Source organism: Haliotis rubra, unplaced genomic scaffold (genome assembly GCF_003918875.1).
Source record: "Haliotis rubra isolate DU_JTF1 unplaced genomic scaffold, ASM391887v1 Scf1482, whole genome shotgun sequence".
Classification (NCBI taxonomy): domain Eukaryota; kingdom Metazoa; phylum Mollusca; class Gastropoda; order Lepetellida; family Haliotidae; genus Haliotis; species Haliotis rubra.
This window is the reverse complement of record NW_025765428.1, coordinates 1,207-62,154: the sequence shown is the minus strand read 5'-3', so window position 1 is coordinate 62,154 and position 60,948 is coordinate 1,207. Positions and strand designations below refer to the sequence as shown.

The 60,948-nt window shown below is 40.0% G+C and overlaps 3 protein-coding genes and 1 long non-coding RNA gene across 4 annotated transcripts; 1 reads left to right on the top strand and 3 right to left on the bottom strand.

Annotated features, from left to right (window-relative positions):
* Positions 1-293: 293 nt before the first annotated feature.
* LOC124269864 lies at positions 294-5,995 on the bottom strand. The gene is made up of 6 exons (XM_046704915.1): positions 5,953-5,995; positions 4,051-4,278; positions 2,580-2,795; positions 1,553-1,632; positions 1,093-1,189; positions 294-598 (listed from the first exon to the last, which is right to left on the bottom strand). The coding sequence occupies exons 1-6, from the start codon at positions 5,993-5,995 to the stop codon at positions 375-377; spliced, it is 888 nt and encodes a 295-aa protein (XP_046560871.1). The 3' UTR covers positions 294-374.
* Positions 5,996-13,774: 7,779 nt separating this feature from the next.
* LOC124269863 (integumentary mucin C.1-like) lies at positions 13,775-28,790 on the top strand. The gene is made up of 4 exons (XM_046704914.1): positions 13,775-13,796; positions 20,857-21,369; positions 24,957-25,092; positions 28,552-28,790. The coding sequence occupies exons 1-4, from the start codon at positions 13,775-13,777 to the stop codon at positions 28,730-28,732; spliced, it is 852 nt and encodes a 283-aa protein (XP_046560870.1). The 3' UTR covers positions 28,733-28,790.
* A 1,183-nt stretch (positions 28,791-29,973) lies between these two features.
* On the bottom strand, positions 29,974-31,119 carry LOC124269869. Its single transcript, XR_006896629.1, has 2 exons — positions 30,889-31,119; positions 29,974-30,518 (listed from the first exon to the last, which is right to left on the bottom strand). It is a non-coding gene; the product is annotated as an uncharacterized LOC124269869 (long non-coding RNA).
* A 4,191-nt stretch (positions 31,120-35,310) lies between these two features.
* On the bottom strand, positions 35,311-48,853 carry LOC124269867 (RING finger protein 44-like). The gene is made up of 7 exons (XM_046704918.1): positions 48,679-48,853; positions 45,015-45,427; positions 42,454-42,634; positions 41,315-41,399; positions 40,521-40,607; positions 37,904-38,125; positions 35,311-35,494 (listed from the first exon to the last, which is right to left on the bottom strand). The coding sequence occupies exons 4-7, from the start codon at positions 41,363-41,365 to the stop codon at positions 35,450-35,452; spliced, it is 405 nt and encodes a 134-aa protein (XP_046560874.1). The 5' UTR covers positions 41,366-41,399; positions 42,454-42,634; positions 45,015-45,427; positions 48,679-48,853; the 3' UTR covers positions 35,311-35,449.
* Positions 48,854-60,948: the final 12,095 nt, after the last annotated feature.

Sequence of the window (60,948 nt, the reverse complement as noted above, 5' to 3'; positions counted from 1 at the left end):
CCCGTTCTTCAAAGCGATCGTAGCGCTACGACAGTGATAGGTCTATGTTAAAGTATGGGAGCTACGATCAACTTAGAGCTACGATCGCTCTGAGGAACGGGGCCCTGATCCACATTACATTCTTAAGTCTATGATAAACTGTTGAGTTACGACAGGTCGTAACGTTACTATCGTTTTGGCGTTGACAACAAACCAACCAACAGTTAATCGAAAACTAACTGAGGTACCACGAATCCACCATAAACTCAAACACATATCTTTAGCGAATTTATTTATTTAGTAGCAACCGTCGCTTCATATATGTACACAGGTGAAACATTCACCTTTGAGCACATTATATATGGGTATTCAATGGTGTACACAGATTTCACAGGCTACTGCTGGCAGATAAAATAGTTGGGCTCGCTGCAAGGCATGGCCTCCCAGGCGTACGTGGAGGTGGTGTTCAGATACCCACACCCAGAATCTTGTGTCTGCCCTGGCAACAGAGTAGCGGAGGGTCCGGTCGGATGCCATGGTGCCACAACCAAGCTGCCGTCGATCCAGTGGTACACGTTGTTGTCCTCCATGTCGCTAGCGCCGACGTAATAGTTGTGTCCTGAAAGGAAGTGACGTCACAGATGAGTCAAATTACACATATACATTGAAGAGTTTGTCAGTTTAATGGCTGTTTAAAGTTGGTAGGACGCCTAAAGACATACGGGAATTGTGAAATTTGTTAAAATTCATGTTGACATTTGGAGCGCTCAGTGACACGAATATAATATACATTCACTTTTCACTAATTCACTTTCATATGTTTAAAACGAACATACATATACCAGAACGAATGTATATGAACATTGAGCGGCCATAAAACTTCCGAGTCCCGTGCTGGGATTCGAACGGCGGACTTTCTGATCCGAAGTGGAACGCCTTGTCCACTTGACCAAAGAGGTTAACCCAGTCATCAAATTGACAAGATAAGGAAGTCATTTCCACGCCCTGCTTACAGATGAAATGTTTTTGGCGTAACATTCTACATTTATTGATTTGCATTTCCTTTGTGTTTATGGTAAGAATCAGTGTGTGAGTGGGTGAGGGATTTTTTACCGTCAAGTCCGTTGGCGTTGATGTAGGCTGCGATGGCGTTGTCGAGCTCCTCGGTCTTAATCATGACGAGCCGGGACTCCCGCAGCTCACAGTAGGTCTAAAACAGAGTGTGTGAGTGAGTTAGTGTAGGAAGAAACCTCGGTGCTACGACTGTCGTAAGTCTATTTTAAGGAATGGGAGTTACGATCACCTTAGTGCTACGCCAGTCGTAAGTCTATGTTAAGGTATGGGAGTTTTGATCACCTTAGTGCTACGGCAGTCGTAAGTCTATGTTAAGGTATGGGCCATAAAACACCCTGGATAAACGAAGATGCAACATTACAACAAACATATTAAATCATAAATTGTACTCAATACAAATTGTTATATTATCATTAGATAATATGGCTGTCCTTTCTATTAAAATCCATATGATAATAACTACATAAGTGATTTCCAGCCCTGATCGTGGATAACTTACGATTGCCTCAGCGAAAGTTGCTAATGTGTCGGCGAAGGCGAGGCATTGGTTGGCAACACTGTTGAAGCCACTGGAACACTCTGCAACATGAACGTGAAAGACGTTTTTTTGGTTGTTGATGAAGCCGCGCTCAAAAATGTCCGGCTTTATGTCATTGGTATCGAAAGGATCGAGTCTGACCAGACAATCAAGTGACTGACAGCATGAGCATCAATTTTCGGAAACGAAGACATGCATCAAGCCTGAAGACTCGATCCCGTTAGTCGCCTTTCAGATTGTGTTTGTTGTTTTACGCCGCACTAAGGAATATTCCAGCTATATGGCGGTGGTCTGTAAACAATCGAGTCTGGACCAGACAATCCAGTGATCAACAGCATACGCATCGATCTACGCAATTGGGATACGATGACATGTGTCAACCAAGTCAGCGAGCCCGACCACCCGATCCCGTTAGTCGCCTCTTACGACAAGCATGGTTTGCTAACCCGGATATTCATGGGTGATGGTAGTTGGTGAACCAGGTAGTTGAAAATATGTCCTAAGATATGATAATAAACGTTTAACCAATAGTCCGTATGTAAATATATTATAAAATACATTTGTATTCCAAAACTGTCTAGGTATGTTACGGCTACGCGTAAAACCTAAAATATGACGGACTATCAGCTAATCATATATTGTGGCCAACCAATCCACATTCCAGTCGGTTATTTCATCATGGAGGGATGGGGACAAATTCTGACCTGTATAGCCACAAGTTTTAAAGTGCTCAAATAGATCACGCTGTTGTAAGATTCGTCATGGCTACCTGGAACTGATCAAGCGGGATACGACACATCGGCGACTGAAAGCATGAGGAATCCCACACGCCTTTTGGGTACAATGACACACATTGAGCCAAGCATGGCCACCAAATCCACATTTTGCCTCCACAGGTGATGACACGGGTTATACCCTTGGAATCACCCTTGGCATCTCCTATTCACACTTCACCCGCCCTCAAACTTTTCACACTTTTCTACCCTACCGTTGGCTTCTTCAACTTCGACCTCACAGAAGCTCAGGACGTCATTGTCAACGGACTTGTCCTTGACAATACGGACGTACTGGCCTTTAACTCCTGGTGGGCAGTTGATGACCTTGACAGCGCCATCTGGTTGAGGTGCGGTGACAGCGCCACACAGCTGACCTTCAGTTGTGGGGTCAGAGTGCACTCGGATCTCCAGATTGTTTAACCTTGACCCTAAACAGAATGACCAGATGTTACGATGATGTTCAGTGTACCGCCTAAAAATGCATGAGTCTCTAAGGTAATAATTAATAGTTTAAATAAAAGTTTCTGAAAACATATAAATGACAGACTGGCGTCCTTAGATGTCAGACTTGCCTCTGTAAAGGATAGAATTACAATACATCCATGGGCTTAGCATTCAGTACAGCCTTGGAGCAAGTCTACTCCTAAAACAGCTGCCTTTGAAACGAACGTGGAAAAGACTAACTATCAACGGAACGGAATATATAATTTTATCTTACCTCACACATAAATGTCGCTTTCTGATTGGCTGAGCGCACTTCTATTATTTTCAATGTACCCAGCTTACAAGCGAGGTACATTTCAATGTACCCCGCTGTCAATGGCAACTCATTTGGTACTTCGTGGTAGTAATTCTTTATCTCGAATTACATTGAATCACATATGATGTACGGAAATTACCGATGTTTCGCGAATGCAAATCGATGGAAGGGAGATAACTCTAAATCTGTTTTTCTAGTCCGCAAAATCTAGCGATGGCTACAAAAAGATTTGTACCCGTGCTTCAAACAATTCAAAATTAACATTAAGGTGTCCGGTAAGATAAATACGTTGTGTCCTGGTCGGGATCAGGGAACATGTTTGTTTATGTACCCCCGCCCTTCGAGGGTACATCATCCCATTGGCGGATCCATAGGGGGTTCCAGTGAACAACTTATAATGTTCCTAAACCATCTAATTAATGACACAAACTAACATCATTCATTTGAACCGATACAGCACTAGTCATTTGAAATAAGTTAAAACTTAAGTGAAATTGATTTTCAAGCATAGATCTTAACAATTGATATTCGATCAACCATGCTGTAAAATGTACATGTGAATGCCTGTCGTAACTCTATAGTTTAGCATAAGCTTAGGAATGTCGTAGCGCTACGAACGCTTTGTGGATTGAGACCCAGTACCGAGATTTTCGAAGCTCTCTTAGAACTAAGATAGTCGTAGGCTAATGTTATTGTATGGCATCTACGACCATTTCAACACTAGGAGAGCTTCGAAAATCTAGGTCCAGGGTCTAAATTTTCGAAGCTCTCTTAACGCTAAGATATTCGTAAGTGCTATACATTAACATTAACTTACGACTATCATAGCGCTAAGAGAGCTTCGAACATCTAGGCCCTGGAGTATATATGCTATTAATGGAGTAATTACTATGCTGGACAGTTAGGTATATCGCCACACTTACCACAGCAATCGGCTCTGTTGTAGAGGGTCACTGAGGCCACAGGGTACGCTTGACCAAGGTCCACCATCCACCAAGGGTCACTTTCGTCGTCACCGGACATGAAACAGGATCTACCCTTATCGAAATTGCCATTTGTGTTGCCATCAACGGCCCGAGCTCCACTAAAGACGGACCAGAAGCTGCTCTGGGTGACCGGCCTTTTCAAGGCAAGGTTTGTAGCGGAGATTTCTGGAAGACAGGAAAAGATTATTGCTATTATTATTATAGTTCAATAAATGATGAAACTCAGTGAAAATTTGGCGAATTCTAACACAACTTTACACCCAAATGCAGCTGTTCACATGCACGATATTTGCACGTGATTTTCAGCAATTTGATGCATGATCCTCGTGCAATTCATCTGCATAAGGTTTGCAGTCAGTTCCCCCAAGTTAGGAGAAATCAATTATCGATGTAACCATATATATATATATACATAACATATAATGTTTTAAGTGCGTCTAAACTTTTGATGGGAAGTATATTATGAGTTTTTGTTTGTTGTGTAATTCCGCACTCAGCAATATTCCAGCTATATGGCGGCGGACTATAGATAATCGAGTCTGGTGAGGTGAGGTGAGGTGAGGTGAGGTGAGGTGAGGTGAGGTGAAATTGGGTTTAACGTCGTGCTTGAGAATATTTCGCTCATATGACGACGTGCATGCGTGTGTATGTGTATGTGCGGCTGCTTGTACTAGCCCAGACTTAAGCTGGTTTTATGGTTGAGATACCATGCCGTAGTGAAGCATGAATACCCCACTCAGACACATTATACTGACTCCGAGCCGACCAGTCCTTGATGTACCCATTAATGCCGAGCGCCAGGTAGGGACCAACAAGTACCATATTTTAACGTGTTTTGGTATGACGCGGTCGGGGATCGAACCCGCGACCTTCCAATCGAGTCTGGACCAGACAATCCAATGATTGACATCATATCTTAGCACTTTGGGATCTTAACACTGAAAAAAGTGCAAAAGTGCAAAATGTTCTCATGCGTATTATAAGTCCGAACCGAAGTCACATTGTCAGTAAACAGAGCACAGAAAACCTCTTATAAATCAATTAGCAGCATTGACAGCTGTACCACATTGAAATATCGTCTGTTAATTACTGAGTGAGTGAGTGAGTTTAGTTTTACGCCGCATTTAGCAATATTCCAGCAACATGACAGCGGGAACAACAAAAATGGGCTTCACAACTGCCCATGAAGTGGAAGGAGAGCGTACGATCGGTTGTTCAAGCCCACAGCAACTTCATTAAAAGATGGTACTTGGTGTTGCTGTGCCTGACGACAGCCATTAAGGGGTTAAACAAGGAATGATCGGCTCGGAGTCTGCAAATTATGGGAAACCGCAGCACGGTATCATAATCGACCAGCACAATGAAACCTGGATGCTTTTGGACTAGTACAAGTAGCCACACATAGGCGAACATATAAACAGTAGCAGTAGTCACTTCAGGGGCGGTGGGGTAGCTTAGTGGTAAAAGCGTTTGCTCGTCACGCCGAAGACCCGGGTTCGAATCCCCACATGGGTACAATGTGTGAAGCCCATTTCTGGTGTCCCCGACCGTGATGTTGCTGGAATATTGCTAAAAGCGGCGTAAAACCAAACTCAGTCAGTCAGTCAGTAGTCACTTCACGAAACGCTTAAACGTTTTTGAGTGAGTTTGGTTTTACGCTGCTTTTAGCAATATTCCAGCAATATCACGGCGGGGGACACAAGAAATAGGCCCATTTGGGGAATCGAACCCGGGTCTTCATCGTGACGAGCGGACGCCTTAACCACTAGGTTACCCCACCGCACCTAAACCTCTTTGAGACACGGGTCCAAATGTGTGGTCATGGTTAGAAATACATACCTCCAGCTAAACACAAAGCTGCTACTACGATGGAGAAGATCATTGTTCTGCTATGATGCTTGTACGCTTGTCAAGACTTGACCCATTCTTATACCCTGCAGGCGACGCCATACGCCCATTGTTGTCACTCGACCCCAGCGTTCATTAGATGCTATCGCGGCCATCTTGACCCCTTGAGTCCATTTGCCTTTACAGGTGCGAACCGCCGTCCGTTTAATCTGTCCTAATTGGTGATTTTACTGTTAGATACCAATTGCAATATGTCAGTGATGAATTAACTTCGCATCTGTTGATAAGTTATCACAGACAAGGCTTTACAATCAAATATCAACATTCGATTGCATATGCTACAAACAGTGAAACAGATATTCCTGTCTTATCTTATTCCAAGAGAAAACAGATTGTGTCAGTTTTGTACATCAAATGTAGTTGAACATGTGTTTCACTTTTTGTTGGTCTGTCCTTACTGCACTGATTTAAAGACAAAATGTCTACAGTATTTCCACACATATCCTAGTAGCTTTAACGTTAATTTGTTAAAGATTACTAAGAAGAATAATAATATTCGCATATTGGTATGTATACTCATGCCAATAATGGTTGTCACCCTCCCAACCCCGACCCCACCCCACCCCTCACCCCCACCCCACACACCCCCCACCAAAAAAAATTGAAGGGGTGACAACCATTATTCGCACATTGGTATGTATATCCATCATGATTTTGTATACAGAATACAACGTATGCAAACATTGTGATTGTATGCTATTACTGTTATCAGACTTTGTAGTTTACACCTGTGGCATCTTCGGTACTGGAAGACAAAAAGAGATTTGAGAGTGAACCCCACAACTTTATTTAATAATCCAACATTGCAATATATTCACGATATTTTCAAATGATAGCTTTGGTGTTTCAATATCAATATCACAGTAACTGCCTTGGTATTTTCAATATTAATATTACAGTTATTGCCTTGGTATGTTCAATACCAATGTTACAGATGCAGTCATGGTATATTCAATACAAGTGTTACTGATACAATCGTGGTATATTCAATACCAATGTTACAGATGCAGTCATGGTATATTCAATACCAATGTTACTGATACAATCATGGTATATTCAATACCAAAGTTACAGTTATTGTTCGTGGTATGGTCAATACAATGTTACAGATACAGTATTCAATACCACAGTGTTACTGATACAATCGTGGTATATTCAATACCAATGTTACAGATACAATCATGGTATGTCAATACCAGTGTTACTGATACAATCGTGGTATATTCAATACCAGCGTTACAGTTATTGCCTCGGTAATGTTTCAATGATTACAGATACAATCGTGGTATATTCAATACCAATGTTACGATACAATCACGGTATATTCAATACCAATGTTACTGATATATTCAATACAAGTGTTACTGTTATTGCGTATCGTGGTATATTCAATACCAATGTTACTGATACAATCATGGCTATACGTTCAATTCCAGTTATTGATACAATCGTGGTTATATTCAATACCAATGTTACTGATACAATCAATATCGTGGTATATTCAATACCAATGTTACTGATACAATCGTGGTATATTCAATACCAATGTTACTGATACAGTCGTGGTATATTCAATACCAGTGTTACTGATACAATCGTGGTATATTCAATACCAGTGTTGACTGATACAATCGTGGTATATTCAATACCAATGTTACTGATACAATCGTGGTATATTCAATACCAGTGTTACTGATACAATCGTGGTATATTCAATACCAATGTTACTGATACAATCGTGGTATATTCAATACCAGTGTTACTGATACAATCGTGGTATATTCAATACCGGTGTTACTGATACAATCGTGGTATATTCAATACCGGTGTTACTGATACAATCGTGGTATATTCAATACCGGTGTTACTGATACAATCGTGGTATATTCAATACCAGTGTTACTGATACAATCGTGGTATATTCAATACCGGTGTTACTGATACAATCGTGGTATATTCAATACCAATGTTACTGATACAATCGTGGTATATTCAATACCGGTGTTACTGATACAATCGTGGTATATTCAATACCAGTGTTACTGATACAATCGTGGTATATTCAATACCGGTGTTACTGATACAATCGTGGTATATTCAATACCGGTGTTACTGATACAATCGTGGTATATTCAATACCGGTGTTACTGATACAATCGTGGTATATTCAATACCGGTGTTACTGATACAATCGTGGTATATTCAATACCAGTGTTACTGATACAATCGTGGTATATTCAATACCAGTGTTACAGATACAGCCATGGTATATTCAATGCAAGCGTTACAGGTACTGCCTTGGTATATTCAATTACAATGTTACAGATACAACCATTGTATATTCAATACCAGTGTTACAGACACAGCATTGGTATATTCAATACCAACATTACAGATACAACCTTAGTATTTTCAAAATTAATATTACAGCTATTGCCTTGGTATGTTCAATACCAATGTTACTGATACAATCGTGGTATATTCAATACCAATGTTACAGATACAATCATGGTATATTCAATACCCGTGTTACAGTTATTGCCTTGGTATATTAAATACCAATGTTACTGATACAATCATGATCTATTCAATTCCAGTGTTACAGTTATTACCTTGGTATATTCAATGTAATGTCAATATTGCCGATAGAACCTTGGCATTTCCTGCCTTCATATGTTCAATAACAACTGCCCACATATTTTCTGTGGCAATTTCAGACTTACTGCCTTGCCATTTTCATTATAAATAATTAAAAGTTTCTACCTTGGTATTTCCAGTACCAATATTACAGCTACAACCTTGATATTTTCAGTATGAATATTTCCGATATAGCGATGGTATTTCCAATACCCCGATACCAGTAGACACTCTTTAGTGAATATGTATCGTTCTTTTCTAAGTCTTTTAGAAACATAAAGATAAGACCATGACTGCAGTATTTTATCAGGTACAAAGGAGATAATAAATAGAATATTGGATCTGTTCTTGTTAAACAACACTTTATCTCATCTCTTGACCTGACACAATCCTTTTTTCACGAGTGACAAAACGACAAGAACAAGTGAGCGACATCGGGTCACCGTGGAGGTGGGCAGGAACTAGGTCAGTGAGTGAGTGAGTTTTACGCCACATTCAGCAATATTCCAGCTATATGGCGGTCTGTAAATAATCGAGCCTGGGCCAGAGAACCTAGTGCTTAACAGCATGAGCATCGATCTCCGCAATTGGGAAACGATGGCATGTGTCAACCAGGTCAGCGTGTCTGACCACGCGATCCCGTTAATCGCCTCTTACGACAAGCATGGGTTACTGAAAATTAATTCTAGCCCAGATCTTCACGGATCGGAATTAGGTCAGAGAAGAAAAGTCACCTCTACTATGAAAAGAACGCTTTGTTATTTTTGTTTTGCCATATAAGAATCGCTGTCTAAGGAGGACGACGACGCGGTGTTTTTCTATATGTCAATGGACCACAGATCGCTTTGTAAGAAAAGGTTGGAAAGCATACCAATGTTTTCATCAAAAGTAAACGTTTATTTGGGGAATCAAAATTATAAAAAGTACCTCGTGTAGATCCGTATGTAAACCCGAGAGAGTGGAAGTGAAACCTCATGTAGGTATATGTAAAAACGGGATTGTGGAAATTATATTAGATGTTAAACCTCTCGTAAGTGTATGTAAACCTAAGGAAGCTGATGTGAAACCTCACCTAGGTGTCTGTAAACCCAAGGGCTCGGAAGTTAAACCTCATGTATGTATATGTAAACCCGAGGAAGCTGAGGTGAAACCTCAAATAGGTGTCTGTAAACCCAAGGGCATGGAAGTTAAACCTCATGTAAGTGTATATAAACCCGAGGAAGCAGAGGTGAAACATCACCTAGGTGAATGTAAACCCGAGAGAGTTGAAGTTAAACCTCACGTAGGTCTATGTAAATCTGAGAAAGTGGTAGTTAAACCTCACGTATGTGTATATAAAACCAAAAACTAGAAATTAAACCTCACGTGGGTGTATGTTAACCCAAGAGAGTGGGTGTGAAACCTCACGTGGGTGTATGTAAACCCGAGAGAGTGGGTGTGAAACCCACGTGGGTTAACGTGGGTTACGTGGGTTATGTAAACCCGAGAGAGTGGGTGTATGTAAACCCGAGAGAGTGGGTGTGAAACCTCACGTGGGTTAATGTAAACCCGGGTGTGAAACTTCACGTGGGTGTATGTAAACCCGAGAGAGTGGGTGTGAAACCTCACGTGGGTTAATGTAAACCCGAGAGAGTGGAAGTTAAACTTCACGTGGGTGTATGTATACCCGAGAGAGTGGGTGTGAAACCTCACGTGGGTTAATGTAAACCCGAGAGAGTGGAAGTTAAACTTCACGTGGGTGTATGTATACCCGAGTGTGAGAGTAAACCCGGAGTGGAAGTTAAACTTCACGTGGGTGTAATGTAAACCCGAGAGAGTGGAAGTTAAACTTCACGTGGGTGTATGTAAACCCGAGAGAGTGGGTGTGAAACCTCACGTGGGTTAATGTAAACCCGAGAGAGTGGAAGTTAAACCTCACGTGGGTGTATATGTAAACCCGATCACGTGGGTGTATATGTAAACCCGAGAGAGTGGGTGTGAAACCTCACGTGGGTTAATGTACGTAAGTTCCAGGCGAGTTGAAGTTTAATCTCACGTAGACACACTCAGCACAAGTGAAAGTTGTGTTTTTAGACACGTGATAAGTCTGGGATTTAATGAGATAAGGCCAACTGCTGTCCAAAACACACACAAGTGGCGAAGGCGATCTTTCTTATGTATATTTATCTAAAGATGGGTAGTTGTTGCCTCATAATCCATGGTACGTATACTTATATTTCTTTTCACATCATATATCGAAAATTTGATGCGACTTGTGTGTCGAGGTATGTTTTGGATACATTTGATGTCTGGTAAACTGGGGTTTTTCCGGTCCATGTGTACAACGAGCATGCATTCAATAAGTCTTTATTCATTACTTCAAAGGGACACAGGCTGTAGTGCATTTAAAGTTTACGTGAGCAGTTAGTAATCATTTACAAATTCTTTTCCATAATAATATTTTTCTTCAAGGTCACATGCAATGTAAAACACAACTTTGCAGATTCTGATACCTTTCGGTATGGACTTGCCGAAACAAATCATCAAAAATGCAAATTCAACTTATAAAGTTGAAAAATAACGCGATGAAAAAATCCGCTCGAAATCGGAGTTCAAACGATTCACTCATTTTCCCCCAGCGCTTGGGGGAACAGTGGTTTTAACAGCTGGGCTGCGCTGCTTTGGGCTGCGCTCATGGCACATGCGCAGTGAAATAGGTTCGCGCAGCTTGGAAGCGGGTTGTGCGGTGAATACTCGGCGAAGGCTTTGGTGTGAGCTATTTTTCTAATGTTTTGTTGATATTTCACAGGCAATATGTTATGACAGTAGATTACCGATTTACCTGTTTATATAATTTCATTTGTCTATTTCACCACACGTTCTTCTTACCGAGTCACTTTCTCAGTTCGATACTTGAAAGCAATATCATTATTTAGCGTTGACAGAATTTCTAACTGTGATATAGATATGTCGTTGTCACAGACAAAACTCAATGTCTGTTTTATTGACACCTATGTGTCTGCCTGCCTGTCTGCTAATGACAATATTCAATACACAACTTCGATCACTGACCACATGCAATTTGAACGTAACACCTATTAGGCTATACACCTAAAACGCATTGATTTATGTCCCGAGTTCGGTCTCTGTCACATTATTTAATTACACAGACAGGCAGGTGTGATACTTGTACACATGACATGTTATCACGTCTGTTGATTGCACAATGTTATACACAAAAAATGAGCATGTATTTACAAAACCCAACATCTCTATATACAAATGTATACACACAATGAGCCGTGAGGGCATCTGCAAATGAACCAGCCGTTACACTTGAGTGCACACCCACCCGCTCTGACTGGGTTCGGTATCCCGGCTGCTTCGTTTCTAGGGAAGTAAAGCCAGGTACAAAATATTGCACTTTTGATTTGCGATTGTACGCTTATAGTTTTGTTTATATGTTATTTCATAATCAGCAATGTATATTATATGTCATGAATAAGTGATAATTGTGTTTTAATTGTTGGTTGCATGTGACCTTTAAACTCATAGCGAAATTGATGTGTATTGCCAGATTCTGTAATATGTTAGTATCTGTTGATATGAAATATATATTCTTACACTTGGATGATTATGATTGCATGGCTTTAGGTTGTTCGTTCGTCGAGTCGTATAAACAGGACAGATTAGAAGGAAATGTAATTCATCCCCTACAGTATTAATTAGGGGTGGGTATTGCAGAGAATTTTCATATTGCGATATATTGCGATGCGAAAGCATATATTGCGATATTTATTGCAATATATTGCAAGAAGTTTTTTAAAAAAACCACCTACTAATACTCGAGTTAATGCTTGATTTATAAAGCAAAAACAAAACAAAATCATCATGTTTGATTAAGCTTTAATAAAAACTTTTAATCCTGACAAAATGTAAATAATATTTGGTACAAATGAAACAAGGCAATAGCCGAAGATTTCCGAGTGTTACGAAGTTTTCCGAATGCATGTCAAAATACCGGTTTTCGATCAGCGTATCGGAATACGTATCGTTTTCATGTCTGGACCGGTAAATACCGGTAAACCGGTTATATTGCGCAACCCTAGTATTAACGTTACATAACTGACATATTCTGTTTTCTCGTGGTATACCTGCCTACCTGCCGGTTTGAATAAATAATCCATGGGAAGGGCAACGAAACTGATCATGCATTATATCATAATAGTCTGCACTTCAGAAATGAACTCGTGAATGACCACAAATAGATATATGTTGACAGGTGAGAGATTGAGTAATGTTTTGTGCCGTTTTTATCAATATTCTAGTAAAACCATTGTTAGGTAGGAGGACCACAAACATGCTCCCACCTTGTGGCACTTCATGAGGTGGTACTGAAATTGCTTTCGTTCGCAAGTGCAATTTCCAAATATCGACCACTGACCTTGGGCTGGCTCTAAAGTGAGTGACTTTATTTTTACGCCGCTTTGAGCATTATTCCAGCAATATCACGGGGGTACACCAGAAATGGGGTTTAAACAATTTCCATGTGAGGAATCGAACCTCATCGGCGTAACGAGCGAACGCTTTAACCAGTAGACTACCCCATTGATCCGTTGGTTAATTACATTTCCTGTCAATGTTGAAACATACTAACGTATATGACATGTCATTGTATTCATCATCGGGTCGATATATTTGGTCATTTGTCCGTTGTTTAACGTTGCATTGAAAAAATTTCAAATGTGATGTTCGTGAGTAGATAAACGCGTCTGGAACCGGCTGTCACCTGCATTCTGTCAGTCGCAATTACAAGACAAGAAACACACACACATATACTGAGTAAGAGTATGTAAACATTGTAAGTTGTTGTTGATAATCATGGTGTTGTTTCGTGTCTTCATTTTCATCAAACGACCAAATGCCAATCAAAGATGTCTAAAAAATTATCATGATAATCGTTTGTTGTTTATTTTCAGGAATCGCTTTAATTCTGGTTGTACGGCTGTGTAGCAGTTTTCTATTGTCCGGTAAAGTAGCGTCTCTATTTCCCAGATCATCAAATCGCACCTAAATATTTAGATAACAATATGAGTGCGTAGAGATTTTATGGCGTTTTTTGTAATATTCCCGCAATATGTCATTGCGAGATACATCAGGTGAGGTGAGGTGAAATTGGGTTTTACGTCGTGCTTGAGAATATTTCGCTCATATGACGACGTGCATGCGTATGTGTATGTGCGGCTGCTTGTACTAGCCCAGACTGAAGCTGGTTTTATAGTGCTAGCTCACTGAGATACCATGCCGCAGTGAAGCATGAATACCCCACTGAGGCACATTATACTGACTCCGAGCCGACCAGTCCTTGTTGTACCCATTAATGTCGAGCGCCAGGCAGGGACCAACAAGTACTATATTTTAACGTCTTTTGGTATGACGCGGTCGGGGATCGAACCCGCGACCTTTCGCTCTCGAGGCGGACGCTCTAACCACTACACCATGGAGGCGGTCAGATACACCAGGAGGGACTTCATAATACATTGTACAGTATCGGGGAATCAAACCCAGTCCTTGGGGCTGACAAGTAAACCCCTTAGTCAAGAAACATAATCAGGGATTCGAACTCCGAAGTGTTGTATCGATATGCCGGTGGTTTGTAATGAATCGAATGTTGACCAGACAAACCGGTGATTCACGTCATGAACATCTATCCATGTAATTGAGTACGGCGGCATACGTCATATCAGCGAGTCTGATCACCCGATGATGTCAGTCACCTCTTGCACTAAGCATCAGCTGCTGCAGTGAATGAGTGAGTGTGGTTTTACGCCGCTTTTAGCTTTCGAGCACTATTACGGAGAGGTACACCAAGGCTTCACACCTTGTAGACATGTAGGGAATCGAACCCGGGTCTACGGCGTAACGAGTGAACGCTTTAACCACTAGGCTACCCAACCGCTCCGGGTTGCTGTAGATCAATATTCAACACGGGTCTTCACGGATGAGAGAAGATGAGTTCTGACTCAGTGATCTTACCGGCGCGCGGCCATTACATACGCCAACGCTGAACGTTGATCGAGCTGTGGTATCCGAATCGCGCAAGAATATATGCGCCCATGAATATTAGGTGAGGTGAGGTGAGGTGAGGTGAAATTGGGTTTAACGTCGTGCTTGAGAATATTTCGCTCATATGACGACGTGCATGCGTGTGTATGTGTATGTGCGGCTGCTTGTATTAGCCCAGACTTAAGCTGGTTTTATAGTGCTAGCCCACTGAGATACCATGCCGCAGTGAAGCATGAATACCCACTCAGACACATTATACTGACTCCGAGCCGACCAGTCCTTGTTGTACCCATTAATGCCAAGCACCAGGCGGGGACCAACAAGTACCATATTTTAACGTCTTTTGGTATGACGCGGTTGGGGATCGAACCCGCGACCTTCCGCTCTCCGGGCGGACGCTCTAACCACTACACCACGGAGGCGGCCTTCCATGAATATTACCGACTCACACACATTTCTGTTGTTTCAGATTTGAATTGTCTGGTTTGCGATGAAGTTCACGACCTAGCGGACTGTAAATTTAGTGATAGAAGATGTAGCGCGTATCAGGTGAGTACGAGTTCAGATCCATTTCAATAATGAACACAATTATTGGAAACTTCTTAAACGCCGAAAGGAAACAACGCCTTCAGAGCATTTGTAGTGCCTGAAATCCGAAAGTACTCAAGAATTAACAATTGAGAAAAAGTAACAAAAGAACACACACAAAAACCATAAAAGTATCACGCATCACTGGGTTTAGGACACTTGAGGCTATAAAGTTCCTAAATATTTGTTTGAAGCATTTTCATAATATTGTAGCTTTTACGTCCAAATTTCTTAGAAATAGAATCTAAAATCTTTGGTTTTAAAGATTTTAATGCCGTGATTGTGTATTCAATTCGATCCGATGCGATTAACACGCATATTTTCGTCAATTGTTCTGTCGGTCTACTCCCATTTGTGAGAACTCACAGTTGTGAGACTCCCAGTTATGAGACACTATAGTAGGTAATTAACAAAGAAAACACACCGTACTTCCCTGTTTGATAGAATGGATTAACCCTAGCTAATTACTGATAATTATGACTACTTAGAGAATAGTTTTAATTGATGTAATCTATATATTTATATGTACTTAAAAATATATTTATGCAATAGTCAATATCGATGACGTCACATCCTCCATTTCATTTTGTATTTTATGTTGCATGGGAGCGGTGTTAACATAAGCAGTAATACGTCACCAATCCCAACTCATTTTGATAAATAATAATAAAATATGTTTAAACCAAAAAGACTTTCAAACTTCATAATAGTCAATAAAAATGTGTTGTCATAATTACATATTCTTCTGAGTAAATAAAATATTTAATGAACTATTTCTTCTGTGTAAATATAATCTTTGATAATCTATTTCATTAATCTACTCATCAATGAACTATGCCTCCTGTGGGTGCTGGGCTGGGCTGATCCCACTTTCATTGTAGGGATGTGGAAACACCACCTATGTGCACTGAACCATTAATTAATGTGTCTCACAACTGGGAGTGCTCACAAATGGGAGGACACCGTTCTGTCACTAACATGAATATATACTCCCCATCAAACGTTTAGACTCACTAGTGTAAATGTAGCCACTTACTTCAGTCAACTGTTCTACACTGCGTTTTGCAAGCTATTCCATACTGTTTAAAGGTACTGTTTACACATGAACTGATGTATTGTAAAACAAATTCGTAGAGAAGAAAAGATTATTGTCATGGGTTCAGTAAATGGTGAAATTCAGTAAAAATTGGCGAATTCTTAACAAAACTTTACACCAAAACGCAGCTGTTCACATGCACGATATTTGCACGATTTTCAGCAATTTGATGCATGATCCTCGTGCAATTTGTCTGCATAGGGTTGGCAGTTGGTTCCCTCAAGTTAATGGAGAAATTCATCTTCGATGTAACCATAACATATAGTGAGTGGTTGTGTAAAGACGAGTTCACCTTCTCCTTACAGGCTTGCTATCTGGAAGTTCGTGGAGATCAGACATACCAACGGATAAAGGCGGGATGTGGATCTGTACCATCTGTCAGTTACGTTCAAACTTATTGTCTCATACAGTTACAGAACTCTATATGTTCACGCACGCACGCACGCACGCACGCACGCACGCACGCACACACACGGGCGATCCGGGTTACAATTGGTCTTCAGCAACCCATGCTTGTCGTAAGAGGCGACTAACAGGATCAGGTGGTCAGCCTTTCTAACTTTATTGACACATGTCATCGTTTCCAAATTGCGTAGACCGATACTCATGCTGTTGATCACTGGATTGCCTGGTCCAGACTCGATTATTTACAGACCGCCGCCATATAGCTGGAATATTGCTGAGTGCAGCACTAAACAACAAACAAACAAACACACAGTGTTGTTAGGGGCAACTGGACCGGATTGTCAGGCTGGTTGATATGAATACATGTCATTTATGCCAGTGGCATTTATCGATGCTCATGATGTCAATCACTTGATTATCTGACCGACCACACTGATACATTGCTTAAAGAGGCGCTAAACAAACTGTATTTGTATACTAGCCACATAAAGAAACTGTGCATTGTCAAAATATTATCCCAGTTCATAAGTACGATAACAATGTCAAAGGTACATATAAACTTTAATGGAGGGATCATGAGACCATAACAAGTCGGGAGAATTTCAATTGAAAAGTCAATCACAATGACGTCACGAGTCCACAAGCGGGACTCGGGTCAAACGACCATGTCACAAGCTCAATAACGGGTATGTCCACCATCGGCATTGAGAACAGCAGTGCATCGACGACGCATAGAGCCTATCAAACGTGCAAGGAGAGCTTGTGGGATGTCACGCCAGATTCTCTCAAGTTCTGTTGCAAGGTCAAGGACGTTATCTGGCGGATGAGGAAGACGGCGTAGACGTCGATCCATCTCGTCCCAAACATGCTCTATCGGGGAGAGATCCGGTGAATTTGCAGGCCAAGGCAGTAAGTCAACGTTGTGGTGTTGCAAGAAATCCATAGCAACCCTTGCCGTATGAGGGCGGGCATTGTCCTGTTGGAATGTTAACCCAGGGCCATGACGTTGCAGAAAAAGAATTGCCACAGATCGAAGAATCTGATCCCTGTGCGGGACGTCGTGGTCTGATCCCGTGATGACGTAACGTTGTCGAACTATGTTGGGGTGGATACGGTGAAGTCCTGGGATGGTTCGGGCAGTCATCACTGCATTCTGAAACCTGTGGCGAAGATGGGTCACCCTTATCCATCTGTCCTGTCTTGGCGTTGTTACACGTGGACGTCCAGAACGTGGCCGATCGATGACGTCATTTGTGTTCTGGTAGCGTCTCACCAGTGCAGAAATGGTGTTCCAGTGGCAGTGGAAATGTGCAGCCACTTGTCGTTGAGACATTCTCCCCACGGACCATCCCAATGGCCTCATGACGTTGTGCAGACGTGAGCCTTGGCATGCTATGCGTTTCAATAGCCGTTTAATGTTTTGAACAATCGCAGTGGCAGGGGTTGAGTTTTCCAAAGTGACAGTATTGTGTGGCATTCATTTGCTCTGTTTCTCTTTCCCGGAATGAAAGTGCAACAACGTATTGCACGTCTCAAGGACGAACCCACTGACGTCACGGAACGTGGCACGTGCATGCATGTTGGATACATGTCACTAATCTCTGAGTTTAAATACTTATGTGTCTACACAGGTTTGATAAATTTAGATTTTAAATTTTTGTATGCACAGTTTCTTTATGTGCCTAGTATAGTTTTTCTTATGCAGTTCGTACTGATGTTTCATTGTATTCAGGTCAACATTTATAAAATATTTCATTTGTGGTGTCCCCCGCCGTGATATTGCTGGAATATTGCTAAAAACGGCGTAAAACCATACTTACTCACTCACTCTAAAATATTTATGCGATTTTGTTTAGCCAAATTCACATCGCATTATTTCTCCATCACTGCTTCGTTTTTTTTATATAAGACCAGAAGAATTTACTTTAGTCTATTTCACTCGGACAAATAATGTTCTTACTTGTAGAACCCGATTCAAAATATTTATTTTCAATCTTAAGGATTAATTGTTTTCGATAACACGCTGGTCGAATTTGTTTTGAAGCTACAGCTGGTTTGCACCTTTCTAATTGTGTATAGGCAGTATCTTCTGTGGCGGAATACTCGTTCTGAAGAGTTGCGTCCCTTAGTTGTTCTAGGATCCTATGATTCTGTTTTCAACTCATGATTCTCGGTCAGTCAACTCCGTAACTGTGTTGTGGGATTTACTTGTTCAACTCCGGCACTTTCAATAAAATAAACACATTCACTGACTGCTTGCATTGTAGCATTGTCACAATCACCACGACAAGCGGTCAGACCATGACTTCTGTGACTATCCGGTCTTGTGCAACGGAGATTGTCGTGACTCCGATTCCTGTAATGAATACATCTGTAATTTACGTGAGTACAACCTTAAATGGACGATTAATGAGTGAGTGAGGGATTGAATGAGTGAGTTTTGTTTTACGCCGCTTTTAGCCATATTCCAGCAATATCACGGCGGGAGACACCAGAAATGGGTTTCACACATTGTACTCATGTGGGGAATCGAACCCGGGTCTTCGGCGTGACGAGCCAACGCTTTAGCCACTAGGCTACCCCACCGCCCCTGGGCGAGCAATGAGGATATAAGAGTGATCACATGGCAGGGAAGAGGGCATGTGGTGCCATGAACAAATTGTTACTTGATGCAGGGTATGATTAAAAAATATCACTTGTTTTGGGGATGATGAAAACATATTACTCGTTTTAAGGGTAGATGAAAAAATGTTACTTGTTTTAAGGGATGATGAAAACATTTTGCTTGTTTTAGGGGAAGATGAAAAACTGTTTCTTGTTTTTAGGGGATGATGAAAAAATATTACTTGTTTTAAGGGATGGTGAAAAAAAAAAATTAGTTGTTTTAGGGGAAGATGAAAAAATGTTTCTTGTTTTTAGGGGATGTTTCTTGTTTTAGGGATGATGATGATGAAAAATGTACTTGTTTTAAGGGATGATGAAAAAAAATATTAGTTGTTTAAGGGAAGATGAAAAATGTTTCTTGTTTTAGGGGATGATGAAAAAATGTTTCTTGTTTTTAGGGGATGATGAAAAAATATTACTTGTTTTAAGGGATGATGAAAAATGTTTGAAGAATGTTACGTTTCTTATGTTACTTGATTTTATTGGGTATGGAAACATATTACTTGTTGTAGGGCATTATGAAGAAATTTTACTTGTTTTAAGGGGATATGAAAAAAGAATAATTACTTACTATAGGGTATGATGAAATGTTAATTGTTTCCAGGAGTGATGATGGAAAAATATTACTTTTTAATGAAAAATTAAAAATGTTACTTGTTTTAGGGGGGGTATATGTTAATGAAAATACGTCACTTGTTTTAAGGGAGTATGAAACATTACTTGCTTAAATGTTAATTGTTTCCGAGGTCGGGCAGACATCTTACTAGTTTTGGGTATGATGAAAAAGGTTTGAATAATGTTACTTGTTTAATGTTATAAGACAAAATATTACTTGTTTTAAGGGAAAATATTATGCTTGTTTTAAGGGGTGTGAGACATTTGCACTCGTTTCCCGGGTCATACAAAATGTTACACACTAGTATTTGGTAGGTGAGGTGAGGTGAGGTGAAATTGGGTTTAACGTCGTGCTTGAGAATATTTCGCTCATATGACGACGTGCATGCGTGTGTATGTGTATGTGCGGCTGCTTGTACTAGCCCAGACTGAAGCTGGTTTTATAGTGCTAGCCCACTGAGATACCACGCCGCAGAGAAGCATGAATACCCCATTCAGACACATTATACTGACTCCGAGCCGACCAGTCCTTGTTGTACCCATCAATGACGAGCGCCAGGCAGGGACCAACAAGTACCATATTTTAACGTCTTTTGGTATGACGCGGTCGGGGATCGAACCCGCGATCTTCCGCTCTCCGGGCGGACGCTCTAACCACTACACCACGGAGGCTGTCAGTATTTGGTAGGTGACATATGATGCCTTGTAAAGTAAAGCGATATTATCAATGACCCCAAAATATGATTGCCATGGCTTTGGTTTTAGCATTGTATGGGCATTATGAGCCTACAACAACTGTGAAACCAACAACGATGAAAACCATTGTGAAAACGGTGCCTACAACAACGGAAACAACCACTGCAACCACTACAATAATGTCGTCCACAAAGAACAGACAACCACAAGTGGGACAACAAAACAAGTCTCAACAACAAAGACATTACCAACGTCATTGACATTCGGTTCCTCCACCAACAGCGTTGTTTCCACAACAACTGCATCGACGCCCACAGATACTGTTACAACTGCAACATCTCCGTCCCCGAAACAGCCGACAAGTACAAGCGGGACAACAACACAGACGGTAACAACGTCATCGACATTCGGTTCCTCCACCAACAGCGCCATTTCCACAACAACTGCATCGACGCCCACAGATACTGTTACAACTGCAACATCTCCGTCCCCGAAACAGCCGACAAGTACAAGCGGAACACAGACGGTAACAACGTCTCCCACTAACAACGGCGTTACAACAAACGCAACTGTACCTCAAACAACAAAAAGAACAACAGGAGGTAAGACATTTCAATAAAATATAATTCTATAGGTCACATGAATGATTCAGCTTCAATGTGTGTGCGCATGCGAGAGTGTGCACGCGCGCGTGCGTGCATGTGCGTGTGCGGGTGTTTGAGTGGTCCACTGTGGAAGCTTGGCAATTAGCACCACTACTCGATCAATACAAAGCACAAAACACCAATAATAGAATACACAAAACAAAGAAGGTGGTGTGTGAGACATGAATCTCCAAGCTTCCATGCGTGTGTGTGTGCGTACGTATGTCCGTGTGCGTGCGTGCTGGCGTATGTTTGAATAAGACTTGGCAGTTAGATCGTGTACACAAAAACCTAACAAACCAACACAATACAAAGAAAGAAGGTGTTGAGTTATTAAGACACAGACAGTGATACTTAAGTTGAAAACTTTTAATAAAATTTGAAACAAAAATATACACGCAATACATCCAGCCACAATCTTGTACTACAGATCAACACAAAGTATCATCATCTGAACCTGCATAGCGATAAACGTCATCGGTTCCCAATTGCGCAGATCGATGATCATGCTGTTGATCACTGGATTGTCTGGTCCAGACTCGATTTTCGTTTTTACAGACCGCCGCCAACAGAATATTGCACAGTGCAGCGTAATAACTAAATTCATCACTCACTATTTGTCATAGCGATAAACGTTAAAAGAACGAAATGTATGAACCCTAAGTGACAGAAGTAACAGACACAGCAGGAATATTATTATTATTATTAATTGTGTCCTATTTTTAGTTTTGTATCATTTTAAATGTAGGGGTGGGCGATAATACCAGTTAGCCGGTATATTGCAATTCGAACTTCACAATACGATATATTGCGGTACACTTTTCGCGAACCGGTTCACCCGATACGATCGGTAATTTTCGTCATGTAGTCAAAACTACTAACACCATTTGTATTCCCTTTATATTATTAAACATTAATAATTTTGAGAATGTTTATTGATCATATTATTGAATTTGCGTGACTTTTAAACCATATAAATAAAAACAAATAGATTGGTACCGGCACTCGTTGTAAGGATAGACAAACCAAAATGGCGGACGCCGCTGCAGACGCTTTTTCTCGGGTTCTAAACTTTAGAGCGAAGTCTTCAATTTGGAAACATTTTCAATTGATCTCTTGTACAATCACATCTGAGTCCTGACAGTGGCCAGTGGCATTGTTTCCAAATAAAGGAAACAGTAGTTTCACTACCTTCAACCATGTGTGACACTTTCACAATACATCACATATCACAATATACTGCAATATATATTGCAATACGCCAACACATATCGCAATATATCGCAGTACGAAAATTTTGGCAATACCCAACCTTACTTATAACTATTGTTTGTAATACCTATGAGACACGAATCTCCCAGCTTCCATGTGTGTGTTGTGTGCGTGCGTGCGTGCGTGCGTGCTTGTATGGTTGAATGACACTTCGCAGTTAATACCAGTACACAAGAACCAAACAAAAAAACAACACAAAATAAGGAAAGATGACGGTGTTTGAGACACGAATCTCCCAGCCTCCACTTGGGATCGTTATACATCATTATTCCGCCTCGTCCTATATCACCAATGGGTCTGTTTGTACTCACTCAAATAAAGTGATTAAGCTTTGGTCCACGTTGCTGTCAATGAACCAGTGATAATCTACAATATATACGTTATATAGTCTCCCTGACGTTACCCCAGACAGTGTTACAAACTGCTTAAAACTTTCGATGAGATGTGTAACCAATTGGACTTCAAAAGTTAGATCCATATTATTCCTGAGCGTGTTCTCGAATGTTTGGATAAACCAAGGCGTCGGAGATGTGAGATTATTTATGTACATCTTCAAACAGAGAGTTAATTCTATCACCTATCAAACATGACATACAGAAATCAGTAATTCCAAGCACCTCTATCATTTCTCACAACTTAAACACCACGAGAACCTAGAATTATACATAACAGAATTGAAATACCATCATTTGATCCAGGCATTCTGTTAATTTCGAATATCCAACAACGTCAAAGTCAACAAATATAGGAATAACACCAGTAACAGAATTTTACTGTCCACGCTGTGATGCTCGGGAAATTGAAAATGAAAACCATGTTTTTTTTCATATGTCAGAAATATCAGCATATACGAGATGAATACCTCTCGCAGCTACAAAATGCTTATAATGGACAACTAACTATTTCAGCTATTTTCAAGTCTAAAAACCGTCACGTAATCCATATAACTGCTTTGTTCCTTCGCCATATCTTCAAACTTGGAGCAACCTTTGTACACCGATATTGACCACTGTTAATTTATTCAAATGAATGGTAATTAGGAAATAAAGTTGCGAGCTTTACATCTTTCTAAGATGCTAAATTTAATACTTTCTAAGGATAATTACGATTAATTTAAGGCAGAAAACAAACGACGGTGTCGCTGACCTAAATTAAGAATCCTCGCACAGGGCTAACTGGGGCGCTGTTCTATTGATGTGTCTGCCCCCTACGTTAAGACGAACGTTACCAGAAAAAAACAGATGATAACAGTTTGATGACGGTTTACGTTCGGATTAAATATCTTTTCTGAATTATCTTAATTACATCTTTCATTAACGTAAACCATATGGGGCAATATGAACGTCGCATTTCTATTACCAACGTAAGTTTAGATCAGTACATTCAGATGAAGCTGAGTAGTCAAGCGACATTCCACGATTGCATTGTGGGAATGTAAACATTGCGAACGTTACCGTGTCGCTGAAAACTTGTGAGTCGAATTGAGACATTTTAACCGTGGTAAAACATAAACGTAATGTTTCCACCAGTGATGTTAGCTGCGTGAAGCAACTGCAGAAACTGTATTATAGGCCACTAGGCCCCACAGACCCTCGTGTCTTTGAGAGGATTAAAGATTTGAAAAATATGAGATGACCCTCGGCTCGAAATGCCTCACAGTACAATACATAATGAATGTATTTAGGAGATAAATCATTATCGACATTGTAAACACAAAATTCATTTGGAACCGACGGCTTTAAAAATGAAATCCACACTTCAAATACTTTTAACACCCGGAAATGTCTGCTCTTGTAAACACAAAAGTACCAAAAGGTCCACACACGTTTTTTCTGTCTGCACTCACTGACATCGAGTACGGGTACAGCAGTGAAATGTCATCAGCCGGCCGTTTTGGCTGTCTCCCTATGGTGGCATTTGGAACTGCTCATTTGTGACGTCATTCGGACTTTACGTCACAATATGATTTTAATGACGTCATAACAGCTGACGACGTAACAATACAATGGTGTGAGCGATGTTTGTATGTATTAATACGCAGCGAATTTCCGGGAATCGAATACCATTTGATCACGTTTTTCAACCAATCAGATTAAAGAACACAGTGACTTTTGGTTTACAATGTACTGTGAGGCATTTCGTGTCGGGGGTCATCTCAAAAAAAATATTTTTCTTAATCTTTAATCTTCGCAAAGACACGAGGGCCTGTGCTAGGCCCGCATTGCAAATAAAATTGTCTGTCTGGCTGTCTCACTAATGTGTCTGTGTTCCAGTGTCCTGCGCGACCTGCAGTGGCCCGATGTGTGGTTACAGCCCCATCCAGCCTGTAGTTCAATGTCCAGGGGATGCACCTTACTGCATGAACAGTGTTGAAAACCACCTAGATGCCTCTAAAACAATTACGAAAGCGTGAGTCATAACCATCATGACCATATCACCTCGTGCCTGGATTATAACCATCCCTGGCTTCCAGTGTCCATCTAACAATTTAGTGCTAATTAACCTCCTGGCTTCCATTTGTTTTTTTATCTCTTTCTAAATGCCACCATTGTTACCTCATTAATCATGCCTGGATTAACAACCCCTGCCCTCCACTTCCCCATCTACTAATTTAGTGACAATTAACTACTGGTTTCCCTTGTTATCTCATAACTGTTGTTGCTTTCACATATTATAACGGTAATGCTATTTTTGAGGGCATTATCTTTTGCAGAAGCCCGAAGTCTACCATTAAATGCCCGACGAAGGAGGGCAGTTGAAAAAAGACCGAGGGCTTCTGCAAATGATAATGCCCTCAATATTAGCATTACCGTTATTATTGCTAAAATACATGGAATTTGTGTTGAAAAGAAAAAGGAAACAATGAAGGAATTTGACTGTAAGTTTACTCAAAACCAACTTCTGACGGGTTTGACTGCCCGAATGCAATTACGTCATCGAACAATTCAAGTGACGTCACAACAGAAAGTGACGATATTCGACCTTGGCCTTTGACAAGACCATAGTCTGCAACATGTCAAACTATGTCAGTGTTCGGTTTTGGTCCAACAACAACGTTAATAGTGCAATTGTTGAGGTTAGCACCAACAAGAAAGCCAATATGACCGCTATTTAAAGCGGGAATTCGGGTTCCTTTGAATTGTTTGACCCAGAATATCTGCCAGTCGAAAGCCAATGTCGAATGAGCCGTAAGCCCATGCACCCACTATGACGTCACTTGACAACAGAACTGATAGTGGCCCATCGTTAAGGTTGAGCGGTCCAATATCATTTGCAGCGGCCCGCAAATATCTGATAATGGGAGGGCCGTTTCATGATAATTCCATGTGTTTTAGCTATAATATAAGGGTAATGCTATATTTGAGGGCATTATCATTTGCAGAAGCCCGAGGTCTTCCATTAACTGCCCGACGAAGGAGGGCAGTTGAAAAAGACCGAGGGCTTCTGCAAATGATAATGCCCTCAAAAATAGCATTACCGTTATTATTGCTAAAATACATGGAATTTGTGTTGAAAAGAAAAAGGAAACAATGAAGGAATTTGACTGTAAGTTTACCCAAATCAACTTCTGACGGGGTTGACTGCCCGAATGCAATTACGTCATCGAACAATTCAAGTGACGTCACAACAGAAAGTGACGATATTCGACCTTGGCCTTTGACAAGACCATAGCCTGCAACATGTCAAACTATGACAGTGTTCGGTTTTGGTCCATCAACAGTCTTAATAGTGCAATTGTTAAGGTTAGCACCAACAAGAAAGCCAATATTACCGCTATTTAAAGCGGGAATTCGGGTTGCTTTGACTTGTTTGACCCAGAATATCTGCCAGTCGAAAGCCAATTAATGTCGAACTATGACGTCACTTGACAACAGAACTGATAGTGGCCCGTCGTTAAGGTTGAGCGGTCCAATATCATTTGCAGCGGACCGCAAATTTCTGATAATGGGAGGGCCGTTTCATGATAATTCCATGTATTTTAGCTTTAAACATATATAGCTGCCTGCTTCCTAATTCTTTCATTCACCTGATGCAGGAGTAAGAATATACTCCGAAACGTCGTGTCCATCACAATAAAGAAGTTGACATCCATAAAATTCTTGTCTCCATATTAAGAGGTCAGGTGAAGTTGGGTTTTACGTCGTGCTTGAGAATATTTCGCTCATATGACGACGTGCATGCGTGTGTATGTGTATGTGCGGCTGCTTGTACTAGCCCAGACTTAAGCTGGTTTTATAGTGCTAGCCCACTGAGATACCATGCCGCAGTGAAGCATGAATACCCCACTCTGACACATTATACTGACTCCGAGCCGACCAGTCCTTCTTGTACCCATTAATGCTGAGCGCCGGTCGGGGATCGAACCCGCGACCTTCCACTCTCCGGGCGGACGCTCTAACCTCTACACCACGGAGGCGGTCTTCCATATTAAGATGACTTAGATATACAAGGATGGCGATAAGCTGCCACTGCTATATATTGTTCAAAACCGCATTCGGCAAAGCATAGATACAACAGAAGTCTGCCTCATAGTCCCTAAGCTTTGTTATCCCTTCCACCAAGCCATGCAAGATTGTGTTCTAGATTAAAATCGTCCGGAAATAGATATAGCAACATTTACACTTTCAAATGTTCCCATATTCGTTTCCATGAGAACATATTTTCAGAGACTAAGCGTAAATGTAATACAACAGATAAAATGTTCTTGTTGCTTGAAATGTTCCTGTTGTTTGATTGTTCCTGTTGCTTGAAATGTTCCTGTTGTTTGAAGTGTTCTTGTTAGAAATGTTCCTGTTGTTTGAAATGTTCCCGTAGTTTGAAATGTTCCCGTGGTTTGAAATGTTCCCGTTGTTTGAAATGTTCCCGTAGTTTGAAATGTTCTAGTTGTTTGAAATGTTCCCGTTGTTTGAAATGTTCCCGTTGTTTGAAATGTTCCCGTGGTTTTAGTTGTTTGAAATGTTCCCGTTGTTTGAAATGTTCCCGTTGTTTGAAATGTTCCCGTGTTCCCGTAGTTTGAAATGTTGTTCCCGTGTTGTTTGAAATGTTCCCGTTGTTTGAAATGTTAGTTGTTTGAAATGTTCCCGTTGTTTGAAATGTTCTAGTTGTTTGAAATGTTCCCGTTGTTTGAAATGTTCCCGTGGTTTGAAATGTTCCCGTGGTTTGAAATGTTCCCGTGGTTTGAAATGTTCTAGTTGTTTGAAATGTTCCCGTTGTTTGAAATGTTCCCGTGGTTTGAAATGTTCTAGTTGTTTGAAATGTTCCCGTTGTTTGTTGTTTGAAATGTTCCCGTTGTTTGAAATGTTCCCGTTGTTTGAAATGTTCTAGTTGTTTGAAATGTTCCGTGGTTTGAAATGTTCCCGTTTGAAATGTTCCCGTGGTTTGAAATGTTCCCGTTGTTTGAAATGTTCCCGTTGTTTGAAATGTTCTAGTTGTTTGAAATGTTCCCGTTGTTTGAAATGTTCCCGTTGTTTGTTTCCCGAAATGTTCTTGTTTGAAATGTTGTTTGAAATGTTCCCGTTGTTTGAAATGTTCCCGTTGTTTGAAATGTTCCCGTGGTTTGAAATGTTCTAGTTGTTTGTGTTCCGTTGTTTGAAATGTTCTAGTTGTTTGAAATGTTCCCGTTGTTTGAAATGTTCCCGTTGTTTGAAATGTTCCCGTTGTTTGAAATGTTCCCGTTGTTTGAAATGTTCTAGTTGTTTGAAATGTTCCCGTGGTTTGAAATGTTCCCGTTGTTTGAAATGTTCCCGTTGTTTGAAATGTTCCCGTTGTTTGAAATGTTCTAGTTTGAAATGTTCCCGTTGTTTGAAATTTCCCGTAGTTTGAAATTCTCCTGTAGTTTGAAATGTTCTTGTTGTTTGAACTAAACAGATGCGCTACTGTGGAGGAATGTAAGACAAAATGGTGGCACCAAACCTCGGACAGGAGCGAGTGCACGGGTCTTAACGTAGCTGTTCCTGTAAATGACGACTTTACATGCCACTTCTGTTGCGTCAAAGACAACTGCAACAAACCTGTAGTTCCTGCTCTGGATTCCCTGTTCCGGGGTTGACCAAGCCGCAAGTCGACATTCTTGTTAATGTTGTTTCAATAAAATGTTACCGATGACACTACGACTTCAACCCTTCCCATGTGTGTTTCAGTTCAAATAGTTCCTCGCTGCGCTGGACAGTGAAGTAGCCTAATGTTCAAAGCGTTCGCGTTTCACGCCAAAGGCCCGGATGCGATTCCCAATATGTGTCAAACCCATTTCTTGTGTCCCCCGCCGTGACAGTGTTGGGATTTTGCTAAAGGCAGTGTGAAACCATAGTCACTGAAACATTATGGCACTTATAAAAGAAAGTGCAGGTATTGCGTCAGTGTCTCTACAAGTCTGGTGATGACAATGATGGTGATGATGATTATGATGATGGTGATGATGATTTGGAGATTTTACGTGGTTTGATAGTGCTAGTCCAACGACACACCCAGGTCAGACACATACTTCAAGCCGACAAGTCTCTGTTTTGTCCAATTGATCCAACCGCTATCCAAGGAAACAAGACAGTTCCATCTCTTAAGAATACAGAAAATGCTGATTACAGTGCAAAAATCACACATACACCATGGCTGTTACGGAATAAGTCGAGTGGTCCCGAACGTACCCGAGTATCTGTAGCCATAAATAAGAGAAGAAAGGCAGGTAGTTCCGTTTTCCTTTATACAGCAATATCAAATGACAATGTCATCAACAGTGAAGGCAGAATCCGATAAATGATGTAAAACATACGAAAACGAAAACAATCACGATAGGCAATAAATATGTTAGAAACCATCTTAAAACAAGCACATCATATACATATTGATAGAGTTACCAAAGAAACAAACCTTAGCAACTCGACCTTGTTTTGACTGTGTAAATTATTAACTACAGGCCTAAACGGTTCCTACACCACGAGCTCCTCCACAGGGTCGTTCAAGCATCTCCAATGCGAGTACTTTTGTTTGGACCGAATACATGTACTAGTATATGTTCGGGCGCTCTATTTGTTTTAGCACAATACAAGCATTTATCGCCCAAGCAGCCTTTGCCCCTGATGGGTGCGTGATCTTCGCTAGGAATTCGTGTGGTTGTTGTGACAAGGCCTAAAATATACATGCATTTAACGTCCGAAAACACCCTTTGCCCTTGATGGGTGCGTGATCTTCCCTAAAAAGTCTTGTGGTTGTTGTGAATGGGACTAAAACACTTACATCAAGAAAACATTTTTTATTGATCAGTCCGTCAACCTTAGTTTTGGCACCCAGTTTTTGCAATATGTTTGTACATGATGAACATTAGATACATGGTGTTTTTTTTGCATTCTCAGCCCTAAAACTTTAATAATGTTGATAATCATTTGGCTAATTTGAATTTTCAAGTGTATAGTTTCTTTTGCCTGCAAGTATATATATATATATATATAAAAAACATGAAGTAAATAATAAACCAATACTTTTCGTGATGAGTAAATCTGAATAAACGCAATGATATGTTATTCTTTAAAGGGTACTCTAGGGCACACATCTTTCACACATTGGCAAAACTGTTCCTAATATAAAAATAGTTTAATCACATTGATGCCATGCAACAAATATATTTCAATAAAAAAGGCCCATGTTGAAAATGAACGTATACGACTTAAAACAGTTTAAAGAACACTCGCATTTGGGGTTGGTTGTTTTTAATGCCGCACTCAGCAGTTTTCCAGCTGTATGGCGGTGGGCTATAAATAATCGACCAGATAATCCAGTGATTGACATCATGAACATCACTCTACAAACTGCAAGACGATGGTGTATCAACCAAGTCAGCAAGCCTGATCACCCGAGACCGCCTCCGTGGTGTAGTGGTTAGAGCGTCTGTCCGGAGAGAGGAAGGTCGCGGGTTAGATCCCCGACCACATCATACCAAAAGACGTTAAAATATGGTACTTCTTGGTCCCTGCCTGGCGCTCAGCATTAATGGGTACAAGGACTGGTCGGCTCGGAGTCAGTATAATGTGTCAGAGTGGGATATTCATGCTTCACTGCGGCATGGTATCTCAGTTGGCTAGCACTATAAAACCAGCTTAAGTCTGGGCTAGTACAAGCAGCCGCACATACACATACACACACATGCACTTCGTCATATGAGCGAAATATTCTCAAGTACGACGTTAAACCCAATTTCACCTCACTTCACCTCACCTGCTCACCCGATCTTGTTAGTCGCCTCTCAGGACAAGCATGGGCTGCTTGTTATTAGTTCTAACCCGTATTTTCAAAGATAAAACACCCACATATGGAAGGCTGTGTTGCTTTACACACAACCCATGACAGATTGCAACGTGTATATATATACAAGCGAACGTTCTAACCACTAGACTACCCCACCACCCCTTCGGGGAGGAATTTACCCTTGAAGATCCGGGTAAGAATATTGATCTTCAGTAACCCATGCTTGTCGTAAGCAGCGACTAGCGGGATCGGGTGGTCAGGCTCACTGACTTGGTTGACACGTCATCGGTTCGCAATTGCGCAGATCGATTGCTCATGCTGTTGATCACTGTATTGTCTGGTCCAGGCTTGATCATTTACAGATCGCCGCCATATCCATTGCTGGGGAGGCGTAAAACTAAACTCACTCACTCACTCTCTCGGGGAGGAATTCGGGATATGAATGCATGACACTGCAAGAAGGAAACCTGTCCTACCTCAGTGGATATTGTGGCCAACTGTATGTAGAACGGGGCGGTGGGGTAGCCTAGTGGTTAAAGCGTTGGCTCGTCACACCCAAAGACCCGGGTTCGATTCCCCACATGGGCACAATGTGTTAAGCCCATTTCTGGTGTCCCCCGCCGTGATATTGCTGGAATATTGCTAAAAGCGGCGAAAACTAAACTCAGTCAGTCAGTCAGTCAGTATGTAGAACAGTCACATGACATATTTTCATAGATCAGAATTTTCCATGGATTTCTTTCCATCAAGGTCACTTTTATTATCCACGACATTATAATATATTCGTAGCGGTTATTGCTCTCAAAATGCAGATCGATAATCAGAGCTCAGTAATAGATCAATAATCAATTGTAATCACAAACCCCACCAAAAAACCCATGTGGCCAATAACGGGACAAACAATAACATTGTGCAAAGGAGTGAGTGAGTGATTTAAGTTTTACGCTGCACTCAGCAATATTCCAGCTATATGGCGGCGGTCTGTAAATAATCGAGTCTGGGCCAGGCAACCCAGGGATCAACAGTATGAGCATCGATCTACGCAACCGGGATACGATGACATGTGTCAACCAAGTCAGCGAACCTGACCGCCCAATCCCCTAGTCGCCTCTTACGACAAGCATGGGTTGATGAAGACCAATTCTAACCCGGATCTTCACGGGTTTTGTGCGAACGAAACAGGCACTGATTAATACCATGATCAGGACGACTGAGGATACCCACTGTTGAGACACCCATGCGAGTATGTTGTTTACATTGCAGTTTTAGGAGTCAGGAAACTGCCTCAGTTATAGAGGATACTAAACGACCTTCCGTGTAATACCATTGTGATTTAAACAATATTTATTCATTATTAAATGAACGGATTGGTAAAAATGCTATAAGCCTATAGAAATACCTCTCCGAATACAATGCGATGGGAAACATTTTATATACATACCATTGTGACAGATGTATTAGCATTGTGACGTCATAGCTGTAAAACATTATGACGTCATACGTCTATCGGTATTACACTAGTGTAATATTGCCGTAAATATATATAGAGGATACTAAACGACCTTCCGTGTAATACCATTAATTTTATTAAACGAGTTAATGATTCTTTCACGAGTTTAATAAAACTGGTATTTCTGGGAAGCGAGTTTAGTATTCTGTTGATTACTCTCCGACATAAATTGATAAAAACTGCGGCGAAACTGCTTACAGTGTGATGACTCTCAGCTTTCCCTGAGTCAAGCAAGCTCTAATACCATTGTGACAGATGTATTAGCATTGTGACGTCATAGCTGTAAAACATTATGACGTCATACGTCTATCGGTATTACACTAGTGTAATATTACCGTAAATATATAGAGGATACTAAACGACCTTCCGTGTAATACCATTAATATTATTAAACGAGTTAATGATTCTTTCACGAGTTTAATAAAACTGGTATTTCTGGGAAGCGAGTTTAGTATTCTGTTGATTACTCTCCGACATAAATTGATAGAAACTGCGTCGAAACTGCCTGTAGTGTGATGACTCTCAGCTTTCCGTGAGTCAAGCAAGCTCTAATACCATTGTGACAGATATATTAGCATTGTGACGCCATAGCTGTAAAACATTATGACGTCATACGTCTATCGGTATTACACTAGTGTAATATTGCCGTAAATATATATAGAGGATACTAAACGACCTTCCGTGTAATACCATTAATTTTATTAAACGAGTTAATGATTCTTTCACGAGTTTAATAAAGCTGGTATTTCTGGGAAGCGAGTTTAGTATTCTGTTGATTACTCTCCGACATAAATTGATAGAAACTGCGGCGAAACTGCTTACAGTGTGATGACTCTCAGCTTTCCCTGAGTCAAGCAAGCTCTAATACCATTGTGACAGATGTATTAGCATTGTGACGTCATGCCTGTAAACATTATGACGTCATACGTCTATCGGTATTACACTAGTGTAATATTGCCGTAAATATATAGAGGATACTAAACGACCTTCCGTGTAATACCATTAATTTTTATTAAACGAGTTAATGATTCTTTCACGAGTTTAATAAAACTGGTATTTCTGGGAAGCGAGTTAAGTATTCTGTTTATTACTCGCCAACATCAACTGATAGAAACTGCCGACAGTGTGATGACTCTCAGCTTATCGTAACATTATGGCGTCATCCGTCTAGCGGTATTACACTAGTGTAATATTGCCGTAAATATATTACACTGCAGTATTTTCCACCAGCGAGTAATAAGTTTATGTCTTGCTTTAACCAACATAATACTATGTAAAGTTTAATTTGATGTTTCATATTTTATGAGGATTAATTAGTCTCCAAGTATATCTTTAATATCTGACACAAGTAAGATAGATTGGCTGATTATCCAGTCAAATTACTCCAGCACTATTACAAGTGCTTAAAGCATATAGTTGCCCATACTGTCATGGTTTGTTTTTTTAAAAATTCATCTTTGAATTTTTGGCACCTCCTCAAGCTCACCTACAATCTTCTAAAACTATGGTTTATGAACACGATGAAGTGGCAAGAAGTCAGTTTCTCTGGTCGTCAGAGAATTCAAATATCAGTGAACAATAAAACACAATAAAACAAACACATAAAACATCATGGACTGAAACTAGCAGTATACTCAAGTTTACCAGAACAGTGTCAAAGAGTGACCAGGATCAGTTACATTTCCAGTCCTTGGAGTTTTGTTTCAGTTAATAATCTATTAACTCAAAGTATTCAATATAGGTTGACTGAGACAATTATTCTGGTTATACAGAACAATATGTATCACTTTCACATTATTTGTTTCATTTTTCATATACTCAGGCTTAGCTTAACTTGAAAGCTATCACCATGACATGTCAACAAATCATTTCTAATGCCTCAGCTTATAAAAGTATGTGATCGAGACTACCAGTTGTCCGACTATCATTTTTGTGGAAGGCGCGGTGGCTGAGTAGCAGAGATGCAGAGATGCCAACCCCAAAGTGTTGCAAATAGTAGCTTCAAGGATTAAAATTAGTAGTTTGACCATAAAATTAGTAGTCAACTAAATACTTAAAATCATGATGGATTCTGGAAAGATAATGACACACTGACTGACTGAGTTTGGTTTTACACCGCTTTTAGCAATATTCCAGCAACATCACGGTGGGGACACCAGAAATGGGCTTCACACATTGTGCCCATGTGGGGATTCGAACCCCGGTCTTCGGCGTGACGATCCAACAGCAGATTTCAAAATTATAAGCATTACATTTCTTCTTGTCATCTCCTTTTGGCGAAATGACGGAAATTTATGTTTTGTCTATATATACGAATTTTAATGAATTTTCTTCAAATTTCGTAGAATTTCTAGTGCACTCGTATTGGCGTAGTTTGAGCTAAAATTAGTAGTGACTATGATAAAATCGTAGAGGTTGGCATCTCTGGAGTAGGTTAGATGGCTGACTCGCGATTATGTGCCTGATTCTGAGATGCTGTTCTTTAAATTATTTACCAAAACTGGCATTTTATCTGATACAGTGATATCTTCTATGAATGCCAGAATTGGAGATACCTGATCAAGTATCAGATATCAAGTGATATCTCCTTGGGGATTTTGCTGCAATTAAATTGTATCACAATGCTTTGAAGACTTGAAGACCGCTTTGATGTCATTGGTTACCATGACAGCACAATCACGTGACATCACTAATCTCCGTAGCTGTAGGTTTTACATTCAAGACTCTGATTGTTACTGTTTACAAATGGAAGAATGATTTTGGATGAGCTCACAGAAGTGTCATTTGAAATAAAATATATCAACTTGTGTCGAAATATTTCACATCAAATGTCACTTCGTGAGATTCCCATTCTTAAATCCGTCAACATCAATACAAAGACATTTTGGCCAACATTTATCATCAGCTAGTCTGTGCGGCTTGTACAGACATAATTTCTCACAATCAGAGCGACTTGTCCGCTGCCCTAGTAAGTATTGTCTGTGTATGTGATGACCTCCAATGACCTCTGAAGATGCTCTATCACTGTCTGACATCCTGCCGACATATCGGGCACGTGGCGTTTCTCTGCAACAACAAATTTCCGTCATTATGCAAATGACTCATTAGTAAGAGGCTACTAACAGGATCGGGTGGTCGCGCTTGCTGAATTGTCTGACACATGTCACTGTATCCCAAATGTGTAGATCGATGCTCATGCTGTTGATCACTGGATTGTCCGGTCCAGACCTAGTTATTTCAAGGCTCCAGATAAGGGCCGTATCGGCGTATGTACGGATAAAAAATATGCACGATACGGTAGCAAATATTTAGAAAACGTAGCAGGTACGCACCACAGCAATGGTGTACGGTCTTAGAATCATTTACAGACATATTTATCTGAAAAAAATATTGGTTTATTGTTTATTGACCTGTTTACACAAGACTATCAATGTTGTGGTGCAGATATGAAACGAAACACAAGATTACTGATACGCCATTAAATTCCACTCAGTACTCTTAAGGTTTTCCAGTACTCCTGTAGTGAAAAAATATGGAGTACGTACTCCTGATATTGAAAAATTATCTGGAGCCCTGTATTTACAGACTGCTGATCTACCTGGAGTATTGCTGAGTGTGGCGGTAAACACCTAACAAACAAACATGACTTATCTTGGCTTATACTTGGACACAATGTTGGAAGCAAATGTTGGGAGAATCCATTTCATGGAATTTGAAATATTCATGACAGCATAAATGTTATGTTTATATCCTTTAGATTTCTATGAGTGAAAACAGTTGCTGGTTTGGAGAGACTGTTGTACCCCATGGGATGACATATCTGTCACAGTGGGTGGCTAGTTAAAGTAACTAGTTAAATGGAATTAATTAAAGGCACACAGAGGCCAAGATAAGCTGTGTATCCGGGTAAAATATGCATAGAAAATTTCCAATTATGCTTTGAAAAATAATTGTTGCGTACCAATTAAGCATTTAAATTGTTAGATATGCAAAATGTTTAAAAAAAATGCTTACAGAATATATTTATAAAAATCGCATTCGTAATCAAAAAGACATCGATTGCTATCCAGTTGTACTGTTAGTATAGGACTAGTGTTGTACTGTCAGTATCGGATAAGCGATTTTTTTATGAAATCATTTCCATTATATTTAAGTTGGTTTTGATTAGGTATGATAAAAGGCAGGACATACCTGCTTAGTAAACTTACTCAATGACATAATACTTAGGTGAGTAAAATGACTGAAATACACACATATTTGAAAGCAGTGGGTAACTGAAAATGAAATACCAACTCAACATTCATAATACTCACTCCAAAAAATTACAGTGGGTACAGTACCCACATGAGCTAAATCTAATCTGGAGCTCTGGGCACACCATCATGCCACACTAAAAATCAACATTGCATTTGTCTCATTAATACTGTCAGCCCCCAGCAAAACTGCAATTTCATTTATTCCGGGAAAAAATTACGTATTAAGATTGCAATATGAGATTAAAAAGTTTGAATGAATTAATGCAACGTTGCATTAAATCGACTCTCGCACCCTCTACCGACCAAACGTTATTTCAAGCAAACCCCATAGAGTTATGTACCTTGGAACGCTCTTTATGAATATCCTATAACACAACATGTGATTGAGGCCAGTTCGGCAAAGACTGACAACAACGTGTGCAACAGTTTTCGATGTAAGGAGCAATCATTTACATTCCATATATGGCAAGTGTTCTCTGTTTGGAAGCTGTTCGCCTTGAAGTTTCAATTATCGATTTCAGGCAAGTCGTAAGTCTTTTATTATATCTATAGGGGGTGAGGTGAGGTGAAATTGGGTTTAACGTCGCGCTGGAGAATATTTCGCTCATATGACGACGTGCATGCGTGTGTAGGTGTAGGTGCGGCTGCATGTACTAGCCCAGACTTAAGCTGGTTTTATAGTGCTAGCCTACTGAGATACAATGCCGCAGTGAAGCATGAATACCCCACTCAGACACATTATACTGACTCCGAGCCGACCAGTCCTTGCTGTACCCATTAAAGCCGAGCGCCAGGCAGGGACCAACAAGTACCATATTTTAACGTCTTTTGGTATGACGTGGTCGGGGATCGAACCTGCAACCTTCCGCTCTCCGGGCGGACGCTCTAACCACTACACCACTGAAGGGTCGTATCAATAGGAAGCTGAAGTGAGTGCATATGCCCCAGTATATATATATATTATAGACGAAAAAGCGAAAAAGCTCTACATTGTGCCTTTAAGATATTGAGGACAGCACAAATGTTATTTTAAGATACTATTTATTCTGACTATAATTGCTGCTTTGGAGAGACTGTTGAACCCCATGGGGTGACTTATCTGTCACATTGGGGGGTGATGACTTATCTGTCACATTGGGGGGTGACTTATCTGTCACATTGGGGGGTGACTTATCTGTCACATTGGGTGGCCAGTTAAAGTATATGATCAGGCACCTACCTTCAGCCACTCGTCAATGCACTCGCTATGATACTCGTGTAGACAGGGTAGAGTGCGGAGTGTCTCCCCCGGCTGGAAGGCAGTCAGACACACCTGGCAGTCTGTGTTCTGGGCTGCTGAAGCACCTGCCTGGAATGAATGTGTGGGCAGGTTCCCGATCTCCTCCTCACTGACCCCCTTCCGCTGAACCTCCCCCAGCCTCTCTGCCAACTCCCACAGGCCCTGAACACAATCAATACAAGCAATACAGCCAACCAATCAACATTCAAAGGTTTGCCTCTTAAAACATAATTTGTACAGGAAAATACTAAAGAAACTAATTTGATGCCTACCCAAAAACTAGACAACTGCAACAAGAAGACAAAGTCATCAATATCCCCCGCAATGGCAAAATACTCTTCATGATTATGTCTATGAGTTATGATTATGTCAAATATTTAGGTGTGTATATAGAAAAGTGGAAGGAGAGTATTGAAAGGTTTTTGAAGTTCTGCTCCCGAAAAGACCACTACCACCAATTTCAGGCTAAGTCAAACTTGTTGCCACGGAAAAGCCAAAAATAGTTTATTCGGAATTCCAAAACTACCAAAAGGCACCAGTACACCACCAGATCTATCTATGTGCCAAGTTTGGTGAAGAAATAGTGAACGGTTTTAGAGTTCTGCTCCGGAAAAGAGCACTACCACCAATTTCAGGCTAAGTCGAACTTGTTGCCATGGAAATGCCAAAAATATTTTATTCAGAATTCAAAAACTACCAAAAGGCACCAGAACACCACCAGACCAATCTATGTGCCAAGTTTGGTAAAGAAATAGTGAACGGTTTTAGAGTTATGCTCCGGAAAAGACAAATGTGCACGGACGGACGGACTCCATTTTAATACCCCCAGCAAAACGCGTTTCGGGGGATAATTATAGATGTTCTGTTACGGCCAGACCAATCTTATTTCTTGTTTTAACAGATCCACTGGTCCTATTTTTCAAGAAAAATAATAAAAAATAAAAATTTATTTTCCCCGCTCAAAAAATAAAATTTAAAAAATCTTATAGGCCAAAATTGTAAATGTGCCAAAATACATTGATTTATGGCTCGTGCACCTAAGTTCTGTCTCTGTCACATAATGTAATTACACAGACAGGCAGGTGTGATACTTGTACACATGACATGTTATTATGTGTGTGGGTTGCAAACAAACTGCATCCATTTTTCTCGGGATGACTGGATCGGATGGAAACCGGTGCAAACTCAGATTGTCAGTTTCAAGTCCTGCTTGAACAAACGACAGTTTCCAGCCACGCAGTAGTTCACCATCTCCGTATTTGTTGATTTGATCAAACGCAAATGCAGAAAAAATGAGCATGTATTTACAAAACCCAACATCTCTATATATACACACACAATGAGCCCTCAGCCTATTGGCAAATGAACCAGCCAATGAAACACTTCGTTACAGTTGAGTGCACACCCAACCGCTCTGACTGGGGGGCTGGAGGAATGATGCCAACCCAAGGACCAATTATTGCACTTTTGATTTGCGATTGTACGCTTATAATTTTGTTTATTTGTTTTTTGCACAATCAGCAATGTATATTATATGTCATGAATAAGTGATAATTGTGTTTTAATTATGTTGGTTGCATGTGACCTTTAAAATAAAGCTCCCTATCGTAACGGTTTCAAGGGGGTATGTGGCATCATCTAGTAGTGATGTTCCGATGATCGAAAATAATCGAAAATCAATCGAAAGAAGGATTAAAAATGATTATCGATTGTGAAAAACATATTTTCGATTTATCGGAATTTTGTTGTTTTTGTATAGCACCCTTGAATGAAGTAAACTAACCATCAGAGTTGACGAATATTCACGAACAAACATGCTCTTAACAGCGTAAAAATGTGCACATTGTAAAATTTTAACCACTTTTATTGTTTAATTACAATTCCAGTGTCTTTCTTGCATGCGTGCATTTCATTGCATGACACCTTTGGTTATAAAAAAAACAACAACATTAATTTGAAAAAAGAATGTTGAAAACCCATAAACTTGTAAATTACATTAAAAATGTATATATTTCGATTACAATTGATAATCGTTCACCACAATCCTCCGATAATCAATACTGGATTTGGTTTCCGATTCCGAACACTATCATGTATTTTGATTTCATCAAATTTTTAACATGCTGATATTACCAGGTTTTCAAATTTGCAGCTTTTATTGATAATTCAATGCCAGGAAAGAGTAACATTTTAATTTAAGATAAATTTTCAAGGCACTGAACACTCAATAGAAACCCAAATCAGAAAACATATAATGTTTGTCTCCTTAATGATTCCATATGATTTGCAGTGCAGACCCAAATCACTTATTCAGTTATTCAACCCATAGACAACTATCATCAACAGTCTGCTCAGAGATTGAATTAATTAGTTTATTTTTTTTTAGCAATATTCCAGCAATATCATGGCGGAGGAAACCATACATGACACATTGTACCCATGTGGGGAACCACTAGGTATTCAGCATGACCCGCTTAACCACTAGACTACCCCACCGCCCTCTCAGAGATTGGTTTGTACGAAACATTGTAAAGTATTCCGAGAAGGATTTCCTCACATCGTAGTCACTGACATCCACGTTCTGCTCATTGCCCGTGAAGTCTGCTGCCCGGCTCATCGCCATCACCAACAGCATTGGGTCTTGCTGCAACACATGCAGAATAGCCAGATAAGAATTTGGTTAAAATAGTATATCCTTCACATTCAGCTCGAATTTGGAGCAAAATTGAAGCATTGGTTCATGGCTCTCAAATCCCACTAATCAACGAGGACTACCATTGGATTTGGCAGCCCAGTTTAGTTGTCTGGGACTAGCAGAATGTGAACTCTGCAATATTTCAGCTATATATGAAAATAATCAAATCAGGATAAAACACATCCGGTGAATGACATCATGAGCATCTATATGCGTATTTGGGATACGATGACATGTGTCCACCAAGTCCGCGAGTCTGACCAATCGATCTCGTTAGTCGCCTCACACTGCAACTGAATAGAATGAGCACATGCTTGTCCCACAAAAACAAACGAACCAAAATAAGTACTTTTTAAATACATATATACTTATGGAAACGAATAAGGGAACGCATGAAAGTACAAGTGTTCCTTTATTTATTTCCAGAATTTCACCCACAGTGCAATACAAAGCTTGTGAAGAAACCTGGAAAAGAATAAAGGAACACTTGCACTTTCATGTGTTCCCTTACTCGTTTCCATGAGAATATAAATATTCTATATTCAGGTAAACAATAGCTCAACCAACTAATTATTTAGGACAAATGTCATTAAACAAGAAAGTGCAGCGTAACTTTAAATCAATTGTTGTCGCCAGTAATGCAAATTATCGCTCACCATGATGTTGATGAAATCGCTGTTCATGCCGCCTCCAATGGACAATAGCATTGTCTCGGGTCAAACTCTCCATCTGGGAGCTGGGCTGTAGACAACATAGGTTACCATGGTTACCACAATTATGCCAACTTACAATCTTGTCCTTAGGAACTACATGAAATCTTTGACACAAAACACAGAAGTTTACCTCGCAATTTCTGTGTGATTTTGGGCTAAGAGTTTTAACACTTTGTATGCATATTCCTGTCCGTCCTGTAAGTTTTATAGTGTCAACTCAGCGGTGGGGTAGCCAAGAGGTTAAGGCATTCGTTCAGTCACACCGAAGACCCGGTTCAATTCCCCACATGGGTACAATGTGTGAAGCCCATATCTGGTGTCCCCCGCTGTGATATTGCTGAAATATTGCTAAAAGCGGCGTAAAACTAAATTCATAAGTAGTTGAATACACACAAGGTTGGTCAAATGTGTGGCCGACCATCAAAGGGAAATAACTCTCTGCTACATCACTACATCGGGAAAGTTTTGCTTCACGATGGAGATTACTTAACACCCACTGTAAAAAGTATTTTTATCATGCATTATTTTCCTGTAAAATTAGAACTTGACATCTTTGGCTAAATATAGATCCTCTTCAGGCCAAATCACTGGCAATTAGGGCCTTTTCAAGGCTAAAACAATTTTAAGTCCTTTTAAGAGAAAACAAATACAAATTTCAGTCTTTTTTAAGCCTATGTGAACCCTGTAGCTGTAGCAACCATAAAATTTCCAACACCTGTGATTGGAATCAAACTGCGGACCTTCTGATCTTCTAATGATATATGGATGTTTCTGTGAGCAAGCTGACAAGGTTGGTTTGTTTGCAGGAACCAGTCGATTTTGATGACCTTCATGTAATTTTCAAGGTCACGCGCGACACTTTGAAGATTTCAGCATGTTGTCGCACTCAGCAATATTCCAGCTATATGGCAGCAGTCTGTAAATAATCAAGTCTGGACCAGACAATCCAGTGATCAAATTGGGATACAAGAAAACAAGGTAAGGATGTCATGTGTCGTCTTCACTGACATAAACAATTAAAACATGGACATATAATTTGAAATTGAAACAACATCCCACAAAATGTTCTCTGTGTATGTTACCGGCAGCCTGTTGGTGTCGGATCGGAAATCTTTGTCTCCTGAACGGATGCGCCGAGGCGAACTGTACGAAGTTCCTTGCTGGTCCCCCACTCTGAACCACAGTCACTCTTTGAGGGTGTCCGATCACACGGGGTCGGAGGCCTGCCCCCTGGTGACCAACATCTGCATCAGACTGGCCCACCTGGAACAGAGATCTTCACCGATATAGTAAACAATGTTATAACAAACATGTTCATAATGGAATGACTGATGCATGGTACTGGGATCTTGTCCTTGCCGTTTTTATTATTTTTGTAGATTTTAGTCTAAATGCGCATAACAAACTATGGTTGCAACTAACTCAAATTAATAGTCAGTTTGAGTGTCTGTCATCACCGTAGGGGCGGTGGCGTAGCATAGCGGTTACAGTGTTCACTCGTCAGGCCGAAGACCCGGGTTTGATTCCCCACATGGGTACAATGTGTGAAGAATATGTCTGGTATCCCCCACCGTGATGTTGCTGGAATATTGCTAAATGCGGTGTAAAACTAAACTCACTCACTCACTCATTACCATAGTTTACGGTAATACACATGGTGTTTAAGGACATCTCTGTGCATTGCCTTCTGTAATACTGGGACTACCATTTTATCATTTTGCCAAGTAATGTTGTGATAAAAAAGACCTGTCATTTTATCATTTTGTGAGCTCAAGTAGTGATATAAGAGACCTGTCATTTTACATTTTGTGAGGTCAGCTAGTGATAAAAGAGACCTGTCATTTCATCATTTTGTGAGGTCGGCTAGTGATAAAAGAGACCTGTCATTTTATTATTTTGTGAGGTCAGCTAGTGATAAAGGAGACCTGTCATTTTATCATTTTGTGAGGTCAGCTAGTGATAAAGGAGACCTGTCATTTTATCATTTTGTGAGGTCAGCTAGTGATAAAGGAGACCTGTCATTTTACATTTTGTGAGGTCAGCTAGTGATAAAGGAGACCTGTCATTTTATCATTTTGTGAGGTCAGCTAGTGATAAAGGAGACCTGTCATTTTATCATTTTGTGAGGTCAGCTAGTGATAAAGGAGACCTGTCATTTTATTATTTTGTCAGGTTATGTTGTGACAAAAGAGACTGCAGTTTATCATATTGTGAGATTATGCATGGAAAAACAATGACAAAAGAGACTACCATTTTATCAATGATAAAGAAACTGCCATTTATCATTTTTTTAGGTAATGCATCGCTGAAAGTGATAATCATTTGATCATTTTGTGAGGATCGGTACAGATAAAAGAGACTGGCATTTTATCATTGATAAAGAAACTGCCATTTATCATTTTTTGAGGTAACGCATCGCTGAAAGTGATAATCATTTCATCATTTTTGAGGATCGGTACAGATAAAAGAGACTGGCATTTCTCATTTTGTGAGGTTATGTCGGGATAAAAGAGTATTCAAGTACAGATAAAGATGTTTTATATTATTACAATGAATACAAATTACAACAACATAAAATCCCTAATTTTCAGAAAGATAGTGTGTTTACACTTCTTTCTAGTGTTGGGAATCGGAAAGCAAATCCCCAGGTTTTTTTCTAATTAATGTTTCCTATAACTAATACTGTCATGCAATGAAATGCACTAATGCAAGAATGACACTGGAATTGTAACACAATAAAAGTGGTTAAAATTTTGCAATTCCCATAGCTTTACGCTGTTGAGCGCATGTTTGTTCGTGAATATTCGTCAGATTTGATGGTTAGTTTACTTCATTCAAGTGTGTTATACTAAAACAACCAAATTCTGATTAATCGAAAATGTGTGTTTTACAATCGATAATAATAATCGATTTTCGATCATCGGAATACCTCTACTTCTTTCATGACAAAAACGGCATGAATGTGTAAAGTCAGGTCCGAAATGCTCCATTTGAAATCCAACACAGAATTATGGAACTTGACCGTTCATGTACTTTGAGTTATCTCTCTCTCTGACCTAGAATATAGTGTAAACTTTCACAAGTAAAATATATATATAAATATAGCCATGTGGATGAGTGTTTGCGTAACACATGTTGTGAGAGGTACACTTTTTAAAATAATTCCAAATTTTAATCTGAACTTTGAAAATCTGATGTCGGGCTGGCTTAAATTATCGATAATCGGAAATATCGTCAGTAGGAGAATTTATTATTGATTATCAATACGAAAATTGTGTTATTGATATTATAGTACATTAACTTTTGTGATGGATAAAAGTTTTAATTTTCCCACTCAAAATACAATTTTAGGACTTTATTCATGGTCTGCTTCTAAATTATGTTCTGGACACTGTTTTGTCGGTAATAGATGCAAAAACTCACTCAATCACTAGTGATGTGAAATATTTATTTATTTCACATATTTTTTACATTTTGCTCAAAGTTACGCTTTGTGATATTTATTGATAATCGATTGAGTTTTAGTTATTGATTATCGATCACAATGATCCATATCAATAGCCAGCCTTACCTCTTGGACATGGCATCAAACAAACAAACGAAGAAACAAACAAAGAAACAAACAAGAAACAAACAAACACACCTCTGGGACGCCTCCCCTGAGTCGTTGAAATCCTAGCTGTTGTTGCTGCTGCATGTGTCTCCGGCGCTGGCGCCTCCTCCTCCTGCCTCTGAAGCTGCCTGCGCCAGGAGTGAGTCCACTTCCGTCATTCCCCGATAGCGATTAAACTCTTTCTGCAATTGTTCAGCACACTCACTATCACTGGCGGCTCCATTTTCCTGTCCATTCATCTCCTCGGCAAGTTGTTGAGCGAAAGCAACTGGTCCGCTAGAAATTGCGTTGATCTCTGTTCCTCTTCTTGTTGGAGCTTCCTTGCCAGTTCCTCATCTGTGACCAGCTTGTTGCAGCTTGTATGCCCTCAGGGGCCAGTTGTACCAGAATAGGTTTGTCTCCCTCTTTTCCTCCCCCAGAACTTGCCATTTTGGGAAATGCCTCTGAAGAAGATAATGAATAATTATAGAAAGGTTTAGCAACATATCAGTGGGTGAGTGGGCAAGTGAGGAGTGTGTGTGAGTGAGTGAGTGAGTGAGTGAGGAGGAGTGAGTGGAGTGAGTGAGGAGTGAAGTGAGTGAGTGAGTGAGGAGGAGTGAGGGCAAGGAGGAGTGTGTGTGAGTGAGCAAGTGAGTGAGTGAGAGTGAGTGAGTGAGTGAGTGAGTGGGCAAGAGAGGAGGAGGAGTGAGTGAGTGGGCAAGTGAGGAGTGAGTGAGTGAGTGAGTGAGTGAGTGAGTGAGTGATTCCCCTAAAGTAAAAAGTGCGATAGGTGACAACAAAATAATGATCGCTTTGTTAAACAACTTTTTATTTGGGTGTCCAAAATTATGAGACAAATCATCAGAGTTGGTCTGTCGATTTCATGTGACTGTGCAAAATTTGGTTTCGCGTTGCAATTGTAAAGATTTGGTGTTAGTGAGCTATTCATCGGTCTCAGATGAAACCAAAGGACTGTACAACAAGTAACTTCTATATTGAAAATATCTACATGATCTGAGGCCTTCACAACAATAGTCAGACCAGTCAGTTGACACACATTCACAGCGTGCAGGAACCCGGCTTCATGTAATCAGTGACTCCACAAAGAATGGGTCGTTGGGTCCTCTCAGAAGAATATCAATATTGTTTGAATTGACATGCACACATTGGAAGTGTGACAACGCTGGATGTATAGGAAGTCAGCCACTTTTGTAGCTCTTTTAGCATATCAGACAAGGAAATCACTGAATCGCGACTTTGTTCACTTAAGACTGTAGGCAAAACAGGATATGCTGCAAAATTAGTCAGTGTTAAATTTCAATATATTACCAAAGGAAAAGGATATAAATTGACATAGTAATACACAAAGGGAAACAATGGTGTTTTGTTTCAAATTTAAAATTAGCAATTCCTAATTTGAATTACCAGTCGAAACATTTTGACGTAAATTTGTTATGTTTTTATATTGTCATGCACTGATGCCTCAATTAATACATGTACTTCACTGTTGTTTGTTTTGTTTGTTTAAAGCCACACTCCACAATATTGATGCCTCAAGTAGGGACCGTTAGGGGCTAGGGGGGTGATGATGATTTTTATGGAGAAGCTTGTACAATGAGAATGACCCCCCCTAGAATTTATGTACAAAATAAGTGACCCCCTGCATGTCATGTACAAAATCAGTGACCCCCCCTCCCCTACCCATCATTTCTAAGCATAATTTTAAACATATTTTATGTACAAAATTGATGACCCCCCCTAGTATGTGTGTTCAAAATTGATCAACCCCTAGCTGGCCAGAACAAAATGGGTGACCCCCTTAAAATCATCATCATCTCCTCTTTCAGATACCCCACCCCACCACCATAAATTATGAACGGTCCCTTACCCAGCAGATACACAGCTTATCTGTACCTCTGTACATACAAGAACAGGAGCAATATAATTATAGAAGACATGGTCATCTATGTCCCCAGCCACTAGTGGTGTTCGATGATCGAAAATAACTGAAAATTGATCGAAAAAGAAGGATTAAAAATAATTATCGACTATAAAAACATATTTTCGATTAATCAGAATGTTGTTGTTTTAGCATAACACACCTAACCATTTAAATTGATGAAACATTCAATTAGAACAAACATGCGCTCAACAGTGTAAAGCTATGCACTTTGGTTTCATGGCCTCAGGATACTCATGAATGATGGTATATAATATTATATTTAATGATATAGAATAAAACAATCAAGCAATGAAAAGATGAAAGTAAGCATTGTACAAATTTAACGACTTTTATTGTTTAATTTCAATTCCAGTGTCTTTCTTGCATGCTTGCATTTCATTGCATGACAGTATTTGTTATTAAAAAAAAGAAATTAATTAGAAATTGCCTTGGGGAAAATGCTTAAAACTCGTGATTACATTAAAAATTTATATATTTCGATTATAATCGATAATCGTTCGCCACATGTGCTCCGATAATCGATAGTCGATTTGGTTTCCAATTCTCAACACTACCAGCCACAGTGTTCTGTTTCTATTTGGTTCCTGTTTTCTTACTCCACTACGACATTCATGTCCTGAAAAAACATACCACATTTGGTTTCCCAATCTATGATGGTTACTGAGAAAATCTGTTCCCATTGGAGATAACAAGCACTAAGTCCAGAAATGCTTAATAAGGGCCATAACTAGTGGTTTTAATTGAAATATTTGGAGATTGGTCGCAGTGACCAAATGACCAGGCAATTGATCACATTTTCTCATAATCAAACACAAACGATTTTGGAACTACTGTTTTAGTGCTTGAAACACTTCATGATGGAACATTTCTTAGAAATTATCAAGGCCTGAAAACTTGTTTAATTCTCAGAAAACTTACTTCACTTACTGAAAAGTCATGACAGAATATTTTTATAAGACTTTGGCAAGTTTATGTTCATGACATATTATATATCACATATTACGCGTCTTTGTAGCAGATGTGACATTAAATAGTAACTCACTCACTCACTCTTTGTAGCAGTGTTATCCCTCGCTCACCGGCTCAGGTACCACTGCTACAAAGATACATATCAGACCATATTACCCTCGAGAGAGAAGCATACAATTTATAGTGTCTGTCTGTGTGTGTCTGTCCAATTGTCTGTGCATCAGTGAGAGTGTCGAAAGGTTTATTTTGTCGTTTAACATCACACTAAGTAATAATACTGCTATATGATGGCTGTCTGCAGGTAAACAAGCCTGGACCAGACAATCCCATGATTGACATCCTGGGCATCGACATAAGCAATTTATTTTTGTGTGTATGTGTTTTTGTCTGTGGGAGTGTGAGTATGTGTAAAAAATTGTGTGTTGAAAGGGAGTGTTAGTTTGTTATTAACGTCGCTCTTAACTATAATCAAGCTATATGGCGTATATAAATCGAGTATGGACCAGACAATTTTATGACTGACACCATGAACATCGATATTTATGTGTGTTTTCGCTATGTTTCATTCATATTAGAAATGCGTAATTTTTACCAATACGAAAATAACTTCAAAAGGATGATGTAGAGTCTGTGATGAATCACTACTGTTGTTTTTAGTTTCTCATTACTATATCACCACTTGAAGGCACTTCCCTGTTCAGTCTTTTGCGTAATGGGTGGCAGGAAACCATCAAATCTCCTTGACAACGCCAGATGAATAAACCAGAAGGAACATATACTTACTTCACACACCTGGATGTACGTAATCAAGGCAAAATATTCTTCACCTGCCTCATTTCGGTTTCGGACTGTACGGGTGTATTCCTTGAAGTTATGGTGATTCCCCATACAAACTCCTCACAGCGATAGCTCTTCGTGGAGCTCACTATTACCACACCATCATTGAACACTGGTTCCACGGTTAATTTGCGCAGCAAGCTAACGCTTTTAACCAACCCGCTAATTAGACAAGGAGCCCAGTCCACGTGGGAAACGAAGCTCCCACGCGCTGGGAAAGAGCTTTACAAAGGGGCGTAACTCTAAAGTGTATTACTGTTTTGGTCAAATGTAATGAAAGTTTACATCGTGACATTAAGATCAGAAGTCGGGGCATGGCTCTATGTATTTTGTGATATGTATCTAAAAAGACTGCCAACTGACAAAAGCGCAAGTGCTTTGTAATCAATAAAACGACACCTAATATGTATGAAGTTGCCATAAAATATGAATATGTTTACAACCAATAATATCGAATGTTCTAGAAGTGTTGTCGCTTTTATAACATGACTAACAAACAGATCACACGCAGCAAACAAATCATTTTTACACAAGAGTCTGAAGCTAATACAATTCACAACGGTTTCCTGAATGAGTCAGTTGTTTACCAAGCAAATGGGGAGAACGTTTTGAAAGAAACTGTTTACAAATTGAGATTCTTGAGAGGCATTTAGAAGTTGGTGAATATATATGACGAGTCCAGGATGGTAACTTCTTCTTTATTGTATAACACGACGTTTCTAGGCTACTTCTTGCCCCTTCTTCGGGTGATTGAATCACCTGGAGAAGGGGCAAGAAGAGTTGCCATCAATATACTCGTCTTATATGTTTACAAATTATTGTGCAATGACTGTCGCTCACTTTTGTCAAGGTAACAAATTTAAACACTTCGGTTTAAGTTTTCTCCCTTTCTACCAAGGATGTTGATATTGAAGACTTTGGTGAGTTGGTCGAAAAGATATATCAATCGTGTTTTGTTTTTTAAATTTTTGTTGTTGGTGATTTTGGTTAATTTTAAAATCAGCGGATCCATAAACAACTGACTGACTGACTGACTGAGTTTGGTTTTACGCCGCTTTTAGCAATATTCCAGCAACATCACGGCAGGGGACACCAGAAATGGGCTTCACACATTGTACCCATGTGGGGATTCGAACCCGGTCTTCGGCGTGACGAGCCAACGCTTTAACCACTAGGCTATCCCACCGCCCCCATAAACAAAATGCAAATATAACTGTACAGCCTAATACAGCATTTATTTAAAACTGCCTGTCAAAAGAAAGAACAGACCTTGAAATTTGATCTTACCAAAACTATACAAATGTTATTTTTAACGTACTAAGCTGTAAACCCCTAAGCGCAAACTTAAGGCCTCAAACAAAACTGTGACACCACTATCAAATACATCACCATCGGATTACCATGTCTTGTTTTGCTTTAATATTATCCACCAACAAACATGGATGCATACCCTCTTTTGTCCGTCAGTTTAGTTTCACGTCACAAGGCTCACTTGAAAGACAACAAATAGTTGTCCTCACGATGTTAGTTTACACACTTCAAAGCACTATCTAATTATCTAATCATACATTAGGGACTGGTCATAATTTACGGCTGGAAGGGGAGGGGGAGGTTGATGATTGGAGCATCATGTACAGTCGGTGAATGACCCTCTTAAATTTATGTGGGGCGGTGGGGTAGCACAGTGGTTAAAGCGTTGGCTCGTCACGCCGAAGACCCGGTTCGATTCCCCACATGGGCACAATGTGTGAAGCCCATTTCTGGTGTCCCCGCCGTGATATTGCTGGAATATTGCTAAAAGCGGCGTAAAACTAAACTCAGTCAGTCAGTCAGCCTTAAAGTTATGTACAAAGTAAGTGTATAGAATTTGAATTTGGTCGTTATTCTTACTTCTTTTGTTTTACTCCACTGTTGGTACGGCACTTGGTTTGTGAATTTCTATTTTCATAGTACCACTTTGTCCTGTTTACGTTATCTTCATGATCTTCTCAACACATGAAATGTACATGCATTCATCAAGGTGTGTTACCTTCACATGATATTAACTCACCCACTCATTATTTTCATATTGTAATAATAAAAACCTTCCACATTTTCAACGCACGCAAACACGCACGCACACGCTGAATACCCTCATCGGATTTCCCCAGCTCGGGACAGGAAGTAGACTGTAACGTTACAGTCAGAATACACAACTTATGAAATACACAATGCCATTTAGAAAGTGGTCAAATGTAACATATGTTTATGTGGGATTACATATTAACGTATGACCACTTTTAAATGGCATTGTGTATTTCATAGCTTTCGGCCGTGGGGCCGTGCCAATTAACACTTATCAGAGGCATAGGCGCATCCAGAAGGGGTGCAGGGGTGCGCACCCCTCTTTTGTCCTGAAAGTTTATTAAATGACAATTGAAACTCGGATGGAAATGACATGTGCACCCTCCCTTTTCTCAATAGTATGCAACCCCTTTTTTTTCTCTAAAAAGCTGTATCCGGGGGTACTCAGTCTAGACTACCAGTTGTCCGACTTCCATTTTTGTGGAAGACGCGGTGGCTGAGCGGTCTAGGCGTCTGACTTTGTGTGCTGGCGATTAGGTGCCTGACTCTGAGGGTGCGGGTTCGAATGGGACTCAACCCAACAAAGTACTAGAATCTGTGCTTTACTAAGAAAGTGTAATCCCAGATATAACATATGTTACAGTACAGCACTTGTCCAAGCGTCTTCATCATAAATGTTTAAGGGGCTATGGTGTTCCCCTCACTGGTGAAAGCGTTCGTTCGTCACGCCGAAGACCAGGGTTTGGTTCCCCACGTGGGAACAATGTGTGAAGCACATTTCTGATGTCGGACGCACGCACGCACGCACGCACGCACGCACGCACGCACACACACACACACACACACACACATACAGACAAGCTGTGTACCAACATCGGATTTAGCCAGCTCGGGGCAGGAGGTAGACTGTAACGTGACAAACAGCACAGAAGTTATCCCAGTGTCTTCAGCACGAAGGAGGAATGAAAAAACTTGTTTACTTGTTTAAAGTGCATACATGTCACATTTCAATGAAATCTGAACAACACGTATCAGATTTGAGATCCAGCTGCTTTCCACGAAAACTTTAATTCTCAAAAGACTATTTTGTTTATGCACAATGAAACACCTATCAATGCATTTAAAAATCAAAGAAAACTAGAGGAGCGTCGAATTATTTTAAAGCCCTTTGTGATCAGTCGTGAATCATACAGAAGTCATCACAGACTCCGCTGTAGTCCCTCAGCACATTACAATTGCCGCTTTATACAAGTGACGCGTGTAGTTAAAAACAACTCGTGGGAACTTATCAAACACATCTTAGTGTTGCTTTGAAGTTGTTCTACTGATTTCAAGGACAATAACAGTTTCCCCTCAAGCCTGTTTACCACAATGCATCGTCTGTTTTCAATTTACATCCCGGGTTAGAACAAGGATCACGAGCTTATATTGTCTCGTTCAACGAGTTTTAAATGGAGACTGCTAGGATTGTGATTCAGCAGAATTATACAGAAATATAGAAAATGACTTAATAATAAAAGATAGTGCATTGGAAAAAACACATGTACAATGTATGATATACAAGTAGTTTCAGGCGTATAGTACTTAGAGTCAGGCCGGACAGTACAACGGCTGTTTTCTCACTCACCACTCACTCACTCACACACACACACACACACACACACACACACACACACACACACACACACACACACACACACACACACACACACACACACACACACACACACACACACACACACTGCTAATTTGTACAAAGTTTTATGTTTCGAATAACACTAGCATCCACGTTGATAACGCAGCATGTCTTTTGTAATGGCTCAATACACAAATCATCTGTCTGGGCTCAAAGTGTTACCTGTTACAAGTGTTGAGCTAGAAAGAGGACCAGGCAACATGGCGTACATATGTGATAATACAAAATTGTTTATTTGTAACCTTTGTTTATTTGTAGAACCTCGTATCCGTTGCAGAGGCAACTGTCACCACTCTTGGTGCAAAGTTGCTTTCAACTCACGCATATTTTGAACATGTGATACACGTGCTTGTATCCGTCGCCCGGTAAAGTCCCACATGTACTCCAGGGGATTCAAGTCTGATGCATGGCGGGCCATGGAAGGCGAGTCACTGCATTATTCTGAATGAAAGCTGTCACTGCACGAGAACAGCGTGGACTTGCGATGTCATCCATAAATGTAGGTCTTGTAACAAGGGGATGATTATAAAATGGAGAACAACAACTGGATCCAACACTTCCTGGTTATGCAGATCACCCATCAAATTCCCCCGTATTGTCACCAAGTCAAGTTTACAGTCATGAGAGACACACCTCCACATCATGACGGAATCCCCACCAAAGACAACGGTTAGTTGAATGTTTTTGCTCTCAATGTTGTATTTCGCTGCATCCAATCTCTGACAGGTCCAACAGGAGTATGAAGAAGGAATCTGCTTTCACCAGACTAATGTATTCTTCGCCATGTCCTCAACTTCCAAATTTACCGCGGCAAGCACCAAGCCAGACGTTTTTGTTGGTGATGATCGCTCAGTGGAGGACGTTTGATGACCCACAGGGGCTTGTAACGCTAAAAACTGCCATCAAGGCATATACTATCACTGACGGGGTCTTAGTACTATATCCTTTTATATAGTACTAAGACCCCGTCAGTGATAGTATATGCCTTGATGGCAGTTTTAGCGTTACAAGCCCCTGTGTGATGACCCTTATAGAGTTGTACCCGGCTCTCCTTAGCCAGACCCGTGTAGATCCGGGGTAAAATAGGTCTTCAGCAACCCGTGCTTGCCACAAAAGCGACTCTGCTTGTCGTAAGAGGCGACTAACGGAATCGGGTGGTCATGCTCGCTGACTTGGTTGACACATGTCATCGGTTCCTAATTGCCCAGATCGATGCTCATGCTGTTGATCACTGGATTGTCTGGTCCAGACTTGATTATTTACTGACTGCCGCCATATAGCTGGAATATTGCTGAGTGCGGTGTAAAACTAAAACACACTCACTCACTTTCCTTAAAGAACCACTAAACTTTGTTTTTGTTACTCTTTTAACCATTACATATGAAAGATTTGTTGTTAGTCTTATGCGGAACACCAAATTTATTCTTTAAAAACTTGTGGTTAATTTATACCGAGCGATTAAAAGTGGCCAAAAGTCGCCTGCTTCCCTCTCGCCCGCCAACGAAACCACAGACAGGTTACGTAACTGTCGCCAGAGCACTGCAGTGACGTCATATGAGGAACGATTTTCAGTTAGTTGTATAGAAAGTGTGTAGCACGCTCATCATTTTGATGATTTCTCGACATCAACGACGACATGCCGAATCGTTGCTTTGTCGTCAATTGCTCCTAGGGGTCGGGCGATGGTGTCCCCATGCACAGATTTCCACAGGACCCCGCAGTTCGTGCTAAATGGGTTATGTTTGTGAGTGCGAAGCGAGCGTTGTGGAAGCCTGAAACGATATCTTACTTGTGTTCAGATCGCTTCACGGAAGTTAAAGAATCAAAACTACTTACTAGTTGTAGTAAAATATGCATATGATTGATGACCATAAAGATTTTCTATGACACAACTTGTAACATAACGATTTCTTCCTCGGAAGTAAGGTTGTGGTCGAAGTAACAATAATATTGTAAGTAGTATTATATTGACACCCACCTCGCTGCCACGAGAGAAATTGTTATGATATACGCTATGTCATGCAAAATCCTATTGGCCATCAATAAAATACATGTTTTACTACCAGTAGAAAGTAGTTTTGATTTTGTGACTCGGTGAAAACAAACCTAAATACCATTTATCCTCAGACTGGCGGATGTTCCCGACAGGGCGCCGCCATTTTTAAAATAAAAAATCTGTTAGAATTAATGAGATTACATGTATAGTTTGTTTTCATCAAGTTAGAAAATCAAGACTACTTTCTACTCGTAGTTAAATATGTATTGGAATCATAACCAAACGGATTTTGCATGACACAACTTATAACATAACGATTTCTTCCACGGAAGCGAGGTGGGGGCGTTCCAAAGCTGGAAGATACATAGATAAAGCATTCATTGATTGGTGCTGCATTAGATACTAGTATCTTGTAAAGATGGATCGACTATGGAACTTAAAGAATATGTAAAACAGGATTGATGTTTATTTGAGACTTCTTATAGTGAAAACGGTTTGGTTTCAAACTAAAGACTAACCATTTATTGAGTAACACTACGCTGTATTTCTTCTTCCGAAACTCTGCTGAACGGAGATCACGTCAATGGTATTCATTGTGATTAAAATTTTCACTATTAAGGATATAGGTCTCCAAGTGTGAATGTTATTTTGAATGCGTATGTATGTGTTGATTGTTGAATATGTAACACTGAAATACGCTGGATAAGAACGACTGAATATCTATGTAGAAAACAAGTTGTTCAAACATAGGTATAGTGGGCAGGGACAGTGATACAGCCGTGAGTGGTTACGCTTGTCCACGCGTCCGTAGTTAGGGCAACGGCAGGTACTGTTTTGGGTAGTGATATTTTGTTCTCCTTGCAAACTTCATACGACTTTATGAGGTAGTTGTGAATTGTCGCAGTACATGGGACCTGGTAATTTGGGTTCAATGGTTCACAGAAAGCCCTGAAACCCTCCCCTTAACAAGACTTAATGGTCGCATATCCTTAACGCGCATAAGCATTGCTTTTGCGTAATACCTTCATACCATTTCCTGTCAACATCCTGTTATGATGCTGATATTATTCTTACAGGAGACTTTAATTCTAGAACAGGTACCAGTGATGACTATATTATTGATGACAATGCTGACTATCTTCCTGGTGGTGAGTGGTATGACACTGATGATTTACATATCAAGAGACACAACAGAGACTCAGAAGTCAATAACTTTGGTCGACGTCTTTTAAACACCTGTATCTCACATTCTCTACACATTGTTAATGGGAGATTTCAGGGTGACGACCCCTTGGTGATTTTACAAGTGTTTCATGCAATGGGCAAAGTGTTGTAGATTATTTGATTGTAAGTTCATCTTTGTTCCCAGTGATTGATAATTTCAGTATTGGTACTCTGGATGATTCAGATCATTTCCCAGTGATGGCTGAACTTGTAGTAAAATATACCAGCACGGAGAATGAAGATTGTGCGACAAACACGACACCCTACAGCAAATACAAGTGGGACTCTAGGTATAGTGACACATTTCAGGAACTCATCAGAGACGAAACTGCAAGAGAATATATTGAGGGAGATAATCCATCAAGTTGATAATGACATAGATGAGGCAGTGCACTTACTTAATAACTTCTACAATAGAGCTGCTGGATGCATGAGCAGACGACAGAAGTCACGTGATCAACAGCTGAAGACACAACCTCCATGGTGGGATACTGACTGTGAAACAGCAAAACGAGATAAATATTGTGCTCTGGATAGACTCAGGGTAACTAATGTCCAACAAGATATTCTTAACTATAAACGACTCAAATCATTTTTCAAGGATATTTGTAAAAAGAAGAAAGAAGATTTTGAAAAGTGTATATCTGACAAGCTCATCGCAACTAGACAAAATATTGATGACTTATGGAAGGAATTAAAGAAACTAACATCGACAACTTCTCATAATAGTATCAGTGGACAAGAGTGGAGCAAGCATTTTCAGACTTTATTAAACAGTGAACAAACGGAAACAACAATGGAAGATACAGTAAGCCATTTCTTATCTCAGCATGATAACCAGTGTTTACAGTGCGAGGACAACACACTGGATGTTCTAAATGCACATATAACTCTAGCTGAGGTAACAAGAACAATCAGAGAACTGAAGAGGAACAAGTCCCCTGGTTGTGATGGTATTCCCTCCGAATTACTTCTTCATTCTGCTGATGTTATAGCGCCTGTACTTTTACGCCTCTTCAACAAGATTCTTGAAACTGGAAACTTTCCTGATGACTGGTGTAAAAGCAATTATATGTCCTATCCACAAGAAAGGATCTTTGAACGACGCAAACAACTACAGAGGGATCTCACTTCTATCAATAATTGGGAAGGTCTTTACAAAATATTGAACGAAAGATTACAGCAATGGACATCTGATAATGATATCATATATGAAAACCAGGCTGGATTTAGGAAGGGATACGCAACGGTAGATAACATGTTCACTGTGTGTATGGAATGATCAGGAAATACCTCTCAAGTCTGGTGGGACGATTATACTGTTTCTTCATAGACTTCTCGAAGGCTTTCGATAACGCAAACCATTCTCATCTTTGGTATCGACTTATCACCTATAACATACATGGTAATATTCTGACAGTCCTACGGAATATGTATTCCAAACTAAAATCCTGTGTAAAACCTCTCAGTGGTCTGACGGAATTCTTCCAGTGTTTTCAAGGAACTAGACAAGGTTGTATGCTAAGCCCGCTTCTCTTCAGCTTATTCATAAATGAACTGACAACGGAGATGATAACATCAGCATGTAGAGGCATACACATCTGCGACGATAACCCAAATGTTTGTTCTCTCTTGTATGCAGACGACGTAGCGAATACCACAGATACGGCGGGGAGGCTCCAGCAGCAGATTGATGTGCTCAGTACCTTTTGTGATAAATGGGGACTTTCGCTCAATCTAGATAAATCCCAGATCGTTGTGTTTAGAAAAGGGGGATACCTTCGGAACTATGAGAAATGGTTCTACAAAGGCACACGGATCCAGGTCGTGTCCTTCTACAAGTATCTGGGACTCGTATTCACGCCCCGAGGAGTATGGACTCGTGCAACAACAACATTAGCACAGCAAGCTGAGAAAGCGTGTCATCTCATATACAAGCTCCATTACAAGTGTGGTGGATTGCCTTTAGGTGTTGCTGTAACTCTTTTTGAAAGGATGATACTTCCTATCCTCACCTATGGTGCTGAAATCTGGGGACTTCAACAGAGTGAAACAAACATATTGAGAGAGTTCAAATTAAATACTTCAAGAAAATGATCTATGTCCCCCAAAATGCATGCAATGTCGCTGTTCTCGGTGATTGTGGAAGAAAGACAGTCTTTGTCACACAAGTTATCAAGGTACTAACATTTTGGACTAAGCTAATTATAATGGACAATAGCCGACTTCCAAAGCAGACTTATATCATGCTATATGGACTAGACAAGGTGCATCGTTCATCATGGGTGACATATGTCAGAGAAATCTTATTCAAATATGGATTCGGTTACACATGGATAATGCAGGACTTTGGAGATAAATTAAGCTTCTTATCAGAAATAAAACAACGAATCAGTGATGTAGACATTCAAGAATGGCAAAGCGATATCAGTAACAACTCTAAATTGTCTTCTTATTCAACTTATAAATCTGTCTTAAATGTCGAAATATATTTAACACACATAAATGTACGGATATACAGACAAGCTTTATCAAGATTTAGATGCGGATGTCACAACCTAATGATTGAATTAGGCCGAAGAATCGGAATGGATGAAGAATTAAGAATATGCTCTCACTGCAGCCGATATGGAATCCATCAAATTGAAAACGAGTATCATTTTTATTAATCTGCAAAGCCTTCACCCAACTCCGAAACTCCTATATTCACTCGATGTATCACAACCATCCCTCAGTTACAACATTTGCTAATCTAATGAACACCAAATGTCCTAAAACACTGTTAAATTTAAGTAAATATGTATTCATTGCCTTTAAATTATATCCTTATCTTCACCAATAATCTACATGCTGTTTGTTTAATCTACTGCTATACTCTCTCATATTGTACGCTTCTATTCTTGTAATTTTAAACTATTTTGTATATATCCTGTATATATTGCAAATGTATGTCATCTAAATATGTTCTCACTGTCACAATTAATTGTACCCGACACCCCGTCAGCTTTGTTGTTAAAACTTCACTATGAGTACAATGTGTGTCCATTTCCCGCAGAAATTGGGGACTTAACCCTGTATATCTCTGTGAATATCATTAGCCTGTGTATATAAATTGCTGTTAAAGCTAGTGATGATATCATGTGTTTGTTAAAACCATAAAAGGTTCCCTCTTTGTCCAGCGATGATAACCGTTGGCTAGAACGTTCTCAGCCCTGATTAATTCCGAATATCAGGCGTTTGCTTTTGTATCCGACATAATTTTGAAACTGGTGTGTACAAATTTTGGAGATAATCCTCCTCCATTTGAGTTTGTTTTGATACCGTCTTGACATGGGACGTCACAGGATTATGATGTAGTCAAGTGACGCAGACATTTTACGCGCTATGGCCAATTCCAAGATCACGCAGTATTGGGCTTTCAAGCGCAAAAAGCAAAGACACAACAAGCTCTGGCGTGGCAATATTCCATCTACATAGCGTGGCCTGAAAATAATCGCGTCGGGGAACAGACACTCCAGTGATCAAAGCATGAGCATCGATCTACGTCGTTGGGATAGGCTTGACCACACAAGCATGACCACCCGATCCCGTCTGTAGCCTCTTGTGACACGCACGGGTTGCAGGAAACCAGTTCTAACCCGGAACTTCACGGGTATAAAAGACGACAGATACTATGAATAGAATTCGGTGAAATTTATTTAGACACAAAATATAACATCAGAAAATTAGAAACATGTATTAGCCAGAAGTTAAGTGTTACAAATCAACGAAATGCCTTCAAGGGAATAAAACATATTTTATCAACACTGTAGTCATGAATCACAATTAAAATAAATTCGAAAATGGGAAAGACATTTTAGGGGACGTTTGAGTGCTAAAATCAATAGGTAGCTTGACATATGCTGCAGGTAAGAAAGGATGTGTTCACTAGTGTAGCCTGTTGTGGTCATTTTTTTTAATAAAATGATATCATGGTTGTAATACTATTGAACACAATAGATGCTGGATATATTGAATAAATCATTCAGGGATATCTTTGAGTGAGTCAACGGATTTAAGTTTTACACAGCTTTAACAATACACCATAATTATCACGACGTGGACTAAAGAAATGGGCTTCACACGGGGACCAATATGGGAAATGCAACATGGGTCAAAAAGCCTATCCCACAGCCCTATATCTTTGAATGAAAAACATTATGTAAAATTATGAGATAGAAATCAGAGGTATATAACAAAATTATAATAGATCTAATGTTTTTATTTAAAACACCACGCTATGCATTCAGTGTTAAGTCAAATTTAGAGCTATCATAATGTTTATCTCCATTCTACCATAATCGCGTTGTTAAGATTTTTTTTTAAAGTAAATACTGTGTTTGAAAATCAGAGGTATATGACGTGATACTATGCCTCTGAATGGCTTTAATTAACCAATCGCAATCCAGTATTTACTGAAGTCATGGCAGAATGTAGTATATACTGAACATATGAATTTTACCCTCACAACAAACTTCGTTTAACTCTACTATATTTTGCCTCATTAAGTAGCCTCCTTAACGCTACCTATATACCTTCTTAGACATTCATCCCCAATCACTCTTATCCGCTTCTCAGTCTCCACACTTCCTCGTTTCAACTACGCAAGTGCCTTTTAACAATAAAAAAATATATTTAACCACATACAGACGTGTTCATATCTATTGATTTGGACCATGTATTCTTATGCGTGTTTGATACGTATTGTAGAATCCATATTCCGGTCAATTGACATTCCATGTTATACATTAATGCATGCCAAGTTTTAGTATACACCGAGCCTCGCTGTCGTCTCCCACATGGCCGCAACCAGAGCAAGCCATTATGTAACATGTCTGAAAGCATTAAACAAGATAGCACGACACTCATCGTTTGTACCAATCTTACATGGTGTCAGAAGCGGGATCATATTCCCAGGATTCATCAGGCGACATTTCGCAACGGATGAAGATTAGGACATTCTGTGAGTGTGACTGAAATTTCGAAAGCCGGTCAGCGCGCTAAGTTACAATGGCGGACGGATTCAACCGGCCAAAACCGCTTTCATTTGAAGGTGACATTGCCGAGAACTGGAGACAGTTTGAACAGGAGTTTGACATTTTCCTGGAAGCTGCGCATGGTGATAAGGATGACAAAACGCAGGCATATATCTTCTTGAACAGTGCAGGAAAGGAAGCAATCGAAAGGGAAAAGTCTT

Bases quoted from the DNA above. Each gene is read 5' to 3' on its own strand.
- LOC124269867 (XM_046704918.1), bottom strand. From the start codon at position 41,365: ATGCTATTGTCCATTGGAGGCGGCATGAACAGCGATTTCATCAACATC. The intron at 40,608-41,314 runs GTGAGCGATAAT...CATGTGTTGCAG, and splicing joins GCGATTTCATCAACATCATG to CAAGACCCAATGCTGTTGGT. The intron at 38,126-40,520 runs GTGAGGAAATCC...GATTGTGTTCAG, and splicing joins TGGATGTCAGTGACTACGAT to GGCCTGTGGGAGTTGGCAGA.
- LOC124269863 (XM_046704914.1), top strand. From the start codon at position 13,775: ATGTCATTGCGAGATACATCAG. The intron at 13,797-20,856 runs GTGAGGTGAGGT...GGGCATTATGAG, and splicing joins GTCATTGCGAGATACATCAG to CCTACAACAACTGTGAAACC. The intron at 25,093-28,551 runs GTGAGTCATAAC...TGAACTAAACAG, and splicing joins TCTAAAACAATTACGAAAGC to ATGCGCTACTGTGGAGGAAT.
- LOC124269864 (XM_046704915.1), bottom strand. From the start codon at position 5,995: ATGATCTTCTCCATCGTAGTAGCAGCTTTGTGTTTAGCTGGAG. The intron at 4,279-5,952 runs GTATGTATTTCT...CCTGTCTTCCAG, and splicing joins AGCTTTGTGTTTAGCTGGAG to AAATCTCCGCTACAAACCTT. The intron at 1,633-2,579 runs GTAGGGTAGAAA...TTCATGTTGCAG, and splicing joins CGAAGTTGAAGAAGCCAACG to AGTGTTCCAGTGGCTTCAAC.